This window comes from Phaseolus vulgaris, chromosome 10, assembly GCF_000499845.2.
Source record: "Phaseolus vulgaris cultivar G19833 chromosome 10, P. vulgaris v2.0, whole genome shotgun sequence".
Classification (NCBI taxonomy): domain Eukaryota; kingdom Viridiplantae; phylum Streptophyta; class Magnoliopsida; order Fabales; family Fabaceae; genus Phaseolus; species Phaseolus vulgaris.
The window spans coordinates 42,710,173-42,774,932 of NC_023750.2; the positions used below are offsets into that span (position 1 = coordinate 42,710,173).

At 30.2% G+C, this 64,760-nt stretch overlaps 6 protein-coding genes and 1 non-coding gene across 10 annotated transcripts; 3 read left to right on the plus strand and 4 right to left on the minus strand.

The window, feature by feature from the left end:
- Window positions 1–8,469: 8,469 nt before the first annotated feature.
- On the plus strand, window positions 8,470–10,642 carry LOC137819489 (flavonol synthase/flavanone 3-hydroxylase). The gene is made up of 3 exons (XM_068623358.1): window positions 8,470–9,300; window positions 9,955–10,294; window positions 10,383–10,642. The coding sequence occupies exons 1-3, from the start codon at window positions 8,765–8,767 to the stop codon at window positions 10,614–10,616; spliced, it is 1,110 nt and encodes a 369-aa protein (XP_068479459.1). The 5' UTR covers window positions 8,470–8,764; the 3' UTR covers window positions 10,617–10,642.
- Window positions 10,643–12,990: 2,348 nt separating this feature from the next.
- LOC137819324 (protein SAWADEE HOMEODOMAIN HOMOLOG 1-like) lies at window positions 12,991–18,675 on the plus strand. Of its 4 annotated transcripts, none has more exons than XM_068623126.1 (10): window positions 12,991–13,057; window positions 13,603–13,755; window positions 13,881–13,966; window positions 14,058–14,103; window positions 14,191–14,290; window positions 14,978–15,041; window positions 15,599–15,650; window positions 16,565–16,708; window positions 18,081–18,200; window positions 18,322–18,675. In XM_068623126.1, exons 2-10 carry the CDS (start codon window positions 13,702–13,704, stop codon window positions 18,460–18,462), a joined length of 807 nt encoding a protein of 268 aa, XP_068479227.1. In that variant the 5' UTR covers window positions 12,991–13,057; window positions 13,603–13,701; the 3' UTR covers window positions 18,463–18,675. The 4 variants fall into 4 exon arrangements, with proteins under 4 accessions (XP_068479227.1, XP_068479229.1, XP_068479226.1 ...); XM_068623128.1 differs by having other exon boundaries at window positions 13,021–13,057; window positions 13,608–13,755; XM_068623125.1 differs by lacking the exon at window positions 12,991–13,057 and adding an exon at window positions 13,081–13,283.
- A 2,797-nt stretch (window positions 18,676–21,472) lies between these two features.
- Window positions 21,473–27,263, minus strand: LOC137818310 (casein kinase 1-like protein HD16). The gene is made up of 16 exons (XM_068621645.1): window positions 26,391–27,263; window positions 24,954–25,082; window positions 24,794–24,867; window positions 24,628–24,697; window positions 24,432–24,490; window positions 24,259–24,330; window positions 23,957–24,051; window positions 23,795–23,861; window positions 23,574–23,703; window positions 23,284–23,502; window positions 23,012–23,145; window positions 22,584–22,758; window positions 22,326–22,416; window positions 22,080–22,237; window positions 21,790–21,978; window positions 21,473–21,693 (listed from the first exon to the last, which is right to left on the minus strand). Exons 1-16 carry the CDS (start codon window positions 26,802–26,804, stop codon window positions 21,634–21,636), a joined length of 2,136 nt encoding a protein of 711 aa, XP_068477746.1. The 5' UTR covers window positions 26,805–27,263; the 3' UTR covers window positions 21,473–21,633.
- A 3,721-nt stretch (window positions 27,264–30,984) lies between these two features.
- TRNAK-CUU (transfer RNA lysine (anticodon CUU)) lies at window positions 30,985–31,057 on the plus strand. The gene has a single exon. It is a non-coding gene; the product is annotated as a tRNA-Lys (tRNA).
- An 11,358-nt stretch (window positions 31,058–42,415) lies between these two features.
- Window positions 42,416–43,287, minus strand: LOC137818608 (uncharacterized). The gene has a single exon (XM_068622133.1). It carries the CDS (start codon window positions 43,217–43,219, stop codon window positions 42,638–42,640), a length of 582 nt encoding a protein of 193 aa, XP_068478234.1. The 5' UTR covers window positions 43,220–43,287; the 3' UTR covers window positions 42,416–42,637.
- Window positions 43,288–46,563: 3,276 nt separating this feature from the next.
- On the minus strand, window positions 46,564–47,992 carry LOC137819247 (uncharacterized). Its single transcript, XM_068623034.1, has 2 exons — window positions 47,274–47,992; window positions 46,564–46,802 (listed from the first exon to the last, which is right to left on the minus strand). Exon 1 carries the CDS (start codon window positions 47,869–47,871, stop codon window positions 47,308–47,310), a length of 564 nt encoding a protein of 187 aa, XP_068479135.1. The 5' UTR covers window positions 47,872–47,992; the 3' UTR covers window positions 46,564–46,802; window positions 47,274–47,307.
- Window positions 47,993–51,227: 3,235 nt separating this feature from the next.
- Window positions 51,228–59,196, minus strand: LOC137818161 (homeobox-leucine zipper protein ATHB-15-like). The gene is given in 19 exon segments (XM_068621415.1): window positions 51,228–51,419; window positions 51,422–51,530; window positions 51,664–51,813; window positions 52,277–52,382; window positions 53,343–53,668; window positions 54,258–54,392; window positions 54,801–54,881; window positions 54,967–55,152; window positions 55,820–56,012; window positions 56,101–56,207; window positions 56,367–56,441; window positions 56,519–56,674; window positions 56,822–56,905; window positions 57,010–57,123; window positions 57,213–57,308; window positions 57,547–57,637; window positions 57,741–57,841; window positions 58,019–58,178; window positions 58,424–59,196. Coding segments are annotated over 19 exon segments (2,547 nt in total). The 5' UTR covers window positions 58,627–59,196; the 3' UTR covers window positions 51,228–51,345.
- Window positions 59,197–64,760: the final 5,564 nt, after the last annotated feature.

Consider the following 64,760-nt stretch of genomic DNA (forward strand, 5'->3'; position numbering starts at 1 on the left):
ATCATGATTCAATATTATAGACTTTTGTTGAACAAGTCTTAGTTATTAGTCCTAGTCATTTTCCAAAATGTTACAAAATTAAAGATACACAATTAATTTTACCCAAATAGGAGAATGTTAGAAAGCTTTTATAAATTATAGTAGGTTGCAATTAATTGTAATATTTTCTTTTTTGTGCTAAAAACATAATATTGTGGTCCATTTGATGATATAGAATCCCCTAATAATTGTTTAAGGGTTTGGACACTTAATTAGGTCAATTTTGGATCTAACATGATTAATCCATTATAACTCAAATTGTTTCAAAAGTTTTATTTAACTATTCAATTTGTCAGGCTAGTGGAACATGAATTATTCGGATGGCAATTTAATTTGAGTGAATTATTTGAGTTTAGTTTATATTGGATCAAATTAAAAAAAATGAAATAAATATGTCAAATCTTTAATAAAATAAATCAAATTTATGATTTGAATTATTATTTCTATAATCAACTATAATTTACTATTAAATTTTAAAAAAAAATTATACCAAAATAAGATTGAAAATTTAAAATATATTTACGAATTTATAAATATTAAAACATTACTTTTTCCTCTCAGATCACTGAGCTAAGTGCATAAGTTAATAAATAAACTGTCTAGTTTGCATTGGAAGATGCTCTGAACATCTATGATACTCATTGAATTTGATAATATATACAACAAATAAACATTTCTTTGTATTTAAATTCATCTTATTACAATAAAATTATTAAATAAAAATCAATATTAATTAATCTTTTTAATTAATAATAAAAATTAATTTAAAAATTAATAACTTTTTAAACTTTAAAATAATATATAATTTAGTTAATATAATAATTAATTATTTTTTATCTTTAAAATTAATTTTTATTTAATAATTTTATTGTAGTGTATAGATTATTTCGTTTCTAAGATATTATTTATTTTAATCCTATAAGACAGTGATAAAATAAATAAGTTTCGTTTTAATAAGTGGAATTAGGTGTTTAAACTCGTCCGTCGTTAAAATAAAATTAAAAATAATAATTTTTTTATTGTAGATATATTTTAAGATTTTATTATTGTTTAAATTTAAAATAAATAGGTGATGAACTAGTCATGCCGAAAGGTCAGGAGGTCGAGAAGTAAAAAAAAAAAAGAACAAAAAATACGTCAGTGAAAATTTTATGTAAAAAGACATACATGTGTATTAACAAGAAATTTATAGATAACAAATAAAGTTAATTAATTGTTATATGCAGAATTATAAAATAATCAATTAATAAAGGATAAACAAAACATTTAGTATGAAGTGACAAATTCAATAGACTCATTAACAAATAGTATAAATAGATACAACATTTAGTTTAGTAGTTTAGTTTTTCTGAAGAGTAATTAAGACAAATACTGAGTTAAGTTTCGAAAAATTTCAACAGGTACAACATCTCACATCGAGACCATCAATACTTCCAGAAACACAAGTGATCGAGAGAAAGAATTAACGGACAAAAAAAAAACGAAAAAGACAAAAGAAAGACGGACTTTAAAGACACTCTCTCCTGTAAAGTTTGTAAAAGAACATGTGATATTATTATTATTTTAATTTCTTTAATACTAAAAAAAATATATAAATAAAATTTAAAATAGAGAAAATATTGGTCATGGTGTTCTAGAAGCCCTTTTATTTTCCCCCACTCAACAGATTTAACTGCAGCAAACTACACTTCAATATCAATGCTTCTCTTGACTTGGTTGGAATATCATGTTCCACTTTATTGGTCGTTTGAGTTTGACCAAGTTAATTAACTAAAATATATTTTGATATAACATGATTGTGATACTACGTTTTGAGTTTGAGTTTTGACCAAGTTCATAAAGTTTTAAAAAAATCATTAAATAAAAAATAATTTTAAAAACAAAAAATAATTAATTATTATATTCACTAAATTAGATAAAAAAAATTATTAATATTTAAAATAATTTATACTGTTAATAAATAATTTTAAAATTAATATATAATTAGATACTATATTTTTAGTTGTCAAATTTTAAATTTAAATAAGTTGGTAGTAAAAATCTTGATAACTAAATTAGATTTCAATTTAAAAAATAGTTTATAAATTTTACTAGTAATAAAAAATATTTTAAATATTAATATTTTTTTTTCTGTATGTAATTTAATTAACATAATAATTAATTATTTTTTTATCTTTAATATTAATTTTTATTTATAATTTCTTTGTAATGATAAATGAACAATTGAAAGCATCTACACTCAATTGAGGATGAAAACTTTGCAATTCCTTAATTTTCTATTAAATATTTGTTCACTTCTTAAATTTGTATATTGATTTCATATCAAATGAAAGATTTATATATATATATATATATATATATATATGATGTTTAACTTTTAAATGACTATGATGTTAATAAATCATAAAAGAAGTATTATAAATGTAATTAAAGAATAAAACCTTATTTTGTATATTATACATGAATGTAGGTGGAATACTTACCTGTTTGTTTTCTTTCACTCTTTTTTATTATCTGTTTTTAAGTGTTCTCATGTTGAAGTTAAGCAACCAAATAAAAGATATTATTGACTTTATATTTAACAGTTGACTTAACTCTTAGCTTCTATTTTCTCCAACTATTTGACTCTCATATGTGTGAAAAGTTGAAGAAGAACATTCAAATTCACACCAACCCATTATGGACTTAAGATATGTGAAGCTAAATTATAAATAAAAAATAATTAATTATTATAGTGATTAAATTAGAGACCGTTTTAGAAATTAAAAAAAAATTGTGATTTCTAAATTAGTTTTTATTATTGTTAAATAGTTTTTTAAATTGGTATCTAATTAGCTACCAAAGTTTTAACTACCAATTATTTAGATTTTAAATTTGGTAGCTTGCTAATTAGATACCAATTTAAAAACCATTTAACAATAATATAAACTAATTTAGAAACCAAAAAAAAAATTAGTCTCTAAAATGATGTCTAATTTAGTCAATATAACAACTAATTATTTTTTGTTTCTAGAATTGATTTATATTTGATGATTTTCTTGTAATGTACATTTTTATTAGTTTTTCTTTTTTTTCACATTCATCTACCTTTTTCATTTTTATTTGTTTACCAAACACTATCTAAAGAAAGGGGAGAAGGGGACAAGGTCTACACTTTGTTGTTTATGAACAAACATTGATGGTTGAAATGAGCAACATGATTTTTCTTAAAATTTGAATCATGAATGAATGTGATTGGTACTAAAGTTTTCTGAGTTTTCTTTATATTAACCTATTAGGTCAACACAAAGTAATTTATCCCCTTTCACACTTTTTTACAATAACTACCATGAGTCTGCATGCCCATCTTATTAATGCTGTTAGGTTATAGTAAATAGTCAAAATAACTTACCCTGAGTATTAAGTTTATGCTAAACAACATTTTCAAGGATTTTAATTTATAAAATTTACTAGAAAATTCAATCATATATTTAAGAATTGTTTAGATTGCAATTGCATAGAATATCTGGACACATAGAAATAATATAATTTTTAATAATCATATTTTAGATTGCGAGAAAATCTTCTTGATGATTAAAGTAAAAATACAAACATGGATAACAACAATATCTAATACGTCATTATTTTAATTTGATTGAGTGTTTGTGTTCCTATGCATGTATTCAACTTATATGAGATAATAAGTTTTTAGATGTAAGACATTCTTAACGCTTCAACTGTCTAGTCTAGATATTTTACTTTTACAATTTTGACAGATAAGGGAAAAATAATGCATTTTATTGCATCGTTTGAATCAGGTTCAACAAGATCATAACAAAACACCTTGTTTTTATTTTATTTTTTTATAAAAAAAATAAGTAAGTGATGGTAAAGTAACGAATTAAATGGATTTATAACTTTTTCATATATGCAGGCTAAGCTCTAAAATGTCTTTTGCACATATGGACTTTTGATTATGCAGGAAAACATTGATTAGGTGAACTAATGTAAAGAAATTATAATACATTTGAGAGTATTATAGAAATAGAGTGATAATATTGGTCAAATCTGAAATAGAAAAGGGTTGGTGAGTAGCAAAAATAATCTGTTATTTGTGTGGTTCAAAGTTGAGAGTTGAATTATAAAAAAAGTAGAAGTTAGATCGAAGAACCAAGAAATGGAATTGGAAGTGTTTGTTCAAACTTCAAAACTGGTGACTTCTTCTTCCCCAACCTTTTCTTCAAGCAATTGTTTTTGGTATGGCTTTTGGTACCTTCTCTCATATATGTCAACTATTGAAACATATCATACTTTTCACACTTTCTAACTAACACCTATTTTATATCTATTGCCTTCAAAAACGTAATATAGGGCTAAATGTGTTTTTCGTCTCTATGAGAAAATTGAGAAAATTGATTTTTATATAGTTCAAATTTTAAATTTTTTTTAAAAGTATTGTAGTAAGAAAATTATTAAAATTAATTTTTATTTGTGTATTTTTTATGTAACAAACAAATTTTTAGTTATTATAATATTATAAGATTCACATTGTCAGTTACAAGTCAGTATGAAATATTTTAATATCATAGTTTTTACTGAAAATTCATTTGTCACATTAAAAAATTGACACATACTTATTTCAACAGTTTTTTTCTTAGAAATACTTTAGAGATATAAAATTTAGACTAAAGAAGAAAATTAATTTAAAAATTTAGACTAAAAGACGAAAATCAATTTTGAATAAAATTACATAAACGAAAAAATATATTTAACATTTAGTTTAATCAAGTAAATTAACTTCACTAAAAAGGTTAAAATGTTGTCAATAAAAATATTATTAATTACAAATAAATATGTTTCTTGATCTTCAAAAACCATATTAAATACTTTTACAATAAATTAAAACACCAAGTGTAATATAAGACAAATGGAGAACACATAGACTAGTGCAACTTGCATGAAAAAACTTGCAACAACTTGTGAATATAAAAAGAGATTTGGATTTAAATTGAATTGGGACATAGACATTGTAGCCACCTTAATGTAGTGATGACATTTTCATTCTTAACATTTCATCTTTCATTAGATGTCTCAATTGCAAATAATGTCAATCTTGGAAGTGACTAATAAGGTAATTTTACACATGATACAAATCTTTATTTTCTTGGGGAAGTTGAAACATTACCATCTACACCAAATGTGATATGTTTTAAAACATTTATCTTTTTCAAATTTCTTCTTTGTTTAATAAAAGTTGGACTTCTTTTGACAAAGATGTAGTAATCGAGTCTCCACTAAGAAAAAGGACAAGAATTCATAGCCACCACCAAGACCAAGTTTTATATTATTATTACTATTTTTTGATGCCATTGCTTTCTGTAAATGAATTTGCAAATAATTGGTGCAAGCTGGAGTATAATATTGCTATTGCAGTAAACAGTTATTAAGAACAATAAACAATTCAATTCTTTTATATTTTACTCATGATAGTTATCACACCAGTTACTGTTGCTCACAATATAAAACATAAAGGATTGCAATGTCTCATGATAAACTACGAACAAGGAAAAGACAATTGTTAATAAAAAATTTGTGCATCTTTAACTCATTCTACCTGTACCCGTCGACTCAATAAGTTGCAATAAGTTGCACCGTCGAGTCAATAATTTTCACTATTTTAAAATGAACTTTAAGTTTAACTCAATCTCATAAAATCGATTTATGATGTGAGATCTATATATAATAAATTGTCTTTATTTCTCATCGATGTGAGATCTTCAATACCGACCGACACCATCATTCTTAAAAAGGATTAATAAGATCAATCATCATTTAATATTAAAAATACTAAATACAGAATATTGAAATCTTACTTAAACGTCGAAATGTCTTTTACAAGTACTATTCGAATTTGAAATTCACAAAAACAAAAAATAAAAATACTAGAGTACGAAAAAATCACCAGAATGAAAGAAAGGTAGATCGACCGAGAGAAGGACAATAATTCTTTTAATTTCAATCTCATTCCAATAAATCTATACAAATAAGAGCTATGGTTGATCTAGATAAAATACAAAACAAAATAATACATAAACACTTTTTGGTAGCTTTTGAGATTATATTTGAATAAACTATTAGTAAAGACCCAACAAAACTGTGTATTGCAGCCTTTCATTTTATATTTCTCTTAAAAGTTTGTGTGTAAGATTTCAATTGGTACATAATGAAATTATTACAATTTGATGAGATTAAGACATGTTCATATATCTGATTCAAACTTTCTCCTTTTATCCTTGAACCCTTGGCAGCCAGAATCTGTTAAATTCCACAGATTATGATGGTTTTTTGTTTTTAGTTTCTAGATGTGATTTTTAAAACAATGATAGTATCATACAAACAAGTCATTAAGCTATTTTTAAGACTGATAAAAACATTTATGCTAATTTGTTTTCAAGCCAAGAATTATAAGATAATACACATTTTAAACAAAAAAAAGCAATTTAGAAAACTAAAAAATGAATATAATTTATAAAAATTAGAAACTCACACCTAATAACCTTCCCAAACATTTTTGGTATCCGTCTCTGTCATTGACTTTTTTTATGTAAAACGTTTCAATTTTGAAATTAAAGGAAGCCTGATCTTCGTTTCAAGATAGGCCTAATTCTTTTTCAGCCCATTCAATCTGAGCCGAATTCAGGTTGTTGTTATGGGCCTCTTAATCCACATCTTCTCCAATTTCTTCCTCCACCTCCATAGTTTCTTCCTGCATCATTCCAAAATTACCCTTAAATAAAAGGTGCAAGATTTATTTGTTTTTTCTTTCATTTCTACGAATTATATGTATTCCGAATTATACAGTTCAGAAGGTATTTTTTTGGTTTAAAATGCATTCCGAATGTATGAATTAAAAATAAATAAAAATAGGAGTGTCAATAAAAAAGATGAAAAAAGGGTAAAAGTGTCCTTTCTCGTGTTCTATGGAGGTGTCAAAAGAAAGAATGGAGATACAGGAAGAAATTGCCCACAACTTCACTAGTCGGTGTTTCTTTAGAGGCAGCTTCTTCCTACACCTTCCTATTTTCTTCTTGCATCTCCATACTTATTAAAATACCAAAATTACCCCATATTCTATTGAAAATATAGAATTGAGAAACATTTTGGATTATAAAATTCGAAAGTTAATAATATTTGAACTTCTTACATAAATCATAATATAATCCAGAATGCAAAATTTGTATTCTAGATTAAGTAATTTGAAATAAAAAATTTATATTGTATTATGAATCATATAATCCAAAATATAATGTAAAATTTGTATTTCAAACTACATAATCCAAAATATAACATAAAAAATTATTTTAGAATATAAAATTTCGTATTTTAGACTATATATTTCATAACACAAAAAATACAATATAAATTTTGTATCATGAATTATACAATTTAAAATATAATATAAAATTTGTTTTTTGGATGATAGCATTTAAAATACAATAGCTATTGAAAGTGTGATGCAGAACTTTTTTTTATCAAGAGTGAAATGGTAATTTCACTAACCCATGGGGGTGCAGGCAAAAAATATGGAAGTGTAAAGAGGAAGAAGGTGCCTTGTTTAGATTAGATGCAGCATTACTTTTAGCATTGGATCAAGGAACTTTTGCTTTTTCTTTTTGTTCCACCTTTTTGGTATCCCTTCATTGTCTATCACTTATTTCTAATTTTCAGATTCGTTTAACAATTCTCCGACCATCAACTATTCAACCAATTTTCTTTTTCTTCCTTTCCAAACAACACTTTATAAACTTAGCTTAAATACCACGACAACCAACAAATTAATCGTTTCGCCCATTTTTTACCTACTTTATAACTTCAAACAAATCTTACAATCAAAAAAATTACAGGTAAAACACCACAAATATAAATTTCCAGGTGCAAAATTTTATTCAGTACACACCGATCCGTACAATACTTAAAAGTCCAGCATTCGATTAAGGTCGACCGACACGACTAAATTCATTATGTCTAAATAAAATATCAACAAGACTAATCAACATCAAACATTAGATAATACACTTTTAATCATGATCTAAAATTCTAATCCGATCAAATATCAAAGAGTCCATAATAATCTTGAAAATATACACAAATTTCAAAAATTAGATAAGTCATCTTTCATTATTAATAACACCAAATATAAAAACCAAAATCTTATTAAGACCGTTATTTTATTTTTTTACCATCATAGAACTTAGAGTTTAAGAAAACATTTCGAGAATGCACATGCTAACTACTAAAAAAAGACAAATATAAAAGTTTACATTGAACAAAACCTAGGATGATGTTAATTTTTTTAATTTTATAGTGGAAATGCACAAATCTATGTTTATATTTTTTGACAAAGAAACATTATGGTACTGACACATAAAGTCCCCACAAGAAAAGAAGTAATAATATGTGTTGTTGTTATTATTGGTTTTGTGTGTGAAGTGAAATGATGAGGAACACACTGGTAGCAGGGCTGTAAAGTAAAGGAAGAGAAGCAGTGAGCAAAAAGCAAAACGAAAAAAGGAAAAAGAAACGACGTCGTTATGATTCCCGGAACCTGTGTCGGCGGTAGAAGGGACACGCTATCATCGCTGAACCTTTTTTCATTCGCTTTCCCACCAAAAAAATCTTCATTTCTTCCTTTCAAATAACCAATCTCATTCTCACTATCCTTCTTAATTCATTCATTCATTAATTAATGCTATCGCCGTTTTCGCCAATGCCGGAAATCCACGTCGATTTCCGCGCGCCGCCGCCATCTCCGGTGGCATCCGGCCGGAGATCAACCGTCACCAACGACGACGTTTTGACCGAGTTTCTAGAGGCTTCGCTCCGCGTCCCCGATCTGGTCCTGCCGGACAAGATCTTCCCCAAACAGAAGCACCTCGACGCGCCTCCTGAGGTCGACTTCGTGTCGCTCTGCTTCCACCGCGACGACGCTCTCCGAGACGTCGTTTCCGATTCCCTCAGCAGGATCGGATGCTTCCAGCTTCTCAACCACGGGATACCGTCACAGCTCGTGGACTCCGCCGCCGAGGACGCCGCCGGAGTGTTCCGGGTGCCGCATGCAAAGCGTGCGGCAGCTACTAGGTCGCCGGAGAAGCCGTGGGGGTTCGAGGAGTATCACGCCGGAGAGGAAGAGGAAGAAGGGAGTGAAGAATTCGTGTGGTGCAATGAAGAGGAGTTGAAGTCGAAAATGGAGGGAATTTTGCCCATTGCATATCCAAATTTCAGGTTACAATATATAAATTATAATAATACTACAATATATTATAAATACTATTACACGGAAACAAACAGAGATACAAATATAGATACGTATAATCTCTAAAATATACCATATCAGATTAGATTATCTCTAAAATATACCATATCAGATTAGATTATGAATCTATATATTATATAACTATAAATTATATAAATAGATAATAAAGATTTAGGTCATTAAATATATATTAATTTTTTTTAGAAAAATATGTTTTTCATTATTGATTCGAAAATTTTTTTTCTTTATTTTTATAATTATAATAAAAAATCATATAATAAATTTGAATTTTTATAAAATTAATGTATTTCTTTTTTTAAAAATTGTGTTAGACCCGTGTTAGAATTATCAGAAATCCAACAAATATTTTTTGAATTAGACACTTAACCAATAAATATCATACAAGTACAGTGTTTAGTACGTATGTCCAATACGTATATCCGATACGGACCCGTCATTTAAAAGGAGTGTTCAAGCTTTATAGCGTTTAAGTTTCAGTAATGCATTAACATTAAAATTTGAAAAGCTTTTTAAGTCCAAATAACTTTATTATAAAAGAAAAAAAAATCCCAATAACACCATTAACTTAATTACTAAAGTTTTGAAAGTGTATGAACTTGCAGTGGAAAGATGGAAAAGCTTATGTCAAGCATAGAGATGGTGGCTATGAAAATTTTGGGTGTGATATTGGAAAAGAAGAGTGTAGAAATTGTGGGTGGGAATGAGAAAGGGAATGTTTGTTGCATTTATAAGCATGGTGGTGATAATAGTGGGGATGCATGGGCCAATTCCTTGAAATATGAAGTGATCAGAATGCTGATTAGGGGAACAGAATACTCTCACTCACTGTGCTTCCATGTATGTAATGGTTCTTCAGAGTTTCATGTTTACTCCAAGAAAAGTTGGCTCTCTTTCTGCTCTGACCCAGGTGCCCTTGTAGTCACTGCTGGAGATCAAATTCAGGTGCCTCTCTTGTTGTTTTTAGCTATAATGATGCATCATACATGACAATTACAAAGTATTCACAGAGGTTCATATTGTTTGGCTACAGATACTGAGTGGTGGACAGTACAAAAATGTGATTGGAAGACCAATCTTTAAAGCAGAGGAAGAACAGAGCATTTCAATGGCTTTCCTCTGTTCTGCTCAAAACAAGAAGAAGAAGAACAATTTTGATAGCAATAGAGATAAAACTATTTCACTTTCCCTGCAAGCCATATTGGCTTTAATTCTGCCTCTTGTGTTCCATCTCATCATTCTTGTCTACAAAAAACTTAATCAATGAAAACAAAAATACACATTCACATTAAAGTCTTTCAACTGTTAGATGTAAAATTTCTCTTTCAAGCTTCATTCAGAAAATTATGGATAGCAAGACAAAGCTATCATAACAAGCAAAAACAAATAATTAATATATTTAGATAAATAAAATGAATTATTAAGAATTAAATAAATAGAAGATATTAACTTCGAAATTCATTCTCTCTAGAAATGGTATTTCAATTGATGTATTTATTGCTTTAAATAAATAATTAGTATTATGTTCACAAATAAACTAATATTTTAATAAAAATAATACTAATTAAAAATTAATGATAAAATAAATATAAAATATTATCTTTATATTTTAGGCTTCATTAAATTTTAAGCTCCTTCTAAAATTGACTATTAATTAATATTAATTAATAAATTTTTATCCTAAATTATAATTAGTTTAACTCTAAATTTTGAAAATATTAATTAATATTATTAAGATAGTAATAAAAATTAAATTAGAATAATTACATATTTGTATACGGAATTTACAAATAAAAATATTTATATTTGAGATAAATAAGACAATTATATATATATATATATGCACTAATGTAATTTGAGATTTTTTATGAAAAATTATATATAATATAATTTCTGCAAATTATTTTTAATATTATTGTAATTATTGTTAAATAATTTATTTTCTTATAATAATAAACAAGTATTTTCTGTCTAAACAAAAAAAAAATATAAACATGGTTTACATTTTTATAGAAATATTAATTATAATATATTGGAATCATATGTAATATAAAAATAAAATAAATTTATTTATAATATAAAAAATATTATCTAATTAATCTACTTACTTATTTTATACATTAAAAAATTATTGATTTCTAAATTAGTTTATAATATTAATAAATAATTTCTAAATTGATATTTAATTAGCTACCAAGGTTTTAATAACCAATTATTTAGATTCTAAATTTAGTAGAAAAATCTTGGTAGCAAATTATATACTAATTTAAAAACTATTCATCAATAATATAAACTAATTTAGAAACCAATAATTTTTTTTAGTTTTTAAGATATTATCTAATTTAGTCACTACAACAACTAATTATTTTATGTCTTTAATTAAAATTGATTTCTATTTAATAATTTTATTGTAGTGTTATGTAAAAATAATAATTAACTTAATTAAAAAAATATTATTTGTAATAAACTTTATTCTATTAATGAATATTTTCTATTTTTAACGCTTAACTTATATATAAGCACATTTTAAAAAGTGAGATATTTTTATAGGGTAAAAGGTAGACAAAAGATGTTTAAGGGGATAATATACGTTTTTATTTTTTATTAAATTCTTAAAATATTAAATACGACTAATTTTTGTGTTATTTTTACCTCTTTAGATTTAAATATATATATATTAAGAAGGAAGGATTTATTAGAAGTAGAAATAATATTTTAATTGAATGTTTTTCAGTATGTTCAAATAAATAATTAATATTAATTTGGCATATAAGTTTAAGAAAATATTAACAATACAATAAATTCAAGATTTAGCTTTGAACTTTTAATAAATAATTCTTTGTGAAAATTGTGTGTTTGCTTTAACACATCTTAAAAATAATAATTGTATAAATATAATTTTTTTAATTACTTACAAAGATTCCCATATTAATATTTTTAAACTATTATATTACAAATTTATTTATTTTTCTAATTATTATCACCAACATATCTGGATCGAATTTTAGAGGTGGTTTTCAGTCAACCTTTTAATACAGTTGCTTTAAAATGCTTAAAAATCATAATGAGAAGACTTCCAGCTATTGATAAGACTCAAATGATCAAGTTACTAGAATATTAAAAAGTATGAATGTAGTGTGTTTACATGGAACAATACTTACCTTTTCTTTCGGAATCTTAAAAACATTCTTCGAAAGTTAGTAACACATAATAATTTGTTAAGGGTGTTGAAATATAAAGTATAGTTTATAACTATTTTTTTTTTTGAGTTTGTGCTTAAAAAAATATAACTTTATTCGATTCAATTTATATTTTAAATACTTAAATGATTTTATGTTTTGCACTACAAATTCAGTTTATATTTTAAATACTTAAGTTATTTTTTCTTTTTTACTAACTCATATTCACCACATATAAAAAATGACATATTTTAAGGATATTAAATTTACATTAACCTAAAATCATCATGGGCTAGTAATCATAAATTTTATGACATAATAATGATATTTTATATTGAATAATGGAAAACGATTATTACCAAATTGACAAAAAGTATGTTCTTTTAAAATAAAAAGTAAATCTATAAATAATTTTAAAATTTAAAATTAGTATAAAAATATTTGAAAATCGAATAAAACACTATTTTAGCTATCTTTATGTACATTTCTGTTACTCATTTCTATTTGGTTCAGCAATGCTTACATACAGGTTCTTCCTCCCTTTGTTCTAACAATTTCATTCAGTTCATCTTCAACAAGCTAAATTATTAATTTGTTAATACCATCTTAAAAATAAGATTAATGATAACTTTGACTGGTTAACAAATATGGGGAAAAATTCAATTTTCCTTATAAATTCTTCTTTTTTCACACCAAAATAGAGAGATTGTGTTCTGCATTTTACTTTCATTTTCCACACTGGGGTAGCCCAAAAGGTCAGCAATCTCTTTGCTTTCAATACCCTCTTCTGATGCCGCTGCTAACTGTTGCATAAATTAATCAGTTCAATGTTCTAGGGTTTTGTGAAATATTGTCTCTGTTTTAGGTCTAGCCTTTACTGAATGATATCTGAATTTTAGGCTGTTAATTTTGAACGTGTGATCATTTTTATCTGTTTAATGGTCTTTCTTACTACGGATGATGATAATGATCAAATACAGTGTGGTGTGTGAGGGATTGAGTTTTTCTTTTGTGTTTTGCTGTCTCTGCATTTGAATGGACTCAGAATATGATAGTGACTTCAATCCTTTGTAGAAAAGGTGTGTTGAGACTTTAGAGCAAGCATAAAAGAAAAAGGAGATTTTTTTTTGGCAATTCATCTTTCTCTGGACAAATTTTGTTATCTCTGCAAAGATGGACACATTAGGTTTAACTGAACAGCCATATCCTAAGCTCTCTTCAGATGAGGTAATGACAATATACATTATTGGAATGTTCTTTGTTCTTTATTTGTGCATTGTCATTGCATTATTCCACATTTATTGGCTAATCCTTGCTCTCTTCCTATGCTCTTCCCCCATCCCCACTCCTAGATGCTGGAATTGGAAAGAATATACAAAGATATGGGAGAAAAACCACTTGATCGGAAGTTGTGTCAGGAGATTGCTAAACGTTTTAGGTGAATTAAGTAATATCTTTAGTTTAATTGGGATTTTTTTTGTTCTGGTTGTAAATGATATTCCATTATTTGATTTACCTTAATTTTGTAGTTCCTTGTCAAATGCTGCTGGTAAAACTCCCTTATCATGGCAACAGGTTGTCAAATAAATTTCTTCATCCTTTACGCATATTTCTTATTTATGCTGAGTGTTATAATGTTGTGTTGGTTTTACTGGGTTTTAGGTGGAGCAATGGTTAAAAGATAGGCAGAGAGTATCACAGAATAAAGATAGTTCATCATCCAACCTGCTGCCACTTTCTGCTGATCTTTCAAGTTCAAAAGGTTATTCGTCTTTCCCTTAGACTTTATCATGGCTATAAATTTGTAAGAGGGAGAAATAAAATCCCCAGATGGAATTGGGTAGTTTTTCCTCTGATTTGAATTTTTTGTTTTCTAGAACTAAAGCATTGGATTATGTTCACATTTAAATTTCCCTTGATCTGAAAACTATTTGTTTGAAACCAAAGTCTTCTTATCTTACAGTAATTTTCTTGGGGATTAAGAATTCACTTGATTTGGGTTGAATGCTTCAAATAAATACTGTTATTATCATATGGCTTTCTGAGTTATTTCTAACAATTCTCATGAAACAAAAAGTCACGTGAGCTTAAATTTTTCCTACAAAGGAATTTTAGAGAACAATTATGAGCTTATCCTATTTGATTATTCCACCTTTGTCTTTCACTCGCTCATTCAATGTATGTAGTCTATTTAGCAATTTAATTGTTTTGTTTCCATTCATCTCAAATAAAAACTTCGCAAACTCAGATATAATTAATAGCTTTGTTTTGTATGACTTCTACATAGGTTGTTTTGTCTATTTCTTGTTTAAATCATTTGCATTATATGATATATTTGAAGTACTTTTATTGTACAACCTTGTGATTCGGTACAAAATTACAATTCACGTTTCAAAAAATATCTCATTAATTCGAATCTCGATTTGATAATTTTTGTTCTTAATCTTAGGTACACAAGCTACAGATATCTCGGATTTGGCATTTGAAGCAAGATCTACAAAAGATATTGCATGGTGAGGAATAATTTAATTAATATGCAGCTCTCTTTTCTGAGTTTAGCAATGAAATGGATTATAGGAGAATTATAAGGTGTGGTCTGATTTTTTTTGTTTCTTTCCAATAGGAAAAAGACTGTCCCAAGATACCATGTATCCTCTGTAAAGGGGAAAGCCTTTATGATAGATATCCATTAGTAGTTAGTTAGTTACGGGTCTGTTAGTGTCTTAGTGAGGAGTTAGTTACGGGTCTGTTAGTGTCTTAGTGAGGAGTTAGTAACTTAGATTAGTTGGGAAGGTTGAGATAGTAGAACATATGTTGAGAGAGAAATCATCTTATCATTTTGAGAAAGAATTAGACTTTTATTGTGCGGGGAGAGTCCTCTCTCTCAAATATCTAGGGAAATTTTTTACTTTGTATCTTCTACCCTAGCCTAAAGCTGCTACTACTACATTGCCACCACAATTGGGATCTAAAGTTTATGAAATAAAATTCATTCTACTAAATTACTTTTTTTGTTAGTTTCTTACATACTTTCTGCTCAACATCTTATTTTTACTTTTTTCAATTATAGGCATGATATTGCATTGTTCCTTAACTACAGAGTTCTGTGCACAGGCGAACTTGTAAGATTCTTCTTTATTCTAATTTACGTGTTTTTGGTCGTGAAGAAACTTAGACATTATGTACATAATTTGTAATAAGAAGTGGAATAAATGTTTCTTTCATGCCTGATCATTTTACCTAAAATATTTATCTACAATTTGCTGTTCTATAATTATCTATATACATACATACATCATATATACATACATATATGAGAGAGAGAGAGAGAGGGGTGATGTCATGAGTTTCTAGGTTTTGTATATGTAACATAATGGTTGTGTATGAAGTTTTTCTTCCCTTGCATCTTAAATTGTATGCTATAATATAATACAGCAAGAACAACCTTAGTGAGATTTTTCATGATTAAACAAGTCACCCAACTAATTTCTTTTATTGCTTCATAATTTAAGGTCCTCTATCTCCCCCATCCCTCCTTCCTCGCCAATTGCTATTTCACTTCTTCATCTTGCTGTCTTTGAAACTGTCTCTCCCATCTTTAACTGTCATAAGTATAGTTAAGGTAAGCAAGCGTTGGTGAAAGTTCAAATCCCCCATTCACATTGATTTGATCCTTCTTGCATACACTGTTCCTCTCATCTTTTGGGGTTTTATTAGATAGTTTTTAGAAAATTCGCCCCATTAAAGTAAAATGCTTCTTGAATTTACTTTGTGCTCTTAATGAATACATAATGTTCCAGTGAGATCTATAGAACTAATATTGTATTTAATTGCATTGCATATTGTTGTTAGGGATAGTTTCCTTTCCTTCTTTAGGAAAGACTGAAAAAGTCAGAAAACTTTCCTGTATATGTGGATAGTTTTATATGCCTGTGAACATTGTAAAATTAGCTTGTCATCTTCAAATAACTTTACTGGCTTAGTGCATGTATTTTTTTTTTATATTGTGGACAACCAAATAACTGGTTTTATTTAGGAAGTCCGTGTCCGATATGCTGGATTTGGTAAAGAGCAGGATGAGTGGGTGAACGTGAAACAGGGGGTGCGGGAGAGATCTGTACCATTGGCACCTTCAGAATGTCACAGGGTTCAGGATGGAAATCTTGTACTCTGTTTCTTGGTAAGGGGACCCCGGTATCTTTTACTATGCTTCAATTTATCTTTACGATGTGTTTGCTCAGTAGCCACATGGTATTTAGTAGAAGACTTGTTCACGATTCATTGATCTGTTAATGATTGGATCGGCGATAATTAAATATATGTTTATATACATAGATAGAGACATACATATGTATAAAATTCATGAAGTAATAAACAAGAGTGTTCTTATTGGGGATGAGCTAGAATCGTCTGAGGTGGAACCAAGTAGTGATTCACTAGTAGAAGACTCTCCGACACTCAAGCCAGAGCTTAGAGATATGTTAGTGATAAAGTGAGGAAAGAATGTTGAAGTTGAGATGAATACTCCTTGTGATGGTAATTTATAGACTTTTGGGTCTACGAAAATATCTTAATAATTGATATTCATTACCGGATATCAAGCCGATTCTTGCAGCAACAGAAGTAAGTTACTTCCAGTACATTCATGTTATGCAGATTCTGCATGTGGTTAATTTCCACACTCTTGAGTGGTTATTATATACTCAGTATTTTTCGGTAACCAGGTTTTAGGGTAATGGGCTTCTCTTGAATTTTAGCTTCATTTGCATCTTTGACGAGCTCTTAGAAGTGAGTCATATTTTTACGACTGGTCATGGGTCACGCAAAGTCCGATCTATGACCAATTGTGAAAATATGACTCACTTCTAAGAGCTTGGCAAATATGCAAATGGAGTTAAAACTCAAAAGAAACTCGATTACCCTAAAAGGAGATTTCAGCTTAGGAGACTTGTGTACTACCCAATATTGAAGAATAATGAATAGATAATAACCTCTTGAGAGAGTGAGCATTAACCACCTGCAGAATCCGCATAACACGAATATTCTGGAAGTAACTGACTCCCCATTGCTGCTAGAATCGATTTGATATTTAATAATGGATAACAATTACTGAGATATTTTCGTAGGCCCAAAAGTCTATTAATACCACCACAGGGAGTATTCATTTCAACTTCAATATTTTTTACTCACATATATCTATATTTTTACTGACTTAAGTGTCGGAGAATCTTCTGTATAGTTCATCCCGGTAACAACATTTGGCGCCCACCCAAGACCAAGTTAGATCATATATATGTTTTGTTAGATAAAAGAATCAATATTAATAAAGTAAGATAATAATAAATCATGGGGTAGACGTCAACGTTTAAAATTGTGACTTTCTGTTATACATAGAATAGGTTTTTGATCTGTTCTCCGCTGATTCTGAGATCAACAAGCATCAGTTCTATTCTTAAAATCCGGTCTACAAGTTCTTAAAAATCTATGCATATGATCCCAACTAGGGCATTTATTTTTAGCTACTCCATTAGGCCTTTTTTGTTTTTTCACAGGAACGAGACGATTATGCTCTCTATTGTGATGCTCAAGTTATGAAAATCCAGAGGAGGATACATGATCCAACAGAGTGTACATGTACTTTCATTGTTCGATTTCTCCATGACCACAGTGAGGTGATCTTTGACTTCTTTTCTTCATCATCCCTGAAATGACAATTTCACTCCCTTTTGTGGTCGTTTGTTATGTAAATTTTTCGATATTAACACTTCCTGATGTTGTTTATGTCTTTGCCAGGAAGGAGTTTCTTGGAACAGGTTATGCTGTAGGCCTACTACAGAAGAAGAATCTGTTGTCTACCCAATTCTTACCCTTCATTCCCCCCAAAGTCCCTCTCCTAATTTCTCCCTAAATCCCATAGAGTCCTTGTGGGGATAAAAAGAGCCAACTTTTTCGAATTCCCCTCTTACTTTTGGTTAATGTTTATTGTTTATTTACAGCTTAAGATTGTTACATTTTGATCCAAGAACAAGCCAGGGAACTTTGAATGGCTTCTTTTTTGGTGTATTTTATTTATAATGTTATAAACATAGATTAAAATGCTAAAAACATAGATAAATATCAGTATATTTGTCTGAGATTTTTAGAAAATATTTTGAATTTCAAAAGATTGTGTAGGAAGGAATAGTGTGATCTATTAGATTTAAAAATAAAATCAAAAATCAAAAGATTTTGATATGCCACCTACACCTTTATCCTTTGAAAATTTTATTCTTTGAACAAACTCAATCCAGAATATAGATCTTATGGCTTAAAATTTTAAGGTTTTGAATTTGGGTTTTTTTGTTATGTGCCTGTCTTTATTGCATTCAATGAATACAAAAAGAGTTATCTTAGAAACAGAAAAGGAAGTCTTGCAAAAATTTGTAAACTTTTAAATAATAACAAACTTTTTATAAGTTGGAAGAAATTAATTTAATACTATGGAATTGAATACTATAAAATCTAATTATAACACAAGACTCTTTTATACAAAAATATATTTTAAATTCTATTATTATCAAATATATTAATTTATTGTTCAAAATAATATCAATTACTTGTTTGAAAAAATAAATATATTACATTGAAATTTAGATAGGAAAATAAATATTTTTTATTAAGTGACACCCACTTATTTTTATAATATCTTTATATTGACTAAAAGTTAAATAAAAATTGTGAAACTTAAAAATTAAAACTTGAAATATATATATAAAAAAAAAATTACGAACAAAAAATATATTTGTCATAAATAACATAAGGAAGGTATTACATTATTAAAAATATAAAGAGAGTGAATGTGATTTATTAAAAAAAATATGTCTATTTAAAAACTATAATGAATATAAATGTCATTTTATTAAAATTATAAAAGAAATGAGTATCTATTTCAACACTATAATATTTATTTGATCAATATACAAATATAATCAAACATTCACTTTTTTCCATGAATTTTAATATAATTAATTACAAATTTGTAGAATTACAAACAGTTTTACAATTAAACTTTTGTTACTTTGACTGTGCAACATTAATAAATTCAATAAATTGTATATTATAAAAAGAAGAAAAAATATTAAACAGTTTTATTTTCAACAATATTTTGTATCATAATACTTATACGTTTATTAAAAATAGAAAAATTCAATGTAGAATATTTGTCACAAATATTACATTTAGTCCCAAAAAATAATAAATTGTTGTGTTCAACCATTCATGCCAAAGTTCTTCGTCAAGGATTGAATTTCTTTTCTAATTTCAGTAAATAGTTAAAAGAATTAATTATCTGTAATAATTTTAATTTAAATATATATTGTAATGATACGTAAAATATTAAATGATTGACGCCATTAAAAGAAATGTTTAGTTTTATAAAATAAATTTTATTTACTTATCTTAAATTGAAAATTTAAATATATATTTTAGTCTTTGCAATCTTTAAATATTTATCATCATTTAAGCAACGTTTAAGTAAACTATTTTACATTAGTTTTAAATTATGTAACTATAAAAAAGAAAAGAGTACTAAATAGACATATTTTTTTTTTGTTTAGAGATAAAATCTATATGTGATATATTAAAAAATTACTATATAACTCATTCAGTTTTATAAGATCAAAACTAATATGTAGAAAATAAATTATAACTCGAACTAAAATATAATCATTTAAAAAAAAATACAATATTAGAATAAATTTAATCTAAAACTAAATATAATATATATAATTACCTTATTTATATTAAATAATATAAATATCTTAATTCAATTCCTTTGTTATCTTAAATATATTAATTAATATATTATATTTCTAGCATTTAACTAACAGCTAATAATAATAACTAACAATGATTATAAAATGTTTCAGATTTATAAAAAAAAAAACTCAAATTATTATTCAAGATGCAAAATCTAATCATATAAACCATTTCAAATAACAATTACTAGCTCTAGGACACCCGAAAACAATTATTTCATAATTTAAAATCATATATTCTACAAAAACAACTATTTCACAAAAAAAAAATAGAAAAGCTACAAACGTTCTAATTTAACCAAATATACTGCTACAAATCTAATGTAACAAATATTAATATATTTAACTTTGATCTCAGATGAAAATAAAATAAGAAAAAAAATTAAAATCTAATACAAGAGAACTTACTTTAATTAAAATTATGATCTATTAAAATTCATCATCAATTTATCATCACTTCACTAAGACTCTATTATTAAAAAAATGACAAGAAGCAGCTTTAGAATGTTAAAGAAAAGTCAAAGAAAATTTTAAATAAATAAAAAATAGTAAAAGATAGAAATGAACAACTTACTCCTTAATATTCTAATTTATATATTCAATATAACTTGTAATTTTATTAATTTTTAAAATCAAATATCCATTCTCACAATAATGACTAAAAACAATTATTTCAATTTTTACACAAATAAAACACAGAGAAAAAGAAATGAAAAACCATCAGAATTCATTAGTTTTATAGAATCAAGAGTGTATTTAAGCCAATTTTTGTTCTCATTAACTTCTACAATAATATAAAACTTTAATAAACTCAACAATTGGATCATGTAATTCAATTTTTTTTTATGTTACAAAATTATAATTCGTAATGTCAAAATTAGCAATGAATTATTAAAATTGATTAATAAATAAGTATAATTAATACAAACATTTTAGTTTTCCTCAAATACAACTAAATCTATAAGTATTGTAAAGTTGAAGTTAACATAATTGAAAGAAAATATAAAAACCATATTCTACCTGTGATTCTTTAGTTGTGAGGAGTGAATATTTATTATCCTTATTATATGAATTAATATTATAGTATTGATAATTATAATTAATATTGTTAAATTTAAAAAGTGAAACGGAAAAAGAGTAGAAGAGAGTGATAATAACTTTAACTAATCATTGACATAGAAACAATTTCCACAGGAATGGGAAGCTGGGGTATTTTAGTTCAGATTCTGCTACATACAAATAATTAAAACTTTAGTCATCAAAATTTCTTGGGGCATTATTGCTTCTGAGCTGCAGACGTTTGCAGGGTTCAAGAAACTGTACGTCCGTAGCAAATAGAAGCAATGTAGAGGTTCTTAGCCCACTTCTCCTGCAAAACCAAATGTGTATCATCAGAGAGAGACCTTAAATAACTGTAAAAAGCAAAAGCAAAAGCAAACACAAAAAGTGCATTATTTGATGATACCTTGACATGTGTACTGGGAAAAGCAGAAGTCCTAAGTGTTTCCTGGGTTTCATCTACAGGCTTCCTCCTTGGGACGCTGAGGACAAAAGCAGCTTGGTCCCAAGTTGCAGCAGTAGATGTGATTCTGTAACCGCTATCCCACCGCTTGTGAATCCCCTCACTAGGATACAGAAAGTCTAGTTCAATAACCTGAAATTCAAATTCAAACAACACAACAATGGAAACAACTGTTATTCATGCTATCAAGTTGCATTATGAACTACACATACACTACTGACAGATAAAATGACCTGGTCTGAATATCCTGCACCACGAGACATGACGACTCCCCATCTGGGCCCTGAAGTGGCCATTGAAGTCACGTAAAACCCCTCCCTCCACTTTTTGTTAATCCACTTAAAAGGAAATGAATCACTCACTTTGTATGATTGTTGCACAAACTGTGTGCCTGGAATCCACCAAGATCATAGTCAGCAGCAAAACAATTGAAAATTGGCAATCGACATAGCTGGTATATAAACTTAAGAGGAACTAACCCTTGGACATTACTACTAGCGAGCTCCCATTTGCAGCTCCAGCAATTGCGCTGATGTAGTAACCTAGTTCCCATTGCTCCACAATCCATTCCTTCAGGTAAACCAAAACCGAGTATTCCCAGTTAATAAGCATGCCTTGATATTATATATACTTTCAAACAAATTACTCATTATTGGGTGAATTGTATGTTTGTTGATAATATCATATATGTAAACAATCCACAAATAAAAATATAAAAGCAACAGATTGAAATTTACCTTATGGAGAAAGAAGGGTGAGAGTTCGTAAACTTGGCCAGCGAAACCTGTCCCTGCATCCATGATTAATGCCCATACGTTCTGAGATGAAGCAACACTGCTAATATATAACCCATCCTCGTTTCCTTTCTCAATGTGCTGGGATAACCTTGTATCTGATACATTGTAGTGATATCTGCAACACAACACAATCATTAGTAATGTACAACAACTCCCTTCCATTAATAATTTCAAAAGGTGGATAATTCATAGCATATTACTCCTGTGATTAAAATATGAAATACAGGGTAAGCCAAACATACAACACATCAAATACACACAAAAGGTTGTACAAAACAGATTCCACAAGATCCCTATGCATCAGTTTAAAATGCCGGGAATAGAACATATAAATGACAAAACAAACTTCATGACATGCGAATGTGTACCTTTGTTTCATTGGTCTACGAGCGTTGTAAACACTTATCCACTGGGATGCTGGCAAACCTATACGAATCTTCTTTTTTGGCTGGTCATCGTCCTCTTCTTCCATGGCTAATCGGCCTCTCTTATGACCAATGAGCTTCAGACAACAAAATTAGCAATATCAAGTATCTTAACTACAATCTTTGAATGCATAAAGTAATAACAAGTATATTTACTAAAATCTAGGAATGCATCAACACAACACAAATGTGAAGGGATAACAAAGTTTGTTTACCTTTTGTGCACCTTCTGTATTAATTGGTCTAATATCTGGGTTAGGACCAACAATCCCATCAAATAAAGAAATGTATTTTGCATAATTGGGTTCTTCATCAAACTTTAAGTTCACAACATGTTCAACAAACAGCTTAAAAGGTTGGGGACAAAAGCAGCAAATAATCTCTGGAGATGTTCCCATCTTCTTCTTGCAAACTAGGAAACCTTTGTTTTCTCCCTGATAAAATAACGTTTAAGACCAACATTCTGAACATAAGAATAAAACTAAGTTATTTTAATATGTCCAACCTGGAATCCTTGCCAAGGAAGGCGACCTCGGAGAAGGAAAATCAATGTATATGCAAGAGATTCCAAGTCATCCCTCCTGCTTGCAGTTCTACCTAAATGTGCATGAACACTAGCATAGCGGACTGTGCCTCTGAAAATATTTCCCACATATGTTATTAATACCAATACAGAAAACTGTATAAATACTTTCGTCTACATGATCCAAATTCAATTATAAATACCTAAAAACATCTGGTCTTTGATCATATTCCACATGTGAGCCTGTTGTACTATCCCTCCACTTAGTAGCTGTATGCCCAAAACAGCAAAGGAAGTTTGTAATCTAGCACTGCCAAAATATGTAAATATAATAAATAAAAAGTAAGTTGACAACTATATCATACCTAATCCAAGATCTACAAGGAACAATTTTTTCTCATCAGACGTCCCAGGAGGACCAAGCAGAAAATTTTCAGGCTTCACATCTCCGTGCACATATCTGCCATATATATAGCCATACAGTTTAAGGAACATAATTCCAAGCATTATGAAACATTATACACACACAAATTACTAATGCAACGGAACAGATATAGCTTTACAAGAAATTTTTGGCAAATATTCAATGCTTAAAGGATACAAATACAAAAAAATTATGAAGTATTTGTATATGGAAATTATTCAGTATGGATGGTAAGAAAATTACCCTCGAGAGTGCATTTTTTCCAATATAGATATTGCTTCAATGGCAATGCAAGCAACCATTTCCGTGGACATGCTGGAATTCACAAAAAAACACATTAGCACACCAACTGAAAGATAAAATCAACAACAAAGAATACAATTTTATTCATATATGACATAATTCTAAGGACTTACGCATGAGAGTTATTATTATTCCAAACATCCCACAGGCTAGGTCCCAGTATATCCATAACCTGCACAGATTAATTTCTCAGGTCAAACAAACAAACTTTAACCAAGACAATGTCAAATAAGAGAAATATTGAATCATCCTTCAACATAGTAGTTGTAGTAATGAACAAATAGTCAAGAATAAGATCCAACAACATACCATGACATAATAGTCGCCCTGCCTTCCCTTGTAGTGTACATGAGGCACACCATGACTGCCACCGAGAGTGCTGTGCAAATAACAGGGAAAGAGGAAAATGATGAATGGCATAGCCTAGAAAAAAAGAGAGATGATGACTATAAAAAGGAGACAGAATTGCACTCACTTGTACACTTGCCACTCGTAGGGTGGTCCATAAGTACATCCTTTACTAGTTCTATGCTCAAGTTTTAATGCAACCTGACCAAATAGTTAACAGTGTGAATATCTGAAATTTAAACATAAGAAGTAAAACTTAACATTCAATACGGAAAAGATACACATACCTCGACAGCTCCAGGTCCAGTTCTCTCATTCAAATTTCCACTACAACGTCGTCCAACATATACCTGACCAAATCCACCCTTACCAAGTTTTCTTTCTACTTTATAACAAGGGGAATTACCTACTTGAATCTGTCCACCAAAGAGAACAAAATTAGGATATCAGTATCAGCAGAACATGTTATCATGCATATTTATGCTTCATGATTTACAAGGCTCAATTAGGAAAACTAACAAATATTGATAGATATCCATGACAACACAAGAGAAATGTGAGAAAACTATTAGGGAGGAAAACAATTCATAGGACCCTCTGTGGAGACTGCTGAACAACTGTGTTTTCATAAGCATGCTCTTTTTTAATTTATTGAATGACTTTTCAAACTGCTGGTGTTATACAGACAACTAAACATGCTATTTGGTTTGCATCCACTGCCTCACTCCAACCTTTACTCTGTAACATCGAAGTACGTGCCAGTACGTGCCATTGCACATATAATATACTATTACAAGTGCAAAACTCATAAACCTAAGGTCATGAAATGTAGACTAACTATTAGTGACAGCTAAATTTCGGAAAGTAAAGCCATAAGAGTTAGGATGGCCATCCAAACAAATACATAGAGCATAGACAAACACATACCAACAGAATTAATGCTGACTATTCACGTTACGGTTGAAATAGGATTTTTTTTAATATGTGTGGGTAAATTCTATTGGCAATGGATTCATTCATAGAAGGGATAAAATGAGATCATGTAAAAACCAAACATACAAACAACTGTGCCACTACTAGGATTTTTACCTCATGAGTGTTTGAATGTTAAATGCATTCTACAGATGCAGTAATACACAGCTTATGCGTATTTTAAATGGGTTTATAAGACGTGTCAAAACAGATGCTATGTATTAAATGAAAATCAAAATACAGAGCTCAACCAACGCACGTGAAACCTGTTTTTTCAGAAACAAATAAATTACAAACTAGATGGTAAGTAAGGGAAAATAGAAGACTGCTACACTGCACAGAAACAAACGTGTCAATCATGATTCCCACACCTTACAAATTGTCTATCCATTTTTCAAGAACCGACTTATGAAGTGGTGATCATACATCAGAGCCTGTGCTCCACAATCAAGGCAATCAAGGCACAATCACACTAAAGACTTAACGACGGTAAAGCCTACCACTAAAAAGCCCTAAACAACGTTCCAATAATCTGACCCCAAAATGTCAATGTCAGCCAAACTTAAACGGGCGTTTTCAAAGAAAATGATGTCCTATTTTTTCCTCGCTGGATTACCCTTATCAAGACAAAAATGCCGTTATAACAAAACACCAATTCAAACAACACCCAAGACCTAAATACAAAACTTTCATGATAGAAAGAAACAAACAAAATAGAGAAACGTGATAAAAAAAAAGAATAACGATCAGACCTTCTGAGGAACCTCGGGAGTATTGGCGTCATCTTCAGGACCGGCATTGGCTTTATCATTGCTCCGACCTCCACTGTTATATCCAACCATCTCTTTCTCGCCTACCTCTTCCCTCTCCGCTCCACCCGCGCCAACACCTTCCCCCAATCCCCGATTCTCTTCTTCCTTCGCCGCAACAACTACGTTCTCATTTACCACCACCACCTGCTCCGGCTGGTGCTGCTGTTGCTGCTTGCACTTATTATTTTCGTCGTTGTTGTTGTTACTCTTCGGCACTGCTGCCGCCGCCGCCGCCGCACGCCGCCTCCGGGTCCTCGTCGCAATCGCCTCCCCTTCCGCCGCTGGACCCTGCTGCCGCTCCTGCTGTTTCGCTGCTCCCCGGCCCCTGCTCGCTCCGTTACGAATCACCGGCATCGTTCATCCTTCAAATCTCATCCTCCTCGCGCAAATTCCGACCGAGTAAAAGAAAAAAACGAAATTCTAGAAACCTCCACGTTCCCCAGACGCCGCTTCGCCTCCGATCAAATCCAGACGCGCGAAATTTACCCAATACCTCAAAGAAGTTTCGAGAACCGCGCCGATTTCGCTGAATACCAAAAGCCAAACAGCGAGTGCACAGAGCAAAATGTGACACAAAGCGATACCCGTCTCAAACGATCCACACTATCGAGATTACTTGAATCTGCGCGTGAAGAGATTGTCACGGTCGAATTAGGGTTCCGAAACGATCACGCAGAGAAGGAAGAAGCCATGGACGAGGATGAGAGAGAAAAATAGAGAGAGGGGAAGAAAGCTTTTGAGTACTTGCTGAGACACAGTACACGAGGTTTTTTTTATTTATTTAAAATGTCACTGGTAATAAATTTTTTTGGTGAAACTAAGAAATAATTAATTTTATTATTCAATTTGTTTGGTTTTGCTAACCGTTGATTAGGCTCGATTGGACGGATCGATTTGATTGGAGTTTTTTTAGAATAAGCAAGGTTTTATGGAAATAAAATATTATTAATAATTTGAGAGGGTAGAAAATTAGTGAAAAGTGGTGAGAGTTTGCGATTGAAAGAAGTTTTGGGTTGAGAGGTGGTGCTATTGTAGAGGATCGCCCACGCTTCTTCTCCTGTGGATGCTAACATCTCCACCCTTTATTCCTTGATTGTACGGTATCTATCGTGGGTCCCAATTCAACTCAACCACAATCACTAGGATTTAAAGTTTGACCAAGTTATTGGAGTTTTCCTTTTTCTTAATACTCCACGAATATTTTGGAGTTTTGGTCATCATTTTTAACATTTTTTAAGCAATTTGAATTGTTTTAGAAAGGCTAAAATATTTTTTTTAATAAATTATATAATTTTGTTTTATATCCCAAAAATATATTGGGCAATGTTTTCAATAGGAAAAAAATCATCTCTTTATAACTTGAATATATTTTGTCAGATATTACCTGAATGTTAATTAAAGTATTTTAATAATTAATAACATATCATAATCTCTTGTGACACAACAACAAACTTATTAATCTCTTATTCTATTCTATCTTTAACTTATTTTTCAAAGTTAAAAATTCTATAAATATATGATAATACAACAATAAGTACTCATTCATTATTTAATGTTATAATATATTTTTTATTTTCTTCTATAAAGTTCTTAGCAAGTGAGTATTGAAAAATCTTTTTCATATGGACATTTTTTCAGTTTTTAACAAACAACCTAGCTTCGAAATTTAAAAAAGTTAAGATCAAATCTTTTACATTGTGTTTCTTTTATACGATTGATTAATTATGTTTGGTTGTTTGTTTTAGGGTGAGAACAAGTGAGTGCAACCTATTTTCTTTCTCTCTTACATGTACGCACGATTTGAATCGGGATGATTAGTGTTCATCTCGATTGAAAAATAAAGAAACTTTATGTTTACATCTAGGTGTTTGTAGTTATTAGAGAGATAGAAAAAACAAAGAAAGTGAAAAATGACTTTATGCTAGCTTGTGAAGATTTGTTGAGAAAGATTTTGTTTTTTCCATATTACCCTTCACCTATTATCCTATGTGCCATAACATCAGTGCCATGTGTAAAGTTACATTTTTATTAATTAAAAAAAATACAATTTCAATCACACTCATCACTCACAAACTTTTATAAACTTTTCCTACACTTTTCACACTATTTACCTTAATCCAAACACCCTAACTTTATTTACATTTTTCCTTCAAATTATCTCAAATCCACTTCCTTATTTCCACTCCCTAATTCAAACAAAGAAGTAGTGATTTCAGACCCAAGCCACATAGGCATGAGCAAATTTACCCCAAGTGTCCTTCTTTTATGCACTATTCTTTCACAATGTTGCAATGTTTTTTTTTACCATAATCAATATTGGAGACCAATGTAAACAAATAATAATTGATATGCCTATGTTTTTTACCATAATTGATGTTGCAAATCAGTGCAAGCAAAGTATAATCGATTATGCATATGTTTTAAAGATTGATGTTGAACAACATTCTATTACTAGCATAATCGATTATCCAAATATTTTTAAGTCATAATCAATGTTGGATACCCTTGTATGAATGACATGGATAATTATCCAAATGTTTTTTTATTATTATTATTTGTGTTTAATTTTTTAGTTGCAGCACGTTAAAAAATTTATGTAATATTTTTTTTATAGTATATTTGTATATTTCTATTTAATGTGTTGATGTGTTTATATGAAGGAGACTTGTGTATTATAATTATGTTTATATAAAAAATTATATTATAATTAGCTATACACTTGTTTTTGTGTTTAGTTATATAAACCTTAAACCTAATCCTAATTGTACACCTACCTCTAATCATAATCCTAAGAGTAACACTAATACTAACCATACCCATAACCTTAAATCTTAAACCATGATCCTAAACCCTAACCATAATCATAATGTAAAAGATTTCAATTAACTAAAATCTACACAAAAATACACCATATTTTATTTTTCAAAATATTTTTAAAGACAAGAGCAAATTTGTAAACTTACATTTTAAATATTTTAAAAAAAAAATTATCTTTGAACAATCATATCACTCACAAACTTCAATAAATTTTTTTCCACAAATTCACTTTACATACTTTAATCCAAACAACCTCACTTTCTTCACATTTCCCTCTCTAATCACCTCAAATTCTCACACATTCATTCCCTAATTCAAACAAAGCATTAAGGTGTCTTCTTTTCACCTCAAATAAAAAATTATATTTTTTCAGTAAAAACATTTTATGTTTATCATAGGGTTTAGGTAAAAAAAATTATAAACCCTCTAGTTGTATGCTTATTATTATAAGTAAGACTATCATCTCATTTTCATCCAATATTAAGACTTCTTTAAAGAAAATACGTACTAAAGGTGTTAAACGGAAAACTACAAAAGTCAACTCTCAGAGGCATGGTATTGAGACACAAACATAGCAACAACGCACTAAGGGCCATACATAAAGAATATGTGTAGACGTCTTGTGAATATGATCATTATTTTGTGATAGACGTCTTCAAACCATCTTCAGACCAAAGCACGACCATTATTTTGAATTATGAAAAAAATCTTGTGAATATGATCAACAACTATACGTCAAAGTCATTTCAACACCCCTTTAAATGAATTCATAAAATACTCAATGACTTTCATCCTTTCACTTCAAAGTTTACGATGTCAACTAATTTAATACGAGTCATCATTTATAATCATTTTACTTGAACAAATATAACATCATGTCATAGATAATTTAAATCATAGATATTATGCATAATCACAAACATTTCTTAATATTTTTAATTGCATATATCTTTATGAATTAGGGAAAATTTGTAAAGTGAATCAAATCATAAATGCCTTCTAGTTATTTTTAGGTCTAAATTTGTTAGGCGAATTTGAATCTACTCAGGGAATTTAGAAAGACTTTCATACTTGTATTTAAGTTTGTGAGTAATATTGGTTCTCTAAACAAAATTTAGTGTGTGAAATTGCAATTCACTAAACTCGCCTAAGCTTGCAAGTAATGTTGGCTTTTTAGATGAAATTCGCTAAGTGGATTATATATAACTTGTAATTTTGCATAATCTTTTAAAACCAACTCCCAAAATGAAAATTTTCATTCCATACACTTTCTATAAGTTTAAAATATATAAATATACTCACCTATTGCACAAATTTCATGTTTAAATCATTCCAAATCAGTTTGGCCATACAAAACTCAATCTACAAATTTATGAAATTAAAGTATCACTACAAGCATAACCTCATTCAATAAGCTACATCTAATTATTCTTTCAAATTTTAAAACATAACTCAAAAGTGACTTTTTATTTGAATTTGAATATATCCTGACTTTTTAGTCAATAATATATAAAGACATTCACAGAAGTGTCACAACTTCATAACTAAAACGAAAATTATATCATAATTTAAGAAATTATTTCAATGTATACAAATATAAAAGTAAGGTAAGATGTGAAAAAGAATTAATAAGAAATTAAAAAAAAATTAAAACTATGAATAGAAATTTAGTATTATTTAATTAACTTATTATTTATATTATAAAAATATAACAATTGCCCGTCTAGCTCAGTTGGTAGAGCGCAAGGCTCTTAACCTTGTGGTCGTGGGTTCGAGCCCCACGGTGGGCGTTTTCTTTTAGTATTTTAATTAATTTTTTATTTTATTTTTTTGTACTCTTTACGGGTTGGGCTGTTGGCCCAATAACTTCAAATTTATGCATGATCAATCTATTTTAGGAAAAATAAACACATCAACATACTGATTTTCTGCACCTCGCATAAATGACATTGAAATTTATAATTATAATATAATTTAAAAATGACGGTGACATTTCTTTACAAATATAATAATACTTTTTTATAGTTTTGGTAATATTTTATAAAACATTATGTCATAATATATCATTTACTATATAAATTGAAATGTTTTTTTACTAGTTTAAAGGTTTTGTACATAAATATACTTTTATATTTACCAACACTAATACGAAGTGAACTTTAATCCTAACTCAACCCCATAAAACCGGCTCATTGAATTGAGGTTTGCACCCACTTATATACAATGCAATGTACTCATCTCTAGTCGATGTGGGATCTCTAACACACCCCTCACTCCGAGAGTGACAACTCGTGCGTGGGATAACATATTATGGATGGTCCGATAACGGCCCAGGTGACACGATAGGCCCAACAAACACTCACTAGGATAGACTCGAGATGACTGTGATATCATATAAGAAAATGATAAAAAATGGTAAGAAAAAGAGATGTTTCTTATTCTACTCTACCGAAACTTGAGAAATTCCGGCCTAATTTCTGCAATTTCATTATGGGTCCGTATTGCGCTGAAAAAAATTCACACAAGTATTTTCGTATGTTGTTTGCACCCAGGCAAGGACGCATGTCCATAAATGAATCACAAAACGAAGATACGGGGCAGAAAAGCCAGGACGTTTTGTTTTCGGAAAACTGGTTTTGTTCACTCTCGGTGTGGGACTTACTACGCCTTACTCCTCGGGTATTTTGGTCTGAAATTTTTACCAGACATTCGTCACTGTGTCTATTGAGTTTTGGCTGAGTTTTGAGCCCCAGATTCGTCCAACAAGATTGGCAATAAAATTTTATTCGTCACTGCCAAGGCTGAAAGAAAGGTTCGTTTGTGTGTGAAACTGTTTGATTTTTTTCGTGGGTGAATACTCATCCGTTTGACCTGAAATTTTTCGCGTTTTGTCCCAAATTCAGTGGAGATTCTTGGGTGAAATTTCAGGAAAAAACAAATTCGGGAGAATTTTCAGAAATTTTGTGCAAACAAGGCTATCCTCAATCGAAATTTGTGAAATTCCAGCCTAATTTCTGCAATTTCATTCTGGGTCCGTATTGCGCTGAAAAAAATTCACACAAGTACTTTCGTATGTTTTTTGCACCCAGACAAGGAGGCACGTCCATAAACGAATCACAAAAAGAATATACGGGGAAGAAAAGCCAGGACGTTTTGTTTTTGGAAAACTGGTTTTGTTCACTCTTGGTGTGGGACTTACTACGCCTTACTCCTCGGGTATTTTGGTCTAAAATTTTTATCAGACATTCGTCCTTGTGTCTATTGAGTTTTGGCTGAGGTTTGAGCCCCAGATTCGTCCCACAAGATTGGCAATAAAATTTTATTCGTCACTGCCAAGGCTGAAAGAAAGGTTCGTTTGTGTGTGAAACTGTTTGATTTTTTTCGTGGGTGAATACTCATCCGTTTGACCTGAAATTTGTCGCGTTTGGCCCAAATTCAGTGGAGATTCTTGAAGGAATTTCAAGAAAAAACTATTCCGAGAGAATTTTTCAGAAATTTTGTTTAAACCAAAGCTATCCTCTATCGAAACTTGTGAAATTCCGACCTAATTTCTGCAATTTGATTTTGGGTCCGTGTTGCGCTGAAAAAAATCACACAATCACTTTTGTATGTTGTTTGCACCCAGGCTAGGAGGCACGTCCATAAACGAATCACAAAAAGGAGATACGGGGAAGAAAAGCCAGGACGTTTTATTTTCCGAAAATCGGTTTTGTTCACTCAGAGTCTGGGACTTACTACACCTTACTCCTCGGGTATTTTGGTCTGAAATTTTTACCAGACGTTCGTCATTGTGTCTATTGAGTTTTGGCTGAGGTTTGAGCCTCAGATTCGTCCCCCAATATTGGCAATAATTTTTTTATTCGTCACTGCCAAGCTGAAAGGAAGGTTCGTTTGTGTGTGAAACTGTTTGATTTTTTTCGTGGGTGAATACTCATCCGTTTGACCTGAAATTTGTCGCGTTTTGTCCCGAATTCAGTGGAGATTCTTGGGTGGAATTTCAGGAAAAAACTATTCCGGGAGAATTTTTCAAAAATTTTGTGCAAACCAAGACTATCCTCAACCGAAACTTGTGAAATTCCGACCTAATTTCTGCAATTTCATTCTGGGTCCGTAATCCGCTGAAAAAAAATCACACAAGCACTTTCGTATGTTGTTTGCACCCAGGCAAGGAGGCACGTCCATAAACGAATCACAAAAAGAAGATACGGGGAAGAAAAGCCAGGACATTTTGTGTTTGGAAAACTGGTTTTGTTCACTCTCGGTGTGGGACTTACTACGCCTTACTCCTCAGGTATTTTGGTCTGAAATTTCTACCAGACATTCGTCACTGTGTCTATTGAGTTTTGGCTGAGCTTTGAGCCCCAGATTCGTCCCACAAGATTGGCAATAAATTTTTTATTCGTCATTGCCAGGGCTGAAAGGAAGGTTCCTTTGTGTGTGAAACTGTTTAATTTTTTTCGTGGGTGAATACTCATCTGTTGAACCTGAAATTTCTCGCGTTTTGTCCCAAATTCAGTGGAGATTCTTGGGTGGAATTTTTCAGGAAAAAATTATTCTAGGAGAATTTTTCAGAAATTCCAAGGCTATATCTTCTATCGAAACTTGTGAAATTCCGACCTAATTTATGCAATTTCATTCTGGGTCCGTATTGCGCTGAAAAAAATTCACACAAGCACTTTCGTATGTTGTTTGCACCAAGGAATGGTGGCACGTCCATAAACGAATCACAAAAAGGAGATAATGGGAAGAAAAGCCATGACGTTTTGTTATTGGAAAACCGGTTTTGTTCACTCTCGGTCTGGGACTTACTACGCCTTACTCATCGGGTATTTTGATCTGAAATTTTTATTAGACATTTGTCACTGTGTCTATTGAGTTTTGGCTGAGGTTTGAGCCCCAGATTCATCCCACAAGATTGGCAACAAATTTTTTATACGTCACTGCCAGGGCTGAAAGGAAGGTTCGTTTGTGTGTGAAACTGTTTGATTTTTTTCGTGGGTGAATCCTCATCCTTTTGACCTGAAATTTGTCGCGTTTTGTTCCAAATTCAGTTGAGATTCTTGGGTGGAATTTCAGGAAAAAACTATTCCTGGAGAATTTTTCAGAAATTTTGTGCAAACCAAGGCTATCCTCTACCGAAACTTGTGAAATTCTGGCCTAATTTCTGCAATTTCATTCTGGGTCCGTATTGCGCTGAAAAAAATTCACACAAGCACTTTCGTATGTTGTTTGCACCCAGGCAAGGAGGCACGTCCATAAACGAATCATAAAAAGAAGATACGGGGAAGAAAAGCCAGGATGTTTTGTTTTCGGAAAACTGGTTTTGTTCACGCTCGGTCTAGGACTTACTACGCCTTACTCCTCGGGTATTTTGGTCTGAAATTTTTACCAGACATTCGTCACTGTGTCTATTGAGTTTTGGCTAAGGTTTGAGCCCCAGATTCGTTCCACAAGATTGACAATAAATATTTTATTCGTCACTGCCAGGGCTGAAAGGAAGGTTCGTTTGTGTGTGAAACTGTTTGATTTTTTTCGTGGGTGAATACTCATTCGTTTGACCTGAAATTTGTCGCGTTTTGTCCCAAATTCAGTGGATATTCTTGGGTGGAATTTCAGGAAAAAACTATTCTGGGAGAATTTTTCAGAAATTTTGTGCAAACCAAGGCTATCCTCTATCGAAACTTGTGAAATTCCGGCCTAATTTCTGTAATTTCATTCTGGGTCCATATTGCACTGAAAAAAATTCACACACGCACTTTCGTATGTTGTTTGCACCCAGGCAAGGAGGCACGTCCATAAACGAATCACAAAAAGAAGATACGGGGAAGAAAAGCCAGGACGTTTTGTTTTTGGAAAACCGATTTTGTTCACTCTCGGTCTGGGATTTACTACGCCTTACTCCTCGGGTATTTTGGTCTGAAATTTTTACCAGACATTCGTCACTGTGTCTATTGAGTTTTGGCTGAGGTTTGAGCCCCAGATTCGTCCCACAAGATTGTCAATAAATTTTTTATTCGTCACTGCCAAGGGTAAAAGGAAGGTTCGTTTGTGTGTGAAACTGTTTGATTTTTTTCGTGGGTGAATACTCATCTGTTTGACCTGAAATTTGTCTCGTTTTTTCCCAAATTCAGTGGAGATTCTTGCGTGGAATTTCAAGAAAAAACTATTCCGGGTGAATTTTTCAGAAAATTTATGCAAACCAAGGTTATCATTCTCTTATGGGTATTATTACATCACTTCTTGTATAGGAAATATATAGGGAGTTTCTCTCTCCAAATTACAATCTAATTAGATAGGGAGTCTCTCTCTATCATTATTAAATTAATTATATATAATTAGATACAATATCGTATAATATTGCATACAATTATTACATATAATTTGATAATTATTATTTTCTTAATAAACACTTTTAACATATACAAATGCGATCTTAGTTCAACAACAAGAGGTTAAATTATCCCTAAAAAAGCTATTTGATTTCAAAGATTAATATAAAAACTCGTAAAAAAGAATTATTATGAATTATACTTATTACAGTAAATCCTCTATTTCATGTAATATAAATATTCATTTTGACTTTCTTCAAAAAGTCGTAGATGAAGAAAGTGCAAAAAAAAATAAAAAAAAAATCACATTAATAAAGATCAAGTAGATGTTATGACAAAATCAGGTAAGATTGATAAGTTTATATAAGTTTAATCAATAACTTGAATGATAAAGAATAAAACATGATATATAGATTGAATTAATTTAATCAAATCTTTGAGTGAAAAAAAGAATGTGAGAAGAGAAGTTTCATATCAAAATAACATTATTTTAATGTTTGTTTTTTTTTTATGAAAGGAACACGTTATTTTCTTAGCAAGATAAATTAAAATTACTCCTCTTTCTTTTTTTAGAAATTGTATTCTTCTTTTCATTTTTTGTTTTAATAGTCAAATTCTTATATTGTTATTTATATATGTATATATATTTTCAACTTGTAATAGGAATACAAACCTTAAAATTCTCACCTTTTTTTCTCGTATGTTAAACAATAAATATAGTAAAGTTTCTCGTGGTTTATGAAGTAATTATAAACTTTTTACTTTAATTTTTTTTACTTATAATTTTAGCAAATCGTTATCACTTTTTATGACTAATGCGTCAACTGATTAAAACAAGCTAAAAACTAAGAGTATAATTAAGCTTCGAAAACAGTTATATAAATAAAAAAAATGAAAAATGTCAGTTAAAAAATTATTTGATTTATAATTGTTCTGCAACGGTTGGAATCAAGAAAACTATTTGAACTACTTTTTTATATTCTCGGTTAGTCAGTTTATAATACAATTTATCTACAAGCAAGTTCCTTACTCTTCTCTTCTCACTCTACCTCTCAATCTCTACAAAGTTCAAACTCGGATGGTACTTGCAAAAGACACTCTTACGCTCAAATCAGAATTTAATATTCAGCACTCGGTATTATGAATACGGTATAATGACGTACCTGATTCTTAGATTTTGTGGCTATTTATATAATTGTCATTGACTCTTTTTTATTGGACCAAATTAGGGAAATGAGTCATATTTAGAATACATTATCTAACTCTTAATTGCTCATTAACCTCATTAATCTTGTTTAAACGTAATGATCTTTGTAGTATATGATGCAGAATCATAGTGTCAGTCGTATATACCAAACCAATAATATAGTGAAAAAAGGTGGCACATTTTAAATATGTTTGTCGTGATGTGAATTGCTTACATAGAGGGATTTGAATATTATAATTGGGAATGTTAAAGGTTGAAGAGGACGCGCAGACATTTTTGTGTCTCTGTTAGAACTTGGAAAGAAGAAAACTTAGCATCAAAGGAAACGAGTTTTTCCTTCTTTATTACGCCCACAATTTTTTTTCAAACCCACCTTCATAAGATATTTCTCAACCACTTCTCCTTTCTTTACTATAAAGTCACATTTTCTATAGCTATATATATATAATATATTATAATACATATATCATTTGCAATGTCACATGCTATACTCTAACAACTATGATTATAACGGTATTATAACACATACAAAAAATATCTAGCATTTTAAATATCTCAAAAGTATGATATAGAATACACATATGTTATTTGCATAATCATATTTCACTTCAAATAATATTATGATAAATTATTTATTAATAAATAAATTTTAAGTTTAACTCAACTTTATAAAATCATCTTAGATTTTTACTTGCTTATATATTATGAAAGATTGAGCCCAACAAATTTTTATTATTGGATAGATTTTATATGAGTGTGTATCATATTAAGAAGGGAATACTATTTTTAATACTAAATAATTGGATCGTAAGATTTGTGATAATTTTTCTAAGCTGAAATTTTAACCAATGTAAGGTAAGATATCAACCATAATATGGTAAAAATTTTAGAGTTTAATTACAGAAGTCTGGAAACTGAATAGAAACCTAAAGAGTTTAATTATGTAAACTTAAATCAACGTTACAAAACTGTCTCATAATATTTTACACCCACTTCTATACCATAAGAGATCTTTATCCTTAATCGATGTGAGATCTTTTACATTATTCTTACACTATTATCCAAACTTATAAGAATGTTTAATCATATCTTAAAACTATAATATATGTAATTATTATATTTCACACTTTCTAAAAGTATTATATAGTATATATTTTACGAGATACGCATCTTTATAATTTGTTAGAATATTTTTTTCACACCATCTAGAATATGCTGATTAAAAAAAAACACTATCCACCATCTAACACTAAACACAAGTAAATCTTATTTTTTTCTAATAGATTCATATACTTAAAATTAAGATTCTTTGAGCCACAATACCTCATTCAATCTCAACTCATCATTCTATTATATACATATACATTAATATTTTTATGTCAAATATTTCTTCTTCTTCTTCTTCTTATTTTATTATTTCATAATTTTCTTCTTATTATTATATTTGAAAAAGTTGAAGAGTGAGAAAGATAATTGAAGGAGGTTTTAAGAAGAAATGGGATGTGGAATTTTAGATTCTCTGGTCAACTTCATACATCTATTCAACTTTAATGTCGTCTCATGCTTTTCCCCTACTTCTCTAATAAAGGCCAAGTTCACGTTTCAAACAGAGTCAAAAGGACATATATAAATTATTATTTTATATTATTATATTATATTAAGATTAAAAAGAATTTCATTTTTTATTTATATTTAAACCATAAATTATGTCAATTTTAATTTATTTAAATAAAATATTAAATAATTGTAAATTAATATAATTGTTTATAAATATACTTTATGTAAATGAAAATTTTAATTTAATAAAAAATATTAAACAATATATATATATATATATATATATATATATATATATATATACACATACTACCCTTAGAGATGATGCTAGCTAGCTATATACTAATTAATGATATAAATTAATAACTTTTTATATACACATGTAGCAGCAAGAGTATTTTACTTTTCATTTTAGTGTAAAAACTGATCAAACTAATAATAACTACAAGATCATTATATATCATACCAGATTAGTGTCTTTAAATAAATAAACTAAAAAAAGTAACATAATAGAAAATAAAAAAATAAACACTACCAAAAAAAATAATGATAGAGTCTCCGAAAGAACGACGTAAAGGAAAGTAAAAAAAGAAACACTACATGAAGCTAGTGCGTCCCAATAGAAATGAAAGTTAATCTTTTGGTAACTAAGCATTGGTTCGAATCGATAGTAAGTGATTTGATAAGCCCAATAAACAATCGTTAAGATAAACTTGAAATGACTCTAATACCATATTAAGAAGTGAACTTTAAGTCTAACTCAACCTCATAAAACCAGCTTATAAGAGGTGAGATTTACACCTACTTATATACTATGAAATGTCTTAATATTTAGTCGATGTGGGATCTACAATAATTAAACTTACTGTCGCCATTCTAGACTGAATATTATTAGTCGATGTGTGATCTGCAACAATAATTTTTAACTTACATCCACTTTGTGTGCCCATTCTAGACTCAATATTTTTCTGTTACTTCATTTTTTTCATTGTATCTACTTTGTGTCTCTATTCTAGACACTAACTTATTATTATTATTTTAATAATTTTTAGTGTGAGTTAAAGGTCTTCATTGTGGACACAATATTTTACATTTATTTTTGTGTTCAACTTGAGTAGACTCATTCTTACTAGTTGCTTCTTTTTTATAGCTCACTTTTTATTGACAGTTAAAATAAATTCTTCTTAAGTAAAATTTCGTGCATATCTTTCATATTTTACATAAAAAAAAACAGATTTTTCCAAACCTGTAAAAAATACAAATAATTGAAGTAGAATAATTTGTGGTAAAAATCAATGTAATAATATCATAAAAAAATAACAAAAATGAATACAGTTTTTTCCACCACTTTTCTTCCCAGTACAATATTCATAAGATTCATAACTTCATCACATAAAATATCTGTGAATAACTGTTACAATTAATTTTGCTTTCTATGAAAATTATTATTATTATATTTTAGTTTAAAAAAGTTTAATAATACGAGTTAAGAGTACAGTCGTATTATTATTAAGTCGATCTTTATAAGTTATATTAATTACGTTCTTAATAGTACTAAAAACGACTTTCAAAATTTTTGTATCATTAATTTATTTTATATTTTGCTTTCTATGAAAATTATTATTATTATTATTATATTTTAGTTTAGAAAAGTTTTGTTAGGCTAATAACTTGATAATTAATAAATGAGTATCTATAAAGTGTTTTCTAAAGCTGAAGAGCACAGCATATAAAGTTCAAAATCAGTAAGTAATGGAAATACAAATGATTTGTTACCATAATTGAAAAAAAAAACATTAATTGATTTATTGTGAACCAAAAGTCAAAGGCAAAATCGTTCTGAAAGCGAATCCCAGCTTTACATACACTTCAAAAATAGTTAAATAATTTATTTTTATTATTGGGTTTTTCCATTTTTACTTTTTCTATAAGAAGAAAACTTTTTTTTTTCTCTTTCTCATATTTTCAGGCATTTAATAAAATAATTAAAAACATATATCAGTGCATGTATATGAATGGTATCTGTGTATACATTAGGTTTTATAAGACTTTTTTGCCAACTTTCGTCTCAACAATTCTTCACAACTATTAAAAAAAAGTAAAAAATTAAAATAAATTTATTTATCAACTAAAATTAAAAACAAGAATTTTGATATGTATTATAATTTCCCCTTTAACTCATGAATAAGATGAACATTAAGTTAAAACCTTTGTATGAGTATCTCTACAAGAAAATCATGAAATAAAATATAATTTTTAGTGACTAAAAATAATTAGTTGATATAGTGACTAAATTAGATACCATTTTATTGACTATTTTTTGTTTTGTTTCTAAATTAGTTTCTATTATTGTTAAATGATTTCTAAATTGGTATTTAATTAGCAACCAAAATTTTTGTTACCAAATTTAGAAACTAAATAATTGACAGGTAAAATCTTGATTGTTGAGACACCAATTTAGAAATCATTTAACAATAGTAGAAACTAACGTAGAAATCAAATTTTTTTTAGTTTTCAAAATGATCTCTAATTTAATTACTATAATAACTATTTTTTTTTCTTTAAAATTGATTTATATTTCATGTTTTTCTGGTAGTATATATATATATATATATATATATGGAAATAGTATAACTAATGATTTGGTAAAAGAGCACCAATTAAAGTTGTGAATTGTAGGGTTTAGGGTTTTCTTTTTTCTTGCAATGGAGACGTTGAAACCTTCTTTTCATAGTAAACCAACTTAATTAAGAAGTAGAAAAGTTGTATGGTATGTTATATATATATATATATATATATATATATATATATATATATATATATATATATATGTGTGTGTATAAAACTTAAAAAGTTGTTAAATGACAAAAAAAGAAAAGCAAAAGCAAAAGAAGAAAAAAGTTGTGAAAGGTAGCACTATTTGGAGAGGGTGACAGCTATGGTTTCACTTTGACATTAGTGGAATCATTTACAATATGTAAATCAAACTCACCATTTACACAATCAAACCCCTATAGTCATCATTTTGATACAAATACATTCCATACTTAAATAATAGGAAAATGTTATTTTAACAATACGACATAATATGATTTTTAAACTTTTTTTATTTAATAAAAAATTATTTTTTTAGTTATAGTTTGATGTAACGTTCTCAATATATCAATACTTTAGATAATATTAATTTTTTAAAAGTGTTCAATGAAAACTTCATTTTTCAATTGTAATATGATTTAACTTGTCAATATATCAATATTTTAACTTTTTTTATCAACAAAATAGAATAATTAAATATAAATTATTTCGGATGATCCAACCTTATAATACAAATCAAATCGGAAACAATAAGCTAGTCTACCTAATCATAAGTTACTAAACAAATAAACATAATAACATCACACAAACGTCCTACTTAAACTAAAAACCCGTAAAGTCAATGACTTTTAATCATAAACAAACACATCAACGATCTAAACACCAATCTGAGAAAGAAAAAATACGCGTGCACAACTTTAGATATAATCGAAGACCAAAACTTTAGTTGAAAAGTCTAAATAATATTAATTCTCTCAAAGATGTTCAATGAAAACTTCAAAAACAAAAACCAAGATCCAATGGAATGATAAAGGATGTTACATTATTGTTTTCTGATGGCAAGATTCAACATTCTTTGAGTACAAGAGGTGTACCCCTCTATAGGGAAGATTCCATTAATCATTCCCCAGATTGTTATACATATATATTACTTCAATTCATTAACAAAAACACAGACTCCTGTTTAATATACATAAACCCATTCATTTCGACACTTCCAAAATTTGTTTTTTCAATACTTCATGTTGATACAGAAAATTTCCACAGCTCCTTCAATCAAAATATACTTTTTTTTTTTTAATCGGCAAACATTAAATAGAAAGAAAATATAAAGGATGTTTCAATCATTTAAAAAAAATATACCAAAACTTAGACAAGCATTTTGTTCTCAAATGTCCAATTTTTTTAACCACACAAACAGATTAACAATTTGCTACAATGTTAATAGAAGAAATTATTCATATCTCAATAATTAAACTCGTTTTTATTGTTGATATATAAGAAACAACTAGTACTAAAGATACAAAATTCCTGAATGCAAATAACTAAAATGCATTCTCTCTAAGTGCACACAGATTATCATCAATGAAAAATACATCCAAAACTGCTCATTAGGTTAAATTAATCACCTAGTACTACTCTCATAAACATCAAAATTAACGTTGTTTAATGCAGAAAGAAACTCAAGTTTGCTTCTTCAAGTCTTTGTAAAACCTCTTTATGAACTCTTCCGCAGCCTTGTCCACTTGGTTGTCCTTGTCATCCTCGTACTCACGAAGTGGGAACGGAGAGTCCGTAACCCTAATAAGCTGCCTCACCACAGAGCTACAAACTGCGGCGGCCGGCGCCGCCTCCACCGCCGTCTCCTTGTTCAGCATCTCCAACACGCCCTTGACGGCATTGACGGTCACGGCGTCGTCCTCGAAAGTGGGCGGGGCGTGAGCGCACGTGAAGAAAGGGTTGTGGCGGTGGCGCTTGCTGCCGTTGCCAATGGTGGCAAAGAAGTTGTTGGGGGTGTTGCTGCAGCTGAACTCGTACTCCCTGGCGGCTGAGAACTGGAGGTCGTTGCCGGGGACTCCGGCATGGTGGGGGTGGTGGAAGATGAGGTTGGTGATGGCTTTTCCGGCGAGCTTGCTCCGGCGTTTGAGCATGACGTTAAGGTGCATCATTAGCTTGCCCTTTGATATGCCTTTTCTCAACATGAAGAAGGCGACACGTATTATCTTCCACACTCTCTTTGCAATCACTGCTGAATTGTTCTCCATTTCTATTTTTTTGTTTTAAATATTTTGAATTTTGGAGAGAGAGAGAGAGATTTGTGAATGAGAATCTCAAGAGAAGAAGAAATGGGTTGATGAGAAAGAGGGGGAAGGAGGCATATATATATGTGTTTGTTAGTGGTGGGAAAAGGGGAAGAAAAATGTGTTGGTTTTGCACTTGAATCAACCTACCCTAGAATAAACCCTTTGAGAGCATGCAAAGATATTTTAATAATATTCAACACCTATAACGCTTAAATGATGTATCCGTGTTGAACACATCTATCAGACACACGACACTCATAAGACACATATCGGTTTAATATTTTTAATTTAAAAAATATATGTTGAATTTATGATAATTCTAGTTCGGTTCCAACATAATTTTAAAAATAAAAAATACATTAATTTTTTAAAAATTCAAACTTATTGTATAAAATTTTAATATGATTATAAAAGTAAGGAACAAATCCTTTTGAACAAACTATTGTCAATTTATATAATATATAAATTTGTATCTTCGTATCGTATTAATATCTGTGCGAGTATCAATGCTACATAGTTCAACACTCTCTCAACTTTGAAATAACCTTTCAAACAATTCACCTAAGTAATAAATTTATAGTTTGTATAAATGTTTCAAAATTACCCTTAAATATTTTAAGTTTGAAAGATGTTTTGATACTTATATTCTTGAATCAAATTTAAAAAAGTTATGATTTATTTCAAATATTTAATTAAAGATATTTGAGGAAAAAAATTAATCAGTAAAAAATTATTAAATAAAAATAAATTTTAGACAAAACAAATAATTAATTATGACTAAATTAAATATTACTAAAAAAATTATTAATATTTAAGATCATTTTCTATTATTAATAAAATTTATAAATTAATATCTAATTTTTCATTAATTTATAAATTTGTTTATAAATTTTATTAATAATATAAACTAGTTTAAAGATCAGTAATTTTTTTAATCTATAATATAATTTAGTTAATATAATAATTATTTTTTTATTTTTAAAATTTATTGTAGAGATGGAAGGAGAATTATTTTGAATTGAAAATTTTTCTTTTACACTACCTTTTTTTAGTTGATCTAATTAATTAGTTTTTGGGTGATGATACTTTAACAACACACACTAAAATACATACACTTCACACCTCCAATAAATTGTTATTTTATTTTTTAATTAAAATTATTATTATAATTCATTGTGAAATGTGTGTTGTTTACTATTTAGTGTTAAAAGAAACTTTTCTTTAGTTTTTATGGCGTTTTTCTCAACTTTTCACCATGATTGGTGGAGGAGGGTTGCCTTAAGTTAAGTGCGTTGAACATCTAAAGAGATTCTACAGTTCTCACGTGCGTTGAAAAACGTGTGGTTTAGAACATTAGTATAAAGTGAAATGTTGAATTGTGTTTCAATTACTCAATTAATTGAAATGAAAATTTTCTTATAAAAAGCTATTTTAATTTCATAATTAATTAGTATACTTTTATTTACAAGCATATGAATATTTAATATGGTAAATACATTTGTTAATAATTTTCATGGTGTAATGTTTATTAACTGAACTAATTAAAATAATAAAATCAGTGTTACAATTTTTAATATATTTTTTTAAATTTTTTAACGGATTAATATATCTAATATACACGTATTAACTCTTCATGCAAATACTCTTTTCTTGAGTACGAAGAAATCCATTAGTATGAATATTCGTTCATACTTTACTATACGTAAATGTCACACCATTAATTCTTGCACATTCTTCTTGTTTTTGGTATATTAATGGAACATTTTATAAGATTCGTCAATGCCTGAAAATTATGAGAAAAATACAATTTAACAAATCATAAACATTTTAATTAAAATTGTTCTCGGATTAGGGACATAGAGAAAGATTGTTCCTGCTTCCACCTTCTGTCGGTCTACGACGCTCCAAGCTTTCTGTTGCACCTTCCTTCTTTCGGTTGTCTGGCTCCACAGGCGAGGATGATACCTACAGAAGGCACTCAAACGCTCAAGTCAGTTGGGATGTTGGCACTCAGGTGTCAGAGTACCGTAAATTATGACGTATCTTTCTTCTTAAAATACGTGTTATTTATATTATCTTAATGAGTCTTCATTAGTAGGTCAGATTAGGGAATTGACTCGTGTTTAGGGTTGCACTAAACAACTCTTAACCACAGATTAACCCTGCTGACTTGGTCAATCATTGACTCAACGTTAAGAGTCGGTCGGCCACGTGCCGACACGTGGCCTTCTCGCCATGGTTTAGGCGATAACTTGGTTTGAGTGCTGACCGACTTAGTGAATCGTCCGGTCGTACCAGTAGAAAAAAAAAATAAAACAGTAATTTTCATTTATTTAAAAATAATATTTATGTCTATTTTTTGCTATTATTTTAGCCCCTTTTATATATGGCTGTACTGGGCTGTCACAGGCTGTGAAAAGGAGTTACGCACCTTATTTTATGTCATTTTCATGCATTCATGAAAAGGTTGGTAAAAAGTTTTTGCTTTAAACAAAAAAATATGAATATAAATATTTTATAAATTCATTATTAGCTAATGATAATTAAGGTTTATTATTCTTTTACAAAAAAAAAAAATTGAAAAGAAAAAAAATGATTTTATTGTTCTAAGGCTTTATATAAACCTGAATTATATTAACTGCTCTCTAAATTTATCAGTTTTCTTCAGAAGGCAACAACCTAGTACAAGTTTACATTCTTTTTCTTTTCATTTTACTTTTGCTTTTCTTATTTTTACAGTGTCTTTAACCCTTATTCAAACAAGTCTTTTTTTTTTTTGCTTTTGAAACACTTTACATAGTCTTTTATTTTCAGCCATAAATAATTCATAGAAATATTGTGATTATAAAAATATAAATTATAATCTATTTATTTTAAGGTACGTTTTTGGTAGATGGAGATATATTTATATATTTTTGGTATTTGTAAAACAATTAAATTTAATTCAATGGATTGACTTCCATATTACTTAATTTTTTAACGAAAATAGATTATAATTAATTAAGAGATAACTTTGCTTCTTTGAAAAATTGAAAGATAAAATTTCAATAAAAATATAGTTATTTTAAAAAACTATTATTTTTTTACTAATGACTAGTTTGAACTATCAAATGAAATTGAGAATCTTCTGGTACTATATGTTATTGTGCTGTTCGACCAAGTAATTCTAAATAACATTACATTATATGCAATTAAATATTATTTTTCAATATTGAAAAACAAAAAATATATAGTTCATAAGTTTTTCAGTGATGAAGATGATGATTCTATGCTATTATTCTTAGCCTTTAGAGACAACATTGAGATGATGAAGTAAAATTTGTTGCACTTTATTATGATCAGTGACAAAGTAGAGAGTACATCTGACAAGGTTACACAAAACCACTGAACAAAAACAAAAGAAGAACCCTCTCTGGTTAAGGAAATGCAAACAAGATCTCAGAAGAAACAACCCTTGAAGGAGTGAAAGGTTACTAACAAACCAAAAAACCCTCAGAAGTCATCAAATTCGCTCTTCTTCAACATAATAAGGCCATTTTTTGTCCTGAAAGATAGCCATGGAAGCATTTGTAAACCAGATGAACGAGATGTGTGGAGTTCTTAATACTTACAGTAGATACAATGGAAGTCTCAGCAAGTGTTCAATCAGAATAAGAAAAACAAACAGAAGGGGATTTAGAAGTAATCTAAGATCAAACCTTCAATTGAGCTAAAGAAAAGATCTCAGAAAAGTCAAACACTCCACCTTTAAATATAATCTTATTCTTATGACTCCAAATCTCGCTATCCAATAACAAGTATAGTCAGCTAAAGATAAACCATGTCTTGCACTACACGAAAAAAGGCTTGCACTTCTACTAACATTAAAAAGATTAAGATACTAAGGTAGAACTAGGAGAATAATAGTAAGCAAAGTTTTCTACATGAATCCATAACTAATTAGTTCATAGATTTGACATAGTTTTGGGTGTTGTATCATGTGTTTGGAATATACTCATAGATGTAAGAACTTTACTGATATTTCAAGACTCTTTCTGCATGTAGCAACACTAATTGGCTATTTTGATATCATTGATTTCTCTTGTGAGTGCTGGAATGCAGCTAGAACTACGAGCAATGCCTCCTTTCTTTGGTCCTCCTTTGTCCCTAGGGCTAATGGACTTAGCCCTTCTACCGTCTAGAGTGCTCTTTTTGAGCATCTCTTTCATGGCCTGTGCTTGGAAAAGAACAGGGAAAGCCCTACCATATTTGTTGAACCTAACACATGCACTCATGTGTGCACTCAAGGCCTCTTCTTTTTCCCCTCCATTTTTCTCCAACTCTTCTTTCACTGCCTCACCACACAACCCACACACCCACTTCCCATTGAACTTCTCACGCACACGGTCTATGTACTCGGGTGTGCACTCCTCAGACATCCCACAGCACTCACACTTGGCATTCTCAACCTCAGATATTGGTGTTAGCTTTAGACCATCGATCTCTTCTTTGGTCAGCTCAAAAGAGATGTCTGAGACCGTTCGTTGAAGGTTCTCAGATGCAAGCTTTGGTGGCTTTGACATGTTGCTTTTCCTAGAGAAAGAGCTAGTCAAAGACTCTCCATGGGGTGCCATAATGGATCGAGAACGAAGAAAGGATATCTCAGAAGTTTAAGGTTTAGGGTATGATTGTTGCAAAATGGGGTGTGAGTTTAAGAGTGTTGTAATGGAAACAACAATGAACTATATAAAAAAACTTGAAGAAGGAAGGAGCAATGGTATTTATAATAGTTCTACTTGGTTGGGTGAATGTGAGAGTTGTGAAGATGGGTGGATCTAAGAAACTCAAGTGTAGTTTTCCATAATCGTGAAGCTGCTACATTTTTCACGAAAGATTTAATGAGAAAAGCAATGGAAATGAGTTGTATAGCTTTTCGAAATTTGAAATAAATGTGTATCTGATCTGAAAGATTCGTGTCCTTCTTTTGTTGTTGTTATCTCTATGTTTCACTACTTAGTACTGTGTTCCGTGCTTGGTGGTTGTGTCTTAAAAAAAGAGGTTACGACACATGCTGCATGCATGCATGCTTTCTTTCGAGAGAGAAAAGGATTGGAAATTAGTCAATCACCACCCCATTTTCAGAGGAAGAGGATTTCGTGTTGATTAATATTCTACACCTCATATTCTCTATGGTGCCTAGAAGCTCTATTCTATTATTGGTATTTAGAACCTTTGGTATGTATTATTGATATGATACTGGTTATTGGTATTTAGAACCTTAGGTATGTATTATTGATATGATAGCTGAATAGCGGTTATTGGTATTTAGAACCTTAGGTATGTATTACTGATATGATAGCGGAATTGATCTTTAAATTTTAATTTTGAATTTTAATTCAATTTTTAGCTAATAAGCTGTATGTCTCTTTTAGTTTTTAAGAAGGTTGAACCACTTCTAAGAACTATATTTATTATATATTTTCTTTTTGATAAAAAAATTCATAGAATAGTATTTTTCAGTTTGAAATATTCATATATAATTATATAATTAGTATTAGTATACATTTATATTTAAGAATTTTAGCATGTGCAGACTTTGACCCGTTGTTTTATTGGAAAATAAATTCCCACATTAAACACTTATTTCATTAGTTTTATGTATGGGATTAACTTCGATCATGCATCCTAATATTGTTCCGCAGTTTAGAAACAATTCTATGTATTAAAAGCAAAAAACCCTACTTAATAAAACTTTTAATTTAAGTAATGGCCAAGGAAGGCAATATTGTTGGGAAAGATTTAACTCAAATTTCTTATCCATTAAAAATAAGTTTAACTACACATATTCCTAGATTATATATATAAAGATTAATCGTGTAAAAAATGGTTCTGAAATTGCAATTTCCAGCATGAACATTGATATTCTCGAACACTTTATCTACACAAACTCCTAACAAAATTATTATTTTATTATAAATATTATGTGGTTGTTTTATACTATTAGAATCTTTATTCATACTTGCTTCAATGTTTGATACTCACTTCATTCCCCTTTTTGAGGAGTAACTTTTTACAAAAAAATTGTTCTATTGATTTATGGAATTTATAATAGACTATTTTTTTATAAGGGTTAAAATATGCTCAAATGTTTTAATTTATTCATTGATAAAAAAAATTCTTAACCAGATACAACTTTCTCTTTCCTCCTTTGCACTAGGTATAGGTATGCAACTCTTGAGGGGTAACAAAGAAATAGAATGAAAAAAATGAATGCATGCAATTGGTTTGAGACAATGGATCTTAAAATAAAGTTTGACATAATGAGGAGCAGAATGGTAATGTTCATGTTCAGTTTACACATGAATGTGACAAGCTACATAAGGAAATGTTTGTGAGAAGGTGGCCTTTTGGTTAGAATGATAATTAGGTAATGGCATGTTTCATAACTGATGCAGTGAACAAGGTTGTTTCCATTTCTAAAAGCTTCTTTCGATGAGATGTGGTCCAATACCAACCTAGCACCAATACAAGTTGTAGGGTATTCACATGCTACCATACTGAAACCATATGTATATACCTGCTTCGGCTTTCTTCTTTTGGGGTAAAGTTCTTTACACCAAAAAGGAGGAAAGGAAGAAGCCAGAGATATAGCAGACCTTAATTTCCTCCACATACATGAACTTCCATTTCACGAGGAGTGAACCCCATAAAGGTAGAAGGAAAGTAATTAAATAAAGTAGAAGCCTCTCTCATACGATGCTGAATTCCAGTAATTACTACGAATAAAGATGATATAGATATGTAACTGTACATCTAAATCAATGAATATGTGAATGACATGAAGCCTGAGTCTAATTAATTAACACACGTGACGAAGGGAATCATCCATCCACACATTATTTGTTGGAGAATATCTACTGAGATGAAAAAAGAAACTCACTCTTCTCTTCCTTTTTTTCTGCTAAATTTAGGTTCTAATTACACCAGGGGTTTTGGCCAAGAGGAAGAGGTGTAGTTGAATGGCCTCACAATTTATATTACAGTAATAAAGTAGTTTTGATTTGGAAATGATGTGTGTGAGGCTGTTAGTGAGGCAGAGTAAATGGCATGAGTGTGAAGAGTTATTAGGAGATGTTGACTAAAGGACATTCATAATTTTGAAGCTGAGTTATACCGACAAGTAACTGAATTTGTAGATATCATATACAATTATTGCAAACCTTTGATGTTACACCAGCCTGAAACTATTAATTTGACGTTGTCATTGACGCAGTTGCCGGTTGGGCAGTCCTCTTAGCTCCTCCTGGACCACTTTTTCTAATGAGCAGAAAAAATGCACAGATTAATACCCAACAAGATGCATCATTCTTGAGTTAAGAGAACAAACTGTCTAATAATAATGATTAAAACATCAATAAATAATTGATTTTATCATAAAAATTGTGACAAATATTACACTTTCTGAATCAGAAGCTTTAGGGGATCGATTAACATTTTTCTTGGGTTTATTCATCTGTCAATCCAAGCTACACTTTCCTGAGAAGAAAAGGACCTGCCAGAAACTGCCTCACATCCAATCGTATTCTATTTTTTGACAGAATGGTATACAAGCCTCACTTCTCTAAATGACAGCCAACTTGTGAAACTAAACAATCCTAACAATCACTTGTTAGAGAAGCTTAGGGTAATATCGCTATTTATTTATCTTCTTGTTAGATTATGCTAACCCAGTTCGATAATTGTAAACTGAGCATAGCAATACAATATAGTTTGATAATTGTAAACTGTGCACAGCAATATAATACAGAAAGAAATTTGATGATAGTAAATTGTGTATAGTAGCACTACGATATAGAAGGAAATAATTTCCCTTATTGCATGTGACTACTTTGGAAATTAAGATTTAAGGTGGATCAAACATTTTCTTCACTCAATTCAGGGTATCATTATAAATTTATCGCAAATCAGAAGGTGAAACATTATGCAGAGGTTGAATAAGCAAACAAGTGAAGATAAATAGTCATATAATATGCAAGCCAAGTATTTAGAGCAAATACAGTAAAAGACCAACTATCACGTGTCTTAAAGAGTAAATCTTTATCTAACACTTAGATACAATAAGCACAGGTGTTATCGGAACATGAGGTCAAACAAAAGACCAGTTCATAAACATAAAGCAAATACAATGAGCATTCTCTTCTTCATTCAACACCTTCCAAGCAACAACTCTCTCGTATGAGACGGGTCGCCCCATGCTTGAAAGACAAATACCACCTTGGAGACATGCAAAACCCTACCAAAAAAGGAGAAATTAATTGAAGTATCAGTTATGTTGACAACATACATCCAAATCAGAAAGGGACAAAAAATAAATTATGAAAAAAGAGAGCAAGTTCACACTGCTTTACTACAGAAAAATACCAGACCTGTTGAATTATCTGGGGAAATTCTGAAAAGAGAATTTTTCGTCCATGATCATCAAATATTTTCTCCAAAGATATATCTTGTAATGCAACTAGGGTGGTCTCCAGCATGTCAAGCCCAGCTTGGTTCGAGAAAGTGAACACTGGCAATGCCTGCATAAACAAAAACTAAATGAACGTGCTCTCAAACAAGATAGCGTATATCATGATTGTAGTTATTGTTGAAACTGTTTTCCAAGTCATTGACACTGTTAGCACAAAGTTAGATGAGTCTATCAAATAATGTCATCCATTTCTGTTCTATAACTTAAATGCACTATATTTTTATAAAGAATAAATGATATGATAGACTTGAAACACTGATAAGTAAAGCTCCTTGTCAAGTACTGCATAGAAAATGAGCTTGGAGCAGATTATCAAGGCAAACCAGCTGAATACTACTCCATCTAGCACATTTTAATAGGACACTGGGGCTTTGGTCCATGTTGATACCCTGTACTTCAGAGTATAACCTTTTATCCTTTTCAGGTTAGAAATTTGAATTGCATTATGGCCCCAGAAGGTTCCCGAAATAGATATATGTCACATGTGCTATGAAGTTGAAATAAATTTATACCTTCAGAGTGCAGCACAATATTGCATCTGAGTGATGCCACAAGGACTTCAGCAAAGATTCATTCCCCTCGTTGTTAGATTTGAGTAACTCCACACCCAAGTAGCACCTACAAAATTAAAATAGTCAGGAGAAAGCTGTGCATCTATCATTAATTACACTGAAAAATAGTAGGTACATAACCATTACAGTAACTTCATAGAGTTCTTCTATGCTAGATCTGACTGAGTTAGAAATAACAAGTAATAGCACAAAATGGAACTACTTAGGAAACTTTGGTCCCGATTTTCTAAAGCTTCTTTTGTCTTTAAAGCTAAACTCCTTCAAATCTAAAAAACTACTTTAAATTAGCTTTTCTATAGAAGGTCACTTTTTTGGCTTTCCCATTCATTAAACGATAGAATACTTTCATTTTTAAGAGCTTAGAAAATTGGTGTTTGGGCTTAATATTCCTTTAACGAAAAGATATGCCTAAAAAGGCTGAAGCCCTACATAAGAAACTAAACCCTATGTTTCGTTGGTTGAACCAAAGCAATATCAATGAATTTTTTAACACCACTTTATAAAACTATAAAAATAGGTAGGAAACTTCTGGGTCACAAATTTGTGAGTACAGTGAATTTATGAAAGATGTAAAAAATATCAATGGAATCCATATATAGATATTGAATTTTAAATTGAAGTCTCTCAATTAATCCTTGTTAGAGTTTTGATGACACAAGATTTTGCAAGATAGATCGGGGTATTTGCATGACTTCTAGTGCCATGCTGCCCAAGTATGGTGCATCTATTACAGAACTCAGCATTTGTTCCGGTAAGATTATTCTCCAAAACGAGCAAAATATGAAAGCAGTAGGATTTGTTTGGAAGACAAGAATTCACAATCAAGAAAGAGGAAATTTCACTATCTATATGAAATCTACCAAATCTAGCAACTTAATTTCTTTATTGAATGAGACAGAATATTAAATTTGGTGACCATCCTTAAAAAAACAATGGTCTCACACAACTTAAAACACATTGCATGAGCCTGAGCCTCAGTAGTGTGCAAGCAGTAAAGTTTACAAACCTGTAACTGTTGCAGATCCAGTGAGCAAGGGTTTGTGCTTCAGGAGTTCCCAATGGTGACCTGAGCCCTGCCTGTGAACTCAAATGAGAAGGAGAAAGTGCTAATGCTACCCTTTGGACTGATGATATAATGCTCCGAACATATTGGCGAGCCATAGATGCTACATGATCTTGCATATGGCTTTCAAATGCAAATTCAAATGCTATTGTCATCACAGATCTCATACAGCTGGAATTTCCAGCACATTCATTTGAGGCTCGGTTTCCACTAGGGCCAATGTCAAGGGCAGATGCAAGGTCAAGGGTGCGATTGGGGCTGGAAGCTTCCTGAAAACATTTCATTGCAATAATTATAATATTCTTGTCCGAAAAAAATACAAACAAGAAAATTGGTTCAATAATGTATGAGGCAAAAGTTAGGAGGGGAGTAGAGAGGCTAAATTATAACCAAAAATAAAGTGATTAAAAGACTACATTAGGTAGAGTCAGATAGTTATATAACAAATTAATTTTTTTTAAAATAAGTCCGAAAAAAATACAAACAAGAAAATTGGTTCAACAATGTATGAGGCAAAAGTTAGGAGGGGAGTAGAGAGACTAAATTATAACCAAAAATAAAGTGATTAAAAGACTACATTAGGTAGAGTCAGATAGTTATATAACAAATTAATTTTTTTTAAAATAATGTGATATGGATGTATACTATTCATTGATTAGCACTAATTGGGGCTATAAAAATGTATTCCTCTTTTAAACCTGAGTATTAATTTCAGTCTTTATTTCCCATTTTATCTAGCCCTATTTTAGCAGTGATGTAGCTTTCTTTCAACGACCTAGCCTATCTTGCAATAACTAAAATATTCTTGTTGGGGATAATACAAACAAATCAATTGGTTCAACAATGTATGAGGAAAACCTTTCCAGATTCGAGAGGAATAATGCGAAATCCGGAAGGTAGAAGGGGGGCATCATCAGCAAAAGAAGCATCAATTGGAGCAGATATAAGTTCAGCACAGGTGCCCACAGCATTCTCATCCATTCCACTGCAGAGCTGCCAAACCAACAACAAATTAATTATAAGAAAGAAACTCACATATCTACCTATCCATTAAAGAGGCTTGAGGATATAATTTTTTTTTTCTCTCGTCATATAAATCAAAGAAAGAAGAAAGCGAGAACAATGAATTCTTATGTATACCAAGTTTCCAATCGTTATTTTAGTCAGGAGTATTTAATGATGACTAACTAGTTCAGAGCATATAGAAAGCACAACTTAGACGACCAAAAAATAAGAATGTCAAGACCTGTACTAAATTTTAAATGTTATGACTACCGTTTCACATTATGCTTTCTAACCTATTAGTGTTGTATGCATAAATCAGAACAAGGAAACTGGGTTTTTCCTTCATTCTGAAAGAGTGAAGCATGGAACAAGCCACATGAGGAAAATAAAACTTACTTGTAAGAGAAACATTTCTCTGGGCATTATCGTGTCCTCAGGAGAATGAGCAATTCCTTCCAATTTAATGACTTCCAAACACTAGCATGAGCAATATAGAAGTTAGTAATTGTTGAATTGCAAAACTATTACAAGCTCTATTGCATAATTAGAACGAATTTATCACCTCTTCATGCTCAATTGTGTGCGCTAGAGGGAGTATAACTTGACCTCCATAATTTCCAACACGAGATCCTGATAAGCTGCAAGGACCAACTTTAATAGCAGCAGCTGTGTAAGCATCCATATTGTTGTCTGCCCATTCAGATCTATGCTCCCGCAGGAACCTTAGGAGAATGGCAGGGGGCACATTCTGGACAAGAGAAATTACATGTGGAAACAGTCTAAGATCAGGATAATGTAAGACCAAAATCTCAATATAAACAATCAGATGTCTGCAACTGAAAACCATTTTTCAGTTAGACAAATTTTCTGGGAGATACTTTTGTTTAGGAAGACAACATAACAAACAAAGGGCGTTAATAATAATCATATAACAAATAGGGCATTGTTAGCTTCAAATTCCAAGTTATGGGACGTGGGTTCCACATAGGAAATAAGGGATTCTAGTATGGGGTTTATAATGTCTTGGACTCTCCAACTACAAACAGATAGCTTTTGTGATGTGATTCTTAAAGGTTCTTATCAAGGCATGTTCACCAATAATTCATTACAAAGGTTGATTACTGCTCAAACAAGTCCTTATTCCATCTGAGCAATTTTTTATTAACTAAGAATTGGTGTTACCACTAACAATAAATGATAATTTGAATAGAGCATGTGCTGAACTAACAATGCAAAGACAGGACCATGCACTAAACATTATGCATTGGACAGACGTTTACAATATAATAATATGAGCTTAAACTGTTTCCACAAATATCCAAAAAATTGTGAACAGCAACAAAATAGACATATTTGACTGATACGATTTTTATTTTATAATTTAAAGGAAATTAATTGAATCAAAGAATCCTGACCTGTAATAGCATGGATGCTTTGGCACATAGCACTGCATTACTGACAGAAGGAAATCCGTTGGTAAAGGGAAGATTCAGACCCATTAATTTGTCAGGGGATGAATTCACTAGAATAGTAACATCATCTACACCATCATTGCCAATTGTTGTCCATCCCTCATCAGTGAACCCATTGAGTGCTTCATTGAAACCCCTGACATAACATAAAATAGACGTGAGATTCAAATTTATTTCCAAAGACTTTGAACAAAAGCCACACCACTTAAGTAGAATATATTAACCGGCTCAATCTTTGGCTAAGAGCTCGTAGAGCTGCTGGTCGTCTACCCCACCCAGTGACATTAGACTGAGAAACTTCATGTGAGATCTGCCTTAAATGACGTAGGGCCTACTTGAAAAATTAAAAAGAGTTTCCCATTTTAAATCTATTAATCAATACTGTTACTATAAAATTAAATATTATAATCATATAGATATAAATAGGAACAAAAAGAAACAAATTATGCATGCTGTTGAATCATCAGGAAATGAGACAGAACAACCATACCGCCATAGTTGTCTTCTGAGCCAGCACTGTTGATGATTCGTACAGTGGCCGTAGCACTTCTGGTACACTCCATGGCTAATAATAGTATAAACATGCTTACGTCAGTTTAATGCAAAATATAATTATTAATGCAGCAACTCAAATTAATGTACCTCTAAATCCATATGATCAACAATATGGATGATGGAACCACCTCCTTCACAAGGTCTGATTAAGTACCCACTAGGCAGCATCTCTGCCCTAACAAAGTGTTGCACAGTAGGCATGCTTGGACCATTTTGAGTGTTTTTAAGAGACCTCTCACAGATCTAAGGCACACATTGAGAATGATTTAGACACATGTCTTGAAGGAGAACTAAACACTAGGTTAGATCATTACATGGGTGAGGTTTGTTATTAACCATAATATCAAATCAAATACAATTTTTTGGACAGGAATTTTTAGAATCATTTACCACTAGACTTCCATCTTCTAAAACAGAGGTATAGCGCAACAACCAGAAATCTCGGGCAGGTGCCAATGTGGTTGGTGCATATAGCTGATCATCAAAAGCAACAAATTAGCATACAAATATAATATTTGGTTCCAATCCATTGAGATAAAAAAAAGCCTACATTCATGCACAACGATTTTTTACTTTACCTGCATATAAAGCAGCTCAATGGTTCCACCATTTGCTGTGGGCAGCACATTGAGAACATCAACAGCTCGGCAATCGCGAAACCACAATGGCCGATCTTTGAGGATTTCTGCAACCTGAAAAAAGCATATTTGACCATGTAACCGATAAACTCGAGCCAGACAATCAATAGTAATGTAAATAATAGTAAATCTCGACCACTTACCCTAGTGGGCTCTAGTCCCACTAGACCACAAGCTCTTGCTGCCACACCAGAGCAACCATGAGAAATAGCAACGATTCCAATGGAATCCGGACCAGGCTGTGCACATTCAACAAGAATTAGCAAAGAAATGTGATTTTATAATTTTTTTATAGAAACACGTTACGTCACAAATTAGTTCAAAAGAATGAAGATCATTGGCAAAGATTATCTGAACGTGGAGTGGTAAATGACAAATTTACAATATTTTTACCGCTCTGTTATGCTCTATTCGTATGAAATAAGTAGAGAATAAAATAACAAATTGATCAAACAATGAAAAGAATTTCAAGGATACCTTCATTCCAGGCATTTGGACCCACTCAACAGCAGTCCCAGTAGCCTTAGAAAGAAATTCTGCTAAAGTCTCTTCTGCAATGGACAAAAGCCTGGGGAAAAAATAAGACACGATTCCATAAGTCATAAATACACAGCCAAGTTGTCACAGACCACAGTAGCAGAAAGGGACCCAATAATCATACTCCCACTAACCCTGCAGGACTCGCATCCCGTGGGGGATGTTGAGTTGTCAAACTGTGCTGACCACTCGTCACCGCTGATTCGCAACTTGTGTCTTTGGTTGCCTGCGTAGCCTGCATCGAAAGCACCATGCTAAAACATTAACATACAAAAGCTATGAAATAGTTGATAATCACTGAAAATCCAAAATTTACTAAAACTACACAAATTAAAAAAATATATATCAAACTCCGTAGTCTTTTACATTGGGAATCATTAATTAAAAAGCCCCCAACAAACAAAATCCTTACATTTTGGGTGTGTTGACGAAAATAACCATTTTCATACACCAGTTGAGACACCTGTTTCTGCAACCTATCGTTCTCCTCCATCAGCAGCTTGTTCATCGCAGTCAACTTTCTATTTACAGCTTGCAGCCGCGACGACTCCTTTCTCTGCTTCTCTCTACATCTGAACAACTCACAAAAACAAAACAAACCAGTTACACCGACAAACCGCCACCAAAACTTCACAAACCCTTCATTTCACATTCATTTTCCAGTTCCCTCAACACGCACACTCAAACAGCAACACCGCCACGTTAAAGCGGTGAAAACAAAAAATTGCAACCAGTTGCATGAATCAATGAAAAACAGCTCAAAAAGGGAAAAGGTTTAAAATAATGGAAGCACAGCGAAGTTAGTTAGGGTAACAACCTTCTGTTCTGGAACCAAACCTTGATTTGTTTGGGCTCAATGTTGGAGAGAATGGGGCACTCGCGTATGAGTTGCTGGCGGCGAATGGAACTCGGTTTGGGGCAATCGTGATAGAGCCTCTCCAAGGCTTCAACCTGCTCAGGTGTGTAACGGACATACTTCCCGTTATCCATTCCGTTTTTGCTACCATCCTTGCAGGACATTATTTCCACAGCAGCCAATTCAAATCCTCACTTCCACTCCTTGTTTTGCTTTCAACCACTATCCCTAACTAAGATCGAGTGCGCACCGTTTTATCACCTCACGTGCGCGATCGATCTCGCGCAGCAGCAACGATCTGGTTCGTCCACCGGATCAAACGAGGCCGCTTCAGCGATCTCCGTCCATCGCTTTGCGCAAATTGGAATCGAATCTGCGAAGCATCGTTTCACGGTCGATGATAAGACATGAGGAGACGATAGGATGTGTGAATTTGGCAGAAAATCTTTGGCACTGCGAAAGTGTGAATTTGCCTCTGTTATTGTGCGCGAGTGCGTGCTCCTAGAAAGAAGAGTGAGAAGAAAGGTGAAACGAAACCCTATCTCTCTCTCTCTCTGCAACTTCAGATTCACCCTTTCTTTTTGCTCACTGCTCTCATTGCTTCCCCACTCTGTAGCCAAATCCGGCACTGTTATTCTTAAAAAATATTACTAAATTAAATAAGAATAAGAATTTTCGGAGAATGAACTGCACGAGTGAAGAGAGAGTGTTTGGACAAATGGACCGAACTATCCAATGACGCCACTTGGCACTCCAAACACTATATAATAAATTTATATAATTATAATTATATAATGTATAAATTTGTGTTTTTTATTTTATATTTTAAAAATTATACATATAGATTGTTTTATATTATAGGAAAGAGGAAAAGGGCAAAAGCGTGATTAGGGAAAATGTGTTTGGGAGTGAAATGGGGAAAATAATAGAAAAAAGAGGGAAGATAATGCGCGGATCAGAGTCTTAAAATACACAAAAAGGCTATGCATCAGACTAGGACACAATCATGACCATATCGCATGCGTCTCTCTATTGAATAAAGTTTTTTATAAATTTAATTTAAGAAAAAAGAAAAGATTAAAAGTAAAAAATAAAATAAAATAAAAAGTGGAAGATATGGATGGGAATGGCATATCCATGTTGTGATGTGGCATACATACGTACATTGCATTCCCTGCACGACATGACCCTGAATGGAGGGTGATATGATGTGTGAGATGGGAAATGGGATGTGACATGATGGGATGAAATGGTAGGTGTGTACTGTGAAATATTGTTTGCAGAGCAGTCAAAATAATGTGGCATGTCAACCTAGTCCATTCAGAAAAAAAAAAAAAACCTATTTCTTATGAAAAAAATGTAAAATAAGAATTTCACTCATTTAAATAAATATTTAACAATGGATAATGTTTAGGGTTTTTCGTATTTCAATATAGTCTTACATCATCTGGAGTCGAGGCCGCTCGTTATTGAATGGGTTGAAGGAGAAGATGGACGCTAATGTTCTGATCTTAATTTGGAAAGATAGTATCATTAGGATTAATCACCCTATCTGAAGTATTATTCGCTTTGAATATCGATGTTTCGTCACGATTTTGTCCTGAAAAGACACCTCAGTGAATTGAGGGAGGAGGGAGTATATAAATCGCTAACATGTGAGACTATATTGATTTAGGGGAAATAATAAATAAAACTAAAGTAGTAGTTGTTACATCTTAAAATATTATTTCTTAATATATAATTACATTATTATGTTGTTTCTCGTTGTCTTCTCCTCACACACAAAACTATAAGTAAATTTTTAATTTAATATATTAGTGTAACTTGGTTCCTTTCTTTAGCATATGACTAGTGTTTTTATGATTTTTTTTTATTTTTTATTTTTTTAATTATGTTTTGTTTTTGCAAGGCATGATGTTGATGATGATGTGTCATATTCATCAATTTTAAATAATGTTTTTGAGTTATAAGATAATATAAGTATACATTTGAAAAAAAAAATTGAAGATATCAATAAATATCTCTATTTGTGAATGACTTAACATCTTCATGGTGAAGTTTGTTCCATTAAAAATTTAATTGACTCACATTGAAGATGAGATAGTTCTGAGGATATAATCATACACTTTCTTAGATCTTCTAGAAGAATTGTCAGCAAATATAATATCATGTTGGTTCATTTTTTACTAACAATCAACCATATCTTAAAATTTAATTATCTTTCTCTTTTAAATATTTTGCTAAAATCCTATTGGTGAATGATATAACATCTTTATTGCCCCAATATTGAATAACAAGTGAAGTTTGTTCCATTAAAATATTAATTTACTCACTTTGTCAACATTGGATATATATGTTGTATATTTTCATTTTCATCTTCAAACATTCAATTAATATTTGGTCAAGTTAAATAATTAGATCATACTTAACAATGAAATTAAAATTATATTATATGTTCTTAAATATCATATAAAGTTATTTTTAAGTGTCCATAGATATAAGGATAAAAACATATTTGGATTCATGAATTTGTAAAGAAGTAAAAGGGAATAATTATAGGATGTACACTCTTGTTTAATTGTGAAAAAAAAAATAGAAAATCACATATGCATGTGAAAACACCAAAATATATATATATTTTTTTTTACCCGAAAACAAATTTTCAGCAAATAATTAATAAAAATGAAAATATTATATATTAATAAAAATAAAAGTAATGATGAAATAAATTTATTATATGGTTATTTATTTTTAAAAAAATAAATTTACATAATTAATAATATTAAAATTTATTTTAATTGAAATAAAAAATTCTAATAAATTTTCATATTCCGACAATTTACATAATTCGTATTTTTTAGTCTCAACTCTTACACATAATCAGAAACAATGTTTTAATTACAAACAATTAAAATATAAAAATAAAATAAATTATTTTTTAATTATTTTTAATTATAAAAATAAATTTGTAATCTTATTTTTTTATCAATTAAAATTCCAATCACACCCATTATAAAATTCATATGCTTTCGTAATTTTATTTTATTTTTTTACTTTATTTACCTTAATATAATTAAGTTCAATTTCATGACATTTTACTCTCAAATTTATTCTCTACTCCAAATAAAACATAAAAAAAAAATTCATTACTTTATCACATTTTCCTCCACTTACAAGCCTCTCATAAATCACTAATAAGACTAACACAAGAAGCATGAAGAAAATATAAAAAAAAAAAAAGGATTGACAAAAAATGATTTTGTGATTTTTTTTATTTAAATTTTATTAGAGATTTATTATTCGATCCTTTTATGAGTTTGATATATTTAAATGTTATGTGTTGATTTTCTTCTACATTTTTATCTTATTGGTTTGTGTCTTGTTCTTCATATTGATCATTTTGATATTTGATATGGAAAAAAATATAAAACAATGATTTTTATTTTTAAACAATTGTTGCTTCAACAATCAGCTGGTTTTTATTGAGAAATTGTGATGACGACTTCACTTTCCTCCAATAGCATACTTGTTTGAAACAACTCAAAGCAATTGTTGTGTATGTACTAAACATCACCATATATTATAACTAAAAAAAAATGACTTACTATACTTAAAAAAATGAAAAATACAAAAAAAAACAACAACAAAGAAAATGCATTGTATTTTTTCATAAAAAAGAGAAGAGAAAAGTTGTGATGGTTAATTTTGTTTTTACATAATGAACTACGTGACAAAACACGATAGATCATGTTTAAATTTTTTAATGTTTTATTTATCACAATAATATAAAATAATTAACGAAATATGAAATTAAAATATTTTTTTTGTTATAAATAAATATATCTTACCACTTTTCATTTTTGTTCCTTAATTTTCTTTTTCATTCTCTCACTTTTTTTTCCTAAAGAAAAATGGAAAACTATGCATATTGTGCAACTTAAATGATATAAAAATATCGTAACTTCTATACATTATCCCAATTAAGACCATAAAACATTTCAAATAATTATCCAGTTAGTATAAACTCTATTTATGTCTCATAAAAACGATATGATGCATTCTTAAAGAGTTTTGATCAACAAAGACCTATAAACTAATAATGACTTTCATAGAGTAAACTCAACTTTAATATACTGGCTACACTATTTACACTCAAAATATTCTTACCGGCTTGTGATCGATCAAACTATTGTTTGCAAGGAAGTTTCGTCTCCATCTAAAAAATTCTCCGATTAATTTTCAGTAAAAACAAATAAAAAATAAGTCATAACTAACTCAAAATACATATGCAAAGGTGATATATGCAAAGGTGAGTAATTTATAAATGATTTTATTTTCATCTTTATTAAGGAGAGTAGTCATATTTTTACTATTATTTTGTTTTAAAAGTACTTTTAAAAAATTGAAGTAAGTTGAGGTGAGCTAGATTGAACCAACCTCTTTGTAACATGTTATATAACATGAGTTACGACAAATAGAGGATCAACCTATTTTAATAATTTTACTTACAATTGAATAATATTAAACCCTATTTTTTCTCCTTTGATAGTTAAAGATTTTCTTTGTGTTATATTTTGTATTTTATTTTGATGAATTGTTGAGATGTAAGTGACACTATGGAATTCACCACTAGAATGATCCATTAGAGAGCATTAGCGTTGTGATCTTGTTGATGACAAGGAATCCATGTGATTAAAGTGTGACATGGCACAAAACATCATTTCCCATGTGCACAATTGGTCCTCCATGAAGGTAGTGTTGGACCTTGGCTGCTACAACCACAACATCATTTTGAATGTGGTGCTGGTGATGTAGATCATAAAACACACACTATGTAGATGGATTCGGAGAGGAGTTAAATGAGTGATTGTGTTTTTCATAAAATAAATATACATTATAAACAACATATTTATTTTTATTGACAAAAAAAAATGGCATATTTTAAGGATGGTCAAACTCGTATACATAATAAAAGAGACAAACTCATTTTTTTTTTAAAGTTAAACAAAACTGACAAGAAACATCAACTATGTATATAATCAACACCAACTAAAACTGCAAAAAGATTAAAACCCAACCAGACCGCCCTATAAGCAACTTTCAACCGAGTACATACAAATAAGGGGTTTTAGGCACCAACATGAGAAGGAGAAGCCCGCTGGAGGTACTTTTGAGGAAAGCCAACACTAAACCTTTAATTGTGCTAAGGACAAAATTTTAGAAGGATCAATCACTTCACCTTTAAAAACACACTTATTCTAATGTCTTTAAATATCACTTACCAACACAATCCAAACATTTTTCATAATCAAATTAATAGACATGGACGTATCAAGAAGTCTAAACTGCATAAATTGTGAAGTAGTCTAAACTGCATAAAATGTGAAGTAGGGAAAAAAATATCTACCTTAAAGATAGTGTTGGACAACATATGATCAAGAATATATAAAACTTGAATTGATGGAAATGAAAGAGAATGAAATGCTAACTCGAAGAATTTATAAACAAAAGAGAATTCGAGAAAGTTCACACTTTCTATGTTGTTTAGATTTATATTGGTAAGTTTTTTCTAATATAATGTTATGAGAAAATAATATAACACGATGAAAATCATAAAATAAAAAATATATAATAATAATTAAATTATCTTTTAAGTTGCAAACAATTAAAATGTAAATAAAAATTTAGAAAAATGACAATTAATTACTTAATAATTATATGACATAATAAGTCCCATTTAAAATATAAGTAAATTTTTATTAGACATTTGACATGTTCTTCATACACCATCTAAGCAAATATAGTACAAAATGAGTTAATTACTTAAAAATTACACACGGTAAAATATTTTATAATTTTTTTATTAAATATTTGCATGATAAATATTCTAACTTATTCGCCTTAAATATGAAATAATGTAATTTTAACTCTCATTTCTAAATATTGTACTTAAAAATAATTATTGTATGAAAAGATAATTAATTTTGTCTAGTAAAAAGGAGAATAAAATGATAGTTAAGTTAGAAAAGTTTTGGGGCTTATTCTAATATTTTTTGTTTTGTTCTCTGTTTTCTCTATTTATTTTCTCTTAAATCAATTAGATTACACAACTTTCAAAACATTTTATCTCCATTCCTCACTTATTTATATTTACCAAGAAATTAAAAATTAAAATAGGGTTTTATAAAATTAAATGCATGATACTTTTACATTGTTATTTTAGAAAAAAAAACGATATAATTGATGTTGATAAGTCTATAATTAATTATATCCTTCAAAAAATAAGTATTTTTACACA

Excerpts from the sequence above, each read along its gene's own strand:
- LOC137819489 (XM_068623358.1), top strand. The coding sequence starts at position 8,765 with ATGCTATCGCCGTTTTCGCCAATGCCGGAAATCCACGTCGATTTCCGC. Across the intron at positions 9,301-9,954 it reads ATTGCATATCCAAATTTCAG|TGGAAAGATGGAAAAGCTTA; the intron begins GTTACAATATAT and ends ATGAACTTGCAG. Across the intron at positions 10,295-10,382 it reads CTGCTGGAGATCAAATTCAG|ATACTGAGTGGTGGACAGTA; the intron begins GTGCCTCTCTTG and ends GTTTGGCTACAG.
- LOC137819324 (XM_068623126.1), top strand. The coding sequence starts at position 13,702 with ATGGACACATTAGGTTTAACTGAACAGCCATATCCTAAGCTCTCTTCA. Across the intron at positions 13,756-13,880 it reads CTAAGCTCTCTTCAGATGAG|ATGCTGGAATTGGAAAGAAT; the intron begins GTAATGACAATA and ends CCCCACTCCTAG. Across the intron at positions 13,967-14,057 it reads GAGATTGCTAAACGTTTTAG|TTCCTTGTCAAATGCTGCTG; the intron begins GTGAATTAAGTA and ends TTAATTTTGTAG.
- LOC137818310 (XM_068621645.1), bottom strand. The coding sequence starts at position 26,804 with ATGCCGGTGATTCGTAACGGAGCGAGCAGGGGCCGGGGAGCAGCGAAA. Across the intron at positions 24,491-24,627 it reads AGGGCGACTATTATGTCATG|GTTATGGATATACTGGGACC; the intron begins GTATGTTGTTGG and ends TAATCTGTGCAG. Across the intron at positions 23,146-23,283 it reads ATACAGAAGGTGCACAAAAG|CTCATTGGTCATAAGAGAGG; the intron begins GTAAACAAACTT and ends TGTTGTCTGAAG.
- LOC137818608 (XM_068622133.1), bottom strand. The coding sequence starts at position 43,219 with ATGGAGAACAATTCAGCAGTGATTGCAAAGAGAGTGTGGAAGATAATA.
- LOC137819247 (XM_068623034.1), bottom strand. The coding sequence starts at position 47,871 with ATGGCACCCCATGGAGAGTCTTTGACTAGCTCTTTCTCTAGGAAAAGC.